Here is a 60,948-nt window from a genome sequence, read left to right as displayed (position 1 = left end):
CTTATCTCATCTTTTGGGTTTCAGCTTAAGCTCACTTCCTCAGAGAAACCTCCCCTAATCTTCCCAGAGTAGGTTAAGCCTTCCAGATATATGCTTTTGTTGTACCTTGTAATTTTCTTTGTAGCATTCATCATAATTATAAGTAGTTATTTACTTGACATTTATTTCCCTTGCTAGATGTAAACTTCATAAGGATTTTTGCCTTGTTCAGTGATTAATTTCCATATTACTGCCTGGGTTATAGCAAACATTCATACATTTGTTGAATGGTTGAATGAATGAAGGAAAGGCCATATTAAGAATATAAAACATGATAAAAACAAATCCTTTACAGTGAGAACAGACCTTCTTTTTATTCATATATTGAGATAAACTGCAGAGACTGAAAGACAAAAATTCATCATAAATCATTCAGCAGAACACTCATTAAAAATCAAATGCATTTTCTTTAACAGAGTTCTCACACAGAAAATTTTATTTTATATAAGTCTGATATAACATTAAATATTTTACAAATCAGACATTTCATTGACATTTCATTTTGAAATCTAATTGTATAATCTTGAATGCACTATAGACAAATAAAGTTAAGATCTCCTTTACCAATTTCACTTCATTTAACTTACACAAGGCTTCCAGTAAAATTCCATCACACCTTGAAAATTACCTGCAGCTTTTAAAAAACATGATCTAAACTTCATATGGAAAGAAAGTCTTATGTAGCAACCCAAAAATTAAACAAAAAAGGTAAGAAGCATTTCTTAATACAAATAAATTATAAAAATATTATTTATGTGTGAGTTTCTTTCTTCTCATTGATATAGTCATCCATCCATATACAGTCCAAAGCAGTTCATTTTTAAATTGATGCTTAAAATACTCCGATGTTATTGAAAAATCTCTATTATTTTAGTGGTGCTTTTAAATGGCAAAGTAGAATATCAGATTAGAATGTCCCAACTCATGGACTGAAGTGAATGAGACATTCACATTCATGCCAGATGTCATCTGTTATGCAGTTACCAGACAGCTTGGCAACGAGTAATTCCAATTTTTTATGGTAACTTACTAAAACATTCCAAGAAACACTTCTTACCCCTACATACTTCCAGATTGCTATAGAAAGATACAATTATATTTGAAGTATGGGCCTTATAATAGGAATCTCTGTTAAAATATGGGAAAGATCAACAGAAAGAATCCACACCAATGAAATTCTGTGGACTGATTTTCAAAGTTAGAAATAAGAAAATCCACTGCTAATGGAAGCCCTGCTCTGTGCAAATATAATGTGGTATATATTAAACAATCACATATTTGAGGTATTAGCTGGAAAAAAAATATATATATACGTGTATATATATATATATATATATATACACACACACACACACACACACACACGTATACATGGACACATCCACAGAATATTCACAAATCTATTGGCCCCAAAACCAGCAGATAATAAAATTAAATAAATGAAAAGGAATCACATATCAACAGGAAAGTTACATACAGGAAGTTACAAAAAATGTGATTACATAATCCTTAATATAAGGAATATGTTTTGAACTAGTGTTTTGAGGGAAAATGTTTCCATTTATACGAAACTGTCTATTTAATAGTAATAAAACAAAGAGGAAGCCTGAATTCGAGGACTGTATTGCCTGCCAGATTATTAAAGGAATGTGCAAGAATTATTGAAGATCATCATTCTACCCACTTCTTCTTTGAACTTAAAAATTAGAATTAAAAAAACTTTGAAGTTATTGTGAGACTACTCTCTTTTCTTTTTCATGGGTTTATGGAGAATTTTATGGACTTTGGGCAGTAGTCCAATATGGCCAAGAGACAAGGTTTTTCAGCTATCTAGTACAGATTAAAATTAAGATTTATTGTTCATTTTCAGAAGATTTTCTGTTCAGTTAGGAAAAAAGATTATGGGGCTTCCCTGGTGGTGCAGTGGTTAAGAGTCCGCCTGACGATGCAGGGGACATGGGTTCATGCCCCAGTCTGGGAGGATTCCACATGCCGCGGAGCGGCTGGGCCCGTGAGCCATGGCCGCTGAGCCTGCGCGTCCGGAGCCTGTGCTCCGCAACGGGAGAGGCCACAACAGTGGGAGGCCCGCGTACCACATAAAAAAAAAAAAAAAAAAGAAAAAAGATTATGAATGCCTTTTCAGTTGGTTCACTCAGTATGAAGACAGATAATAGTAAGAGTAATACTCAACACAAGCTTCATATGGGAAAGCTAAATAAGTGCACAAATTCTCCTTTTGAATCATTTGGTCTTTTGACATAATTCTTACTTAACTAAAAAGATGGCTCATTTGGTCCTCAGGCCAACATCTAGAAATATTTCACTGCCTTAACACAGGTGGGATATTTTTTAAATGAAATACGTTAGAATGCATTATTAAGTAATACTAACACGTCACATCTGTTAAATAACAGCTGCATTTAAAAATATTACAAATCAACAAAGGGAAATCAAGAGGTTAACCATTTCTCTCAGTAACAATTTTACATACTAGTATAACTAAAGATTTAACAGGAAGAACACTTAAGCATGAAAGTGCAATTAAAGCAAAGGGCTGGAATTCTATCTTCCTGTTCCTAATAACACCTGAGCTGACATAAAAGCAAAGTGGTTTAATGCACTGGCATATATATACCTTAAGGGCTTACTCTTCTCTACCAAATCTTTGTAATTATCATATATAAGAATGTAATGATTATGAAACAAATACTTATTTAAGCATTCAAATGCAGTCTGTTCCCAAAACATATTGTTTTCACTTATTATTTCTCATTGTTGAGAATTAAATTCTCAGATTTGATCACAATAAATTCCAAAACTTACAAATGACTAGCACCTATTTGGAAACAAAGGAATTAAAAGAGGAGGAGAAAAGGTACTATTTACTTTCCCCCAAATCCTCGCAAAGACAATGATGTTTGTGTATGTGTTTAAAAAGGGATAAAAATGTAAAGTACTAATAAATATAATTGCTGCCAAGCTTCTAAAATACCAGTTAGAAAAGATAGTAAATCAATACTCAAAGATTGAGGGCTTTTAGGCAATGATTAAAATGAAGAGGACAAGTTATCAAATTAAATTGGAAAGCTCAGGTAGCTAAAAATAAGATGGCAAAATGGAATTTTTGTTAGAAGAGCAGCAAATGTGAAAATCTTACATCTCAAGATAGCTGACACTGTAAATCATACACTTTGATTAAAAACAAAAAGATAGTAGAAGTCTTTTTACTTTGTAGAATTAACCCCAAATTCTAAGACACTTGGACGGGCCTTTACACCATGATATAGGTGACATTAAGGACTTACTTTTTACTTGCATACTTTACATGTGGCTTAAATTGTCAGGCACTCGATCAGTCATTTCCCACAGTTGTTTGAAAATTTTATCAAATGCATTTTATGAAATGAAATGTAATGCAACTGAAATATAGTACTGTCCAAAAGCCATGTATGACTTCACAATATATAACTTCACTTAACTTGATAACTTCACCTATCCCCTTAAAGTCAGGATTAAGGGAAAAAGAATCAGTCAACAAGAGTTCAATTCACATAAGCATCAATCACAATAGTGTAAATATCCCATTAAAACTGGAAAAATAATGGATGAAATTTTTTCATTTATATTTGTATAGGTTTTCTGATGCATATAAACTTTCAAAGTTAATTAGAATGCTATGACCTTGTTTTTAAGAAACTAATTCTATAGGCTGAAGAAAATATTTTAAATTGTATTTTCTTTTAAGCACGATATTTTTTCTTTTTAAGGTTGCATTTCTAAAGAAAGTTGGTTAAGCTGTCCAGTTTTCCTAGGATAGTATGCTGTTTAGTTAAACAACTAATTCAATCAAGCATTTCTATTGATTTACCTGGAAAAGGGGATACAAGAGAACATTTAAAAAAGAATGGTCATTTCAGAAGTTCTATTCAACAGATGGTATATAAATTACATTCAGAAAAAAATCTTTAAATAAAAGAACACTGCACTCTAACTAGCATTCTCTCACACACAAAAAAACCTAACCAAAGATGTGCTCATGTTCTGTTAAATGAGTATGAAAGCAAAATCATTAAAATACAACTGTTAAACATAGAAGAAAGAAAAAAAACATAGAAGACTAGAAATCAAATAGTTTCACATCCAACATACAGGCACCAAAAACTTCAATTTCCAGCTGATTTTTCCAATTTATATTACGGATTTAATTATAAGGAGCTTATTCCTATAGGATTAATTGAATTACTCAATGGTGAATAGATTTTAGCTCAAATTTTTGTAAGGATAACTTGCTATAAATCACTATTCTACCTACTGCTATGTTTCTGCTCACTGCTGTATATGGCCAAACAGATCATGCTCTGATCAAGTAAGTCTCATGTTAATCTACCTATATGTTTACGAGTTGGCAATCAGGTTAAAAGGCACAAAGCTTCATTTCAGTAGTAATTTTTCCTATTACTTAGACAATATTAAGAACTCATTTAGTTTCGGATCCTGTTTACTAAGGATCCTGATCACTAAGAAGAAACTGCAAATTTCCATGGGGGGTAAAACAGGTAGGCCCTTTTCTTCATAAATTTTAGCAGCCTTCAAAGATGTATATATATGAGCATTTGGGGGCCTTTTAGTTACTGGAATTGCAAATGACATAACTGCAATTTACTGTTGAAGACCCTTTTTGGTTAATGTTTATATAGCCATTTCCTCATATTTTCTTTAAAATCTATCAGTATAGCATTTCATTTCTATGCATGGCTTAGCAATTCATAAAACTAAATAAATAGCAAACTGATACTTTACACCAGTTCATTTATCTCAATATATAATTTAGAATATAATGGCAATATTAAAAATATCGATTCCCTCTACGCTGATAATGCTACAAGATTTTACACGAAGTTAAACAACTTTTGTTTTTTCTTTTCTTTTTGATAAAGTTTCATTGCAACCTCCACACACTGGACACCTGACAAGGAAAATGTAATTTCGTCATAAAACATTTATTCCATCACTTTAAACTAAAGTGTCTCATGGAGCTAAACACCAAAAGAATTTAAATAAAAAGGCAATAACCTGTATATACAGAAAATGATCATTCCATAAATATTTACATGACAAGGGAAAAAAATTGAGAATCTAAAACCAGAAATGGCTACAGGTGTGATAATCCTTTCTCAAGACATTTTTAGTTAGGAATCATATAAGCTTTTAAAGTGAAAATAATTGCAGAAGCATAACTAAAATATTAATTTTAGTTTTCAGTTTCTTACTATTTAAAGGAGCCAGTAGGTCATAAACAGTCCAAGATTTCAGGGACCAACTATTCAGTTTAGTTTTCAACATCAAATCTTTTTCTTTAGCTCTCATGATGAAACTAAACTTACTTACAGAAAAAATAGAGAGTACTCTAAAAGGTATAAATAAAATTCCAGTTCATCCTCCTTTATAAATACTGGTCAGCCGCTCCAATTCTTTACAGTTGTCCATGCTCAAGGCATCTGCCTTCCTTCGGAGTCGTTCATCATGGTATACTTTTGCTGCATACTGCATATCTGTTTCTGTTAACAACAACCAAAAAATTTTCTCAGTAAATAGTAATTAGATCAACTAGTTGTTTAAACTCAAAGATGTTTTCATATAAGTCCTTCAATATATTTCTATTAACTGTTTGTTTGTTTTAAAGAAATCCAAGTACTAGACCTAAAAGCCATTTGGAATCCTACCACGTGAAACAAACACAGAGGGACTTCCGTGGTGGTGTAGTGGTTAAGAATCCGCCTGCCAATGCAGGGTTCACAAGTTCGAGCCCTGGTCTGGGAAGATCCCATGTGCTGCAGAGCAACTAAGCCTGTGCGCCACAACTACAGAGCCCGTGTGCCACAACTACTGAAGCCCTCGTGCGCTAGGGCCCACGTGCCGCAACTACTAAGCCCAAGTGCTGCAACTACTGAAGCCAGCACGCCTGGAGCCGGTGCTCCGCAACAAGAAGCCCGCGCACTGCAACAAAAGAGTAAGCCCCGCTCCACTGAATTTGTTGAACTGTATATTGAAAATTTTAAACATACACAAGTTGAGTACCACAATAAACACTCTAAAACCCCTCACCTTGATTGACCAATTCTTCACATTTTGTGAAACTATTGATATTGATCTTGTCGGATTGTTAAAAGATTAAACTAAATTATGCCAGAAAAACTACTTGGCTTATGCTAGGGATGGAGTAAAAAAAAATAATAATAAAAAATAATAATATAGAATACTTATGTACTTATGGGTACAAGACATTACGCTAAGTGTTACCATATATTATCTGTTATGGTCCATATTTTAATGACAAGATAACTAAGATTTAGAGAGGTTAAGTAACTAGGTAATGTGTTGGTGAAGACAGGATCTTGCAAGGCAGTCCCAGAGCCGGCACTTTAAACATAACATTACACTCCTTCATAAACATGAATATCTTTCCTTCTTTCTTTCTGTTTATGCAGTCAATTCCCAATTTTTATTTAAGGTAATAGAATGTAAGTATGCATAACCCCCAAATCACCCGTATTTGGCTGGGGACTAGGACTTGTATTTGAAAATGAGATATCTAATGTGCTCGTCATTCTTTTAGCACAAAATAAGCAGGTCTTTCATACATTCATTCATATGAATTCATTAATCATTCATCCAACTGTTCATATATCCATCAAAAATTTACTCTGCCTATGTTGTACCAACAATTGTGCAAGGTGCTACAGATCAAAAAATTAGGTGAAATAAAATTAAATAAGTAAAATTTGGGAAATACTTCCCTTAAGACCTTTGGCTAATGCACAGTTGCCCCAACCTCAACAATACTGGCATTTGGGGCTAGATAATTCTTGGTGTGGAGGTTGTCCTGTGCATCCTAGAATGTTAGGCAGCATCCCTGGCCTTAACCCATCAGATGCCAGTAGCAATCCCTTCCACCCCAACCCCGTGTTGACGCTCACAGTTTCCAGACATTACCAAATGTCCCCTGGGAGGCAGGGGCAAATTATTCCCAGCTGAAAAACCACTGGTCTTATGTAACCTTCTCCACTTTGAGAACATACTGATTCACAGACTCAGAGACTTAGAAACCAAGGAGGTTTCTCCTCTAACTATCAGTATATAGATGAAGAAACCAATGCCAGAGATAAGAACTCTCTTAGAAGTATACAATGGTTATGTTTTATCAAATTTTCTCTAGTGGATAAGAGGTGATAATTGCTCCCATTTTCTGAGTATTTACTACATGTGAAACACTTCAACTATTGCCTGATTTAATTTTCACAACAAGCCCATAAAGTTAGGTATTAGAGAGAAGACTGTGAAGCACAGTGCCTAGATTATGAAAGCAAATTGGTTTTGAATCACAGATCACCTCAATGACCTTGGGCAAGTTACTAATTAATCTCTCTATGCCTCAGTTTCCTCATATGTAGAGTGGGTATAATCGCCTCACAGTGTCATTGTGGAGCTTAAATGAGTTAATATATATAAAGGGCTTGGGACAATGACTGAAAAAATAGGCATTATATAAATTATAGTTACTTCCTGTACCCACTCATCATCATCATCATCCATTTTATACACGAGGGAATAAATTCATAGAGGTTAGAATATTCGGCCTTAATCACTCAGCTAAAAATTTCAGACCTAGGATTCAACTTTAGCCTGTTTAATTCCAATGTCTACACTATATGGTCTATATTATTATCTGGAACAGTAAGAAAAACAAAAAACTATAATAACAGTTCACATGGAGCATCTCAGCAGATTCTTATGGTCAACAGTCAGTCTTTTTATAGATATAACTGCTTAAATTAAGGAAGCTGAGGCTGGAAGAGGCTAAACAAATTAAGTGTTCACAAGAACTTCTCTACCTACAAAATAACTAAAGGAAAGTGGAATGTCAACAAAACTCATTGTACATTAAGTGTTACCTGTTGAAGCTAAATTGATGAAGAGTTTCAAATTTAATTCTGAAACAGGATACATATTAAAACTGATGACATAGTTTATACCAGGATTTTTTTCTTTCTTAGTGGTACATAAAATAATGTTGCATGTTACAACTGACAACATCTTAAATACAATGAAATTTGATATTATCTACTTATTCCATCAAATGTTTATTAAGAACAATAACATAAATACCATTTATTAAGTTCTTGCCATGTGCCAAATATTCTTATAAGACCACATGTACATTAAAACATATTGTCTCATTTAAGTACTGGGCTCCGAGTATGTGCCAGGCAATTCTAGAACATTCCTTGAGTAGGGAAATCTACAGTAATCAATTCCAAAGACTCTGAATAAGTTTTTAAATGTTAAATATTTGATAAACTTACTTTGTTGTCTTTCTTTCCAGCAATTATTTCGAATATTAGTCACATAATCTTCTTCCACACTCTTTTCTACCTTTTGTAATAACATTCCTTTATATTCATTTTTAAAGTCTTTGTTGACATAATAAACGACACCCAAGTTTTCTGTCTGCATTTTAATCGTTTGCCCTGATCCACTGTAAAAGAAATGCTTGATCATTATTTTTTAATTAAAATTGTACATTCTGATCTGCTTCTACAAATCAAGCTAATAAAAATTATTAAAAAGTCAATATTGGTAATCAAATATTTAATATCTCAAATTACCTAAAACCACCATTTATGTCATAAAAAAGTAATCATATTTTAATACATTATGTTCCTATAAGTTCTCTCAATTTTTAGTTAATAAAAAACTTATTTGGAAAAAATAAATCACTTCTTATGTTTAGACCAATCTGTTTTTAATACTATATAATCACTAGCAATATGATTTTACAAAGTTTCCATTATATTCATTGTATTACCACTAAAGTTTTTTGGAAGGTATGCTGCATTAAATTTGCTATATGTCCTGATCGCTTATATATAAAGTATATTGTGGAAAAATACCTCACATAACAAAAAAGTAATATTTGCTTTTATTTAATCAATATTTTATAAACAGAAGAGTGAAGTCATATCCTCTCTAACGACACAAATCCTATGTGAGATCAATCACAACTCTACTTTTGTCTTTAAAGTCGTTTTGTCTTCTAAAGCTTTTTGTCTTTGATGTCAACACATTACCTATTACATTAAATTGCCATCAAGTTCGACAGATGTAACACTTCTGTGTTTTGTCTGTTCAACAAAGTAACACTTCTGTCTTTAACCACAATAGAACAGAAATGTAAACTAACATAATACAAACTTATTGCATAAGTAAACTACCTTTAAAACTAGACATTTTAAAATCAGGTACACATGTAGTAATAGAATATTTGGCACTTCAAAGTTTAAAAGAGCACAAGGCCCTTTAAAGTTAGTTAGGTAAGAAACAAGAGTTCTTTTTTTGTAAAACTTCACTGAACTACTTACGATCTGGGATATAAGGAATAAGGAGGATTAGAGACCATCAATTGGCTTAATAATGACACGAGGATCAATACAATAATGGGCATCAGCTGGATAAACACAGAAAAACCTCCCTACAAAAAAATCATCAAAGAATAACAAATTGTAATATAACTTTAGTTGTCAATAATCCAACAATTGTCAAACATTTTTAGAGGAAGAAAGGACATTTGAGATAATCGGTTCAGTGCTTCCAAATCCGCCTGATCATACCAACGTCCTGGGGTGATTCTCAAAAATACAACTTTTTAGGTGCTTCACCTAGAGATCCTGATCATGATTTGGAAAACATTGGTATAACCTGATCTCATTTTACAGATGAGGAAGTTCTCTGTCTCCCTCTTTTTCTTCGTACAGAGACTCTATCAATACGCAGCAGGTTGCAAAACTATTTTTATCATGGATTTGAGGGTGGAACATGGACACTGATGAGAGTGGCACAGCTGGGGACCAGACCTTTTAATTTCTGGTCCAGTGCCCTTTCCATTTACCTTTCTCCTTCACGTAATTTAACAGCTATATGCAATTAGGTATAACTGCATTAGAATAAGGCAAGTTACTTCTAATTTAATTTTTTCAGTATTAATTCTAAATTATTTAGAACCAACAATAAGAATTTACGTTCAGAACATGCACACTGCAAGTTTACCTTCATTAGAATCATAGAATACCAAATGTGAAGGTGTCATATTGCCCAACCACCCCTCACCTTGACTTCTACTCCTGCTCCCCCAATATCCCTAAGGATTCTCTAGTCTCTATTGAACACCTCTGGTAAAAGAAAACTCATCACTTCCTTTTAAAACAACTTGCCCTATTTTCAGACAACTCTATGCTCTTCCTGAGCTGAAATTTGCCATTTTCTGATTTCTAATCATATCATAAACATACATCTCCTCTTTCTTCTTCTCTTTCATGTCCACTATGTTGATGCTGATGTTGACTGCTATAGCCAGCTCGTCCATTTGAAAATGAATGTACACTACCTAGAAAATTAAAAGCAAGGTTAAATTAGGGAGAACAATTATCATCAGAAAAATCATATTTTCCTTTATATTTTTATTTATTTTTAATTACTAAAACAATGCATGTTTGAGTAATGAATGCTTATTGCCCTCTCCTCTTGTGAGTGAAGGGTGGACAAAACCAGGAATGATTCTTCCTTGCTTCCCTTAAACTAAGGAGAAGCTCTTTCTTGATGAAAACTTGAATGAGAGGTCCTTCCTAATACTGCATACAGAGAGGACTTTTGCTGTGGTTGGTTGATTTTACAAACCTTGGATCATTAATCTGAAACTCTGCTTTCTGCATTTATCAATGAATCACAAGTACTTCTAGAAATCAAAAGCTCGTGCTCTAATTCATTTTTTAAAAAACAGCTGTATAATATACTATGGTACAGGTGGACCACAATTTTCAAACATTTTCTTGTTGATGGATATTCAAGTTGTTTTCAAAAAAGGTGACCAGGGGCTTCCCTGGTGGCGCAGTGGTTGAGAGTCCGCCTGCCGGTGCAGGGGACACGGGTTCGTGCCCCGGTCCGGGAGGATCCCACGTGCCGCGGAGCGTCTGGGCCCGTGAGCCATGGCCGCTGAGCCTGCGCGTCCGGAGCCTGTGCTCCGCAGCGGGAGAGGGCACAACAGTTAGAGGCCCGCGTACCGCAAAAAAAAAAAAAGGTGACCAACCAGAAATGGCTATCACTGATAAAGTAAACTGTGATATAACAAGCAAAAGAACTGCAAATCAACTATCAGAAAAATTCACTATTGTCTGAAAGATTTCTAATTGTTCCCAGCATATTTTTAGTCAAAATTATTAGACTGAATAATTTTTTTGTGAGAGGTAATTATGTATCCTAGTATGTCAAAATGCAGGTTATATTTTCAGTCACTAATTTGTATTTACACATCCTCTTTCTTTCAAGGATGCTTTACAAAATGCCTTATCAATGATCACAATCTTTCTAAATAATATCCAGACAGGACTACCAGGCCAAATTATATTGCTACATTCATAAAGACTATCCTAATTTTGAATGGGATGTTAAACTTAGCACCTTTTGTTACTGCTGTAAACAAGACTGGAGCTATAATTTTAAACACCTTAGAGAAGCTACTCTTAAAAAAAATTAATTTCCACACAAGCAACTTACAGTAAATGGAAGTAAAACACAGTACTACTTATGCTGGTACTAAAAATCTATTCATTTAGTAGTACTTCTACAGTATTTCACTTTGATAGCGTAGTTCAAGAAATTATTTCTATCTTAATGTAATTTTTTAAAACCCACTTACTTTATATGTAACTTATGATTCAGACATTTCAATGGACAGTACCTCCACATACATCCATATTAACAATCTACAATATTATTAATGAAATCTATAAAGATCTTCAAAGAACCAATGTCAAATAGTCTTTCAAGGTACAGGTTACTTCCTACAATTGTATTGGCACTTAACTAATGCATTGCCACTGGATTTCCTACTTACAGATCCTTTCTTCAGCTCTATGTAAAATACACAACATCTTTTAAAAAATAAAGTATGTTCTAGGAAAAAGACAGACTTACAATAAAGGTAATAAGTCTAACAATTTTCTCCTATCTTTATGAAAAACCATCACAGGATCATAATACTATAAGAAAATGTCAGGGAGAAGGTACATAAATCTCTAAATAGCCTAACTGGAGGTGATGATCTCTAGCTTCATAAAGTACAAATATTTATAACTAACATTAAAATACCTGAAGGAAATCCACCACCAAAGAATATATTAAACAAGTCTTCTGGAGTTATATCAGCTTCACAACCTCTATGGAAATTAAATCTACCATTGTTCTGCTGATTACATGCTTGTTCTTCATTGCCTGTGAGGTCATACTGCTTTCGTTTTTCTGGATTGCTTAAAACTGCATAAGCATTTCCAATCTCTGAAAAAGTAATGAGCAAAAGTTGATAAGCAAAGCTTTTATATTATAAAAGACTGCCCCATATAAAGGCTACTTGTCAAACAACAACAAAAAATGACTTGAGGTTAATCAAAAAAATAATAAGACAGTAACAATTTCTTTTAAAGGTATTATACATTGCTTACAATTACACATATTACCTCCCAGTACCATTTTTTATATTATCCAGGCAAGTCTCCCTACTGCCTTGAACATAAAGGAATGCTCATCTTGCTTTCTTACCATTGTGCTCCCCTAACTTCCTGCTTCTTTTCTTGAGTATCTCAATCTAGTCATTCATTACTGCCCTTCAAACCAATAATAATAGCAGTAGCCACCAACTACCAGGCTCTGACCCCAATATCTTATTACTTTATCCATTAGTATCTCAACTTTACAGATGAGCCCCCTGAGGTTCAAAAAGGTTAGGAAACTTGTTCAAGATCAAATTTATTTTAGGATAGTAAGTAAACTCTATGCAACCTACACCATAAACCTTTTTTTGCACACTCCAGCCCAGAGTAAGCTATTCTTCATTTTATTCCTGAACAATTTTATTTCTCTTAAACTGTCAACTCCATGAGGGTAGGGACTGTATCTAAGTTTTCACTGCAATATCCCCATGGTAGAGCATAGAGACTGAATTTGTTTTGAATGAATCCATATATCCGTATCTCTAGTCCTCCTATCTCACTTTGCTACTTTCATGATATTCATAAAGAATTCTATTGCCTACCTCATACTCCCATGTCCAAAAGAGCACATTAATTACCAAAATGTCTTCTTGAGGTAATTTACAAAAGCTGTAATGCTTTAATCTAAATGCAAGAATTACTCTATTCACATTCTGAAACATCTAATAATTAACCATTTTATAAGAACAGCTTACTTCTTAAACTGGATCATAAACCTCTTGCATATGGGATTATTTTAAAAATACGTTTGAGATCCCATGTGGTGGCTGCCATAGGCACTGTGCAAGCAAATACATGCTCATTAGGTAGCTGTTTCTGGAGGACTACATAGCACACTGAAATTAATCATATACAGATACTCTAGACCCTTTCTTCTGAACGAGAGATAGCTTTCAGGTGGTCTGTGAACCCTATGGTATGGTGGTTGTTTTTGGATGACTACATATCACACTGAAATTAATCATATACAGATACTCTGGACCCATTCTTCTGATTCAGAGATAGCTTTCAGGTGGTCTGTGAACCCTATGGTATGAAAAATTAGGAGGATGGTCCATTTATCTCAGGAGATGGTCCAAAACCTTCTTCAGATTTGCAAATAGATCCGTGACTCAGAAATATAGCAATCATTTATAATGCTGCTCCAATGGAGGAGCATAATCAGAGATCCCAGCAATGTACTTACAAACACCATCGAGGTATTAACACATACCTAAAAAAGAAGTATATCTTTCAATATCTGCCAAAGTTGTACTTCCAGTAATAATATCAGTTTTGGGATTTAACCTCTATGCACTAAAAGGACTATTTCAGGTTCATAATGCTATTACTTTTTATATTAATAATATATTGGCAACCCAATTCTATCTTTAAAGCTTTGCTTTTTAAAAAAATGACTTCCAAACATTATGATGTTTTAGAAAATATTTGTGAAAGATTGTCATAATTCATAATTGTATATGTAAGACAATTTATTCTATCTACTGTGACTAATTTTCTATTCACTTACTTTGTGCTATACCTATAATCAAGATTTTTTTTTCAGGTCCTTATTATCTTACAAATTAAAACCAAAATTTATTTTGGTATTCAAAAGCCTCACAAAATACATTTCCATCTCAGTGTTATTTACTTCACTAAAAGATACCTTCTGCTTTATTCATTTTTCCTTAATCACACTTTTTATATCTTGAGGTTAACTTTAGATTCACATGAAGTTGTAAAAAATATTACAAAGAGATCCCTTCTACCTGTTACCTAATTTCCCCAATGATAATATCTTATAAAATTATATATAAAATATCACAGATAGGATACTGACATTGATATAATCAGGATATAGAACATTTCCATCACCGTCTCAGGTTGCCTTTTAAACCACACCCACTTCCTTCCCCTCCATCCCCTCTTCAAATCCCCACAACAACTAACCACTCTATTCTCTATTTCTAAAATCTTGGCATTTCAAGAATGTTATATCAATGGAATAATACAGTATATAAATAGAATGACACCTCCCAGATTGGCTTTTTTCAATCAGCATAATTCTTTGGAGATGGATCCAAGCTGTTATGTAAGCCATTCATTCCTTTTTTATTGTTTTCCATGGTATGGATGTTTGTTTCACTAATAACCCAGTGAACATCATCTGGGCTGTTTCTAGTTTGGGGTTATTACAAATAAAACTGCTACATAGGGACTTCCCTATGGTGCAGTGGTTAAGAATGTGGTGCAGTGGTTAAGAATCCGCCTGCCAATGCAGGGGACTCGGGTTCAAGCCCTGGTCTGGGAAGATCCCACATGCTGTGGAGCAACTAAGCCTGTGTGCCACAGCTACTGAGCCTGCCCTCTAGAGCCCGTGAGCCACAACTATTGAGCCCATGTGCTGCAACTACTGAAGCCCACACACCTAGAGCCCATGCTCCGCAACAAAAGAAGCCACCGCAATGAAGAGTAGCCCCTGCTCGCCACAACTAGAGAACACCTGCGCACAACAACGAGGACCCAACGCAGCCAAAAATAAATAAATTAAAAAAAAAAAAAAAAAACTGCGGGCCCCCCTGGTGGCGCAGTGGTTGAGAGTCCGCCTGCCGATGCAGGGGACACAGGTTCGTGCCCCAGTCCGGGAAAATCCCACATGCCGCAGAGCGGCTGGGTCCGTGAGCCATGGCCGCTGAGCCTGCGCGTGCGGAGCCTATGCTCCACAACGGGAGAGGCCACAACAGTGAGAGGTCCACATACCACAAAAAACAACAACAACAACAAAAAACTGCTACGTACATTCATGTACGTGTAAACATAAATTTTTATTTCAGGGATAAATTCCCAGAAATGCAATTGCTGGGCTGTCTATTAGTTGAATACTTAGTTTTGTGAGAAACTGCTAAACTGTTTTACAGAGTGACTGTGTCATTTCATATTCCATCAGCAACGTGTAAGTGATCCAGTTACTCTGCATCCATACCAGTATTTGGTGTTCTTACTAATTTTTACTTTAACCATTCTGATAGGTGTGTAGTGATATCTCATTTTGGTTTTACTTTGCATTATCCCTAATGGCTAATGAATGTATTAAAAAACCTTTTCACATGCTTATTTACCATGTGTATATAATCTTTTGTGGAATGTCTCTTCATGTCTCTTAACCAATTTCTAATCGGGTTGTCTGCTTTTTTAATTTGGGGTTTGGGGAGTTCTTTATATAACCTAGACACTAGTCCTTTGTCAGATATGTGCTTGGCAAATATTTTCTCCTATCTTGTTGCTTGTCTTTTCTGTTACTTCATAGCATCTTTGCAGAGCAAACAAAAAATTTTTTGATGAAGTCCAACTTATCCACTTTTTGTTTTATAAACTGTCTAGGTTAAGTCTAAGAAGTCACTGCATAGCCTAAGATTCTAAAGTTTTGCTTCCATGATTTTTTGCTAAAAGTTAAAGTGTTGTTTTATATTTATATTCAAGATTCATGTCAAATTCATTCTTATATAAAGCATGAGATTTAGGTCAAGGTTAAATTTTGTTGTTGTTGTTTTACCTATGAATGTCCAATTGCTCCAAAACCATTTGCTGAAAAGGCTATCTCTTCTCCACTGAATTATTTTGCACCTTTGTCATACTGTATGGGTTCCCTGCCCTGTTCCATTGATCTATGTGTCTATCCCTCTCCCAATATTACACTGTTTTGCTAACTGTAGCTATAAAGTAAGCCCTAAAATCAGGTACACTAATTACTCCTACTCCTTACCTTTAATGAACCATTTTTATTTATTCAGGTTCTTTGTATTTCCATATGAGTTTTAGAATAAACTTGCTCTTATCTACAAAGTCTTGTTAGGATTTTGACAGGAACTGTATTAAATGTGTTTATCAACTTGGGGAGTCTTGACATCTTTACTACCATGTCCTTCAATCCATGAACATGATATATAGTTCCATTTATTTAGATACTCTGATTTCTTTCATTAGTATTGTATAGCTTTCAACATACAAATCTTATACAAGTTTTGTTAAATTTACAGCTAAGTATTTCTTGTGTGTGTGTGATTGTAAACAGTAATGTATTTTTAATTTCAGTGTCTACATGTTCACTACTAGTATATAGAAATATGCTAAATAGAAATTGATTTTTGTATGTTTATCTTGTACCCTGAAATCTTGCAGGATTCACTTATTAGTTCTAGGAGTTTTTTTTTTTTTTTTTGGTACATTCCATGGGTATTTTATACATGATCATGTTATTTGCAAATAGGGACAGTTTGATCTCTTCCTTTCCAATCTGTGTGCCTTTTATTTCCTTCTCTCACCTTAATGCACTGACTAGAATTTCCAACACTATGTTGATTAAGAGTGGTGAAAGGGGACATTCTTGTTTGTTCCCAGTGTTAGGGGGAAAGCATTAAGTCTTTCACTGTTAAGTATACTGTTAACTGTAGGTTTTCCATAGTTGCTCTTTTATCAATTTGAGGCAGTTTCCTTTGGAATTACTATTTTTCTATCAGTGTTTTATTTCCTGTCAGTTTTACCATGAATGAGTGGAGAAATTTTTCAAATGCTTTTACTGCACTGACTGATAAAATAAGATTTTTCTTATTTAGCCTATTAACACAGTGGATCACACTGATTGATATTCAAATAGTGAACCAGCTTTGCATCCTTGGAATAAACTCTACTTGGTCAGGATGTATAATTTTTTTAAAAGATTGTTTGTTTTGTTTTTTTAATAAATTTATTTATTTTTGGCTGCATTGGGTCTTTGTTGCTGTGTGCGGTCTTTCTCTAGTTGCGGCAAGCGGGGGCTACTCTTCGTTGCGGTGCGTGGGCTTCTCACTGCAGTGGCTTCTCTTGTTGTGCAGCACGGGCTCTAGGCGCGCAGGCTCAGTAGCTGTGGCTCGCGGGCTCTAGAGCACAGGCTCGGTAGTTGTGGCGCACGGGCTTAGTTGCTCCGCGGCATGTGGGATCCTCCCAGACCAGGGTTTGAACCCGTGTCCCCTGCATTGGCAGGCAGATTCTTACCCACTGCACCACCAGGGAAGCCCTTAAAAGATTGTTGAATTCTGATATTTTATTAAGGATATTTGGGTTTATTCCATGAAGGATATTAGCCTGTAGTTTTCTTTTTTTGCAGTGTCTTTGACTGGTTTTGATAGCAGCGTAATAATTATTTTGTGAAATGGACTGGGAAATATTTCCTTCTCTTCTATTTTCAGGAAGAGACTGTAGAATTGGTTTTAACTCTTCTTGAAAAGTTTCATAGAATTCTCCAATAAAGACATCTGAGCCTGGAGATTTCCTTTTGGGAGTTTCCTAATTACAAGTTTACTTAACAGTTATAGGGCTGTTCATATTACCTACTTCAAAGTGAGTGAGTTCTGATCATTTTCAATTTTCAAAAAATTGGTTGTAAATTTATGTGTGTGGAGCTGTTCATAGTATTCTCTTACCCTTTTGATGTTTGCTGAGTTTGTATCCTTGTTTCTGATACTATTTTTGATAATAGTAAATTGTCTTCTTTTTTCCCTTTGTCTGTCTGTCAATTTTATTGATCTTTTCAAACAACTAGTTCTTTTGTTTCACTGTTTTCAATTTTACTGATTTTCACTATTGTTTTTCTGTTTTCAATTTTATTGATCTCCACTCTCACCTTTATTTCCTTCCTTCTTCTTGCTTTAGGTTTACTTTGCTTTTCTTTTTCTAGTTTCATGAGGAGAAGCCTAGATGACTAAGGCTGTTCCTCTCTTCTAACACGTGCACTAAGTGTTATGTTTCCTCTTAGTGTTGCTTTAGCTGGTTCCCTCGAATTTTTGATATGTTGAATTTTTATTCAGTTTAATGTATTTTTTAGAAATTCTCTTTGAGATTTCTTTTACCCATAGATTATTTGGAAGTGTGGTGTTCAGTTTCCAAGTGATTGAACATTTTCCAATTATCTTTCTGTTATTGACTCTATTTTGATTTCATTGTGGTCAAAGAACACACTCTGTATGATTTCAGTTTTTTAACTTGGTAGAAATTTATTTTATGATCCAGGACATGGTCTAACTTGGAGTATGTTCTGAGCACTTGAAAAGATTTTAGAGTCTGCTGTTGGGTGGAGTGTTCTATAAATGTTGATTAAATCTTCTTGGGTAATAGTGGTGTTTAATTCTTTTATATTCTTGCTGATTTTCCGTCTTTTTGTTCTATCAAGTGTTGAGAGAGAGCTGCTAAGGTTTCCAACTACAATTGTGAATTTGCCTATTTCTCTTTCCAGTCATATTAGTTTTTGACTTACATATTTTGCATCTGTTTTTTGGTGCATACACATTTATATTGTTATATCCCCTTGAAGGATTGTCCCTTTATCATAACATAATATCTGTGGTAATTTTTTTAGTCTAAATTCTACTTTTTCTAGTATTAATACAGCCATTCCACTTTCTTTTGATTAATGTTTACATGATATATCATTTTTCATTTCTTTACTTTCAGCCTGTCTATATTGTTATAAATGCAGTGAGTTTCTTATAGGTAACATATAGTCAAGTCATATATTTTTAATTCACTCGGCCGATCTGTCTTTTAATTGCTATATTCAGATCATTTACATTTATATGTAACTACTGATAAGTTAGAGCTTATGTCTACCATTTTATTTTTTGTTTTCTGTTCTGTTTTCTTTTCCCTGACTTCCTGGGAGTTATGTGAACATGCTTTTTGGAATTCCATTTTGATTTATCTAGTGTTTTCTGACTCTATCTCTTTGTACAGTTTTTCAGTGGTTGTTCTAGATATTACATTATATATACATAACTTACCACAGCCTACTAATATCATCACTTTGCTAATTCAAGTGTACTGTGAAATCCTTACTTCTACTTCTCTTTACTTTCCTTTGTTCTCCCCCATTTATAATGTAACTGCCTTATGTATTTTCTCTACATACATTGAGAACCACATCAGATTAAAATTTTTGCTTCAAATGTCAAACATAATTTAGAAATTCAAGAGAAGCAAAGTATATTGCATTTACCCATATTTTTGCTTATGCTGTCCTTTCTTCCTTCTTGATATTTCAGATTCCTTTTTTTTATTATTTCCTTTTGTTTAGAAATTTTCCTTTAGCTATTCTTTGTCTGCTAATGACAAATTCTATTACTTTTCCTTCATCTGAAAATATCTTGATTTCCCCTTCATTCCTGAAAGATATTTTTGCTGGGTATAGAATTCTGGGTTGATAGTTTCTTTTCTTTCAGTATTGAAAACTGTGCCACTTCTTCCTGGCCTGCATGATTTCAGATGTGAAATCCACTGTCATTTGAATTGCTTTGCCCCTATAGGTAAGGTGTCACTTCTCTTTTGCTGCTTTCAAGGTTTTTTCTTTATCTTCAGTTTTCAGAAATTTGACTATGATGTGTCTTGGTGTGGATTTCACTGGGCTTATCTTTTTGGAGTTCACTCAACTTCTTAAATTATGGAAGTTTATATCTTTTGTCAAGTATTTGAAGTTTTCAACCTTTATTTTTTTTTAGTACTTTTTCAGCTATGCCCTCTTTCTCCTCTTCTTCTAGGAAACATATAAGAATGTGAAATCTTTTGTTATAGTCTCACTTGTACGTGAGGTTATGTTCCTTTTTTCTCTTTCAGTCTATTTTCTCCACTGTTCAGACTGAATAATGTCCATTTTTCTATTTTCCAGTTCACTGATTTTTTTTCCTCTGTTATTCTGCTGTTTATGCTATTCATTGCTAGTTTCATTTTGGTTTTGCAGTTTTAATTTACAGAATTTCTATTTGATTCTTTATACCTTTTGTTTATTTGCTCTGACTTTCTATTTCTTTGCTGAGACTTTTATTCTAAATGTTTCAAGCATATCTGTAATTGCTCATTGAAGCATTTTTATGATGGATGCTTTAAAGCCTTTGTTAGGCAATTCTAACTCTTCTGTCTTCTTCATGTGCATTTCTGTTGATTGACTTCTTAAATTTGATTTGAAGTGTTCCTAATGTTTAGTATGGTAAGTGATTTTCAATTGATTTGTGATCATTTGAGGTATTATCTTATAAAGCTGTCGACCTTTCTAAAGCTTCTGTTTTAATTGTCCTGTTTGGTACAGGAAGTGAGGATACCATCTTGTTACTCCAAGGTGGGAGCAGAAGTTGAGGTTTCCCCCTTGGCCTCTGATGACGTCTGAAAGAAGAGGCTCCTCATCACTGATGGGCAGGGATGGGATTTCCAGTCCCCAATCAAGCCTCCACTGATATCTCTTTGGCTGGAAAGAGGAGGGGTGCCTCATTATTGCTCCCCAGGTGGCTTTAATGACACCACAATGATATGGCTTTGCTTACCTCTGGATGGCAGTGAAATTCCAGGCCACTTATAACACTACCCCGGGTGGTGGGGGAGAGGAAGGGATACCTTGTTACTGCTGGTAGCAGTGGAAGTAACAGCTCCCTACTCAATCTTCTATGTTACCACCCCAGTTGGGAGGGTAGAGCATCTCATTACAGCCTGGAGAGGGTGACAGTATAGGTTCTCAGCCTCCGCTGGTGTGGGTGTGGGTGGGGCCACAGTTTTTTCTGTGGTATTTGGCTGCGGTAGAACGGCTACTGCTTAAAAGTTTTCTGTCTTGCTATGTTGCCCCTTTCCGGGTTGTCTGGCTAGAGACAGCAGGCCTTTCTTGGGAATTGTTTGTCTGTGCTCATTGGTGTTTCTAGGTTATCTGCTTCTCCCGCACCCAGTTTAAGACATAAAAGGCAAAATGCAACCCAAGCAACACACTGCCATGTTGTTCTTTGGGTCCCAAGGTCCTTAGCTGGTCTACCTTCTTCCCTCTATGTTTCAGTTTTCTTATGTTTGTTTTATTTTATAACTAATATCCAATTGCACTTTAGTGTGAGGAAGAGGGAAAAGTATATCTCTTCCATCTTCCTGAAAGTGGACGTTGTCACTGACTTTTTTTTTTTTTTTTTTTTTTTGCGGTACACGGGCCTCTCACTGCTGTGGCCTCTCCCATTGCGGAGCACAGGCTCCGGACGCGCAGGCTCAGCGGCCATGGCTCACGGGCCCAGCTGCTCCACGGCATGTGGGATCTTCCCGGACCGGGGCACGAACCCGTGTCCCCTGCATCGGCAGGCGGACTCTCAACCACTGCGCCACCAGGGAAGCCCGTCACTGACTTTTAAATCACTTCCCTCATTCTCATATCCAAGTTTCTGTCATCTTCTCTCTTCACTAACCATAGAAATCATACACATCTTGTGTAAACTCTTAATTCTCACCAATTATATGACGGCTTCTCCAATTACTCATTATAATTCTACTTTATCTTTCTGACTTTTCTTCAGACATCTTTATTCTATGTTTTGAATTTAATTACATTCAGTCTTCTGGGAGATCCTGGGTAAATCAGTTAATCTCTCTGAGCCTCAATTTTCTTATTTGTGAAAGAATGACACTGGTTCCCATCTATTTCAGAAGATTGTTAATAAGCATTAAATTTTTAAAAATAAGAATGAAAAAACTATAAAATGCTTGTCAAATGTTAGGTATTACCATTATTCCAAATGTTCTGTGTGAGTCTTGTCTCCTCTTCAAAAATTACACATTCTTTGAGTAAGAGGATATCTCATATTTTCTTACTGTATATCTCTCAGAATTAGCCCACAGGGTAGAACTGATATCTCTGTTCTTATAGATTCACTCTAGATGTTAAGAATATTGAACTACCAAACCTAACACAGGCAGTAGCATCTGATCCATTATTATTTATCAAGCAAACATATAAACAGCTAATCAATGCCCTTGTCATTATATTCAAGTATATGTAAACAGGCACATGTACTATTCAAATAGACTGTGAAATACTTGGGAGTCTTTGAAGGTCAAGGTAGACTGGACATGTTTTGAAGATATCCACATCAGACAGAAGAAAAGGGATCCATTTGATTCAAATATTTTTTTAAGGTACGTTTATATATACTATGCAAGTCACTGTCTATATGTAAATAAAATATTCTCTGCTTTGAGAAACTCACAAACCTAACTAAAGAACAAAGAAAGAGCTACATGAAGTTAAGAGTTCATTTAGTCTACTCTCTTTTTTTTTTTTTTTGTGGTACGCGGGCCTCTCACTGCTGTGGCCTCTCCCACTGCGGAGCACAGGCTCCGGACGCGCAGGCTCAGCGGCCATGGCTCACGGGCCCAGCCGCTCCGCAGCATGTGGGATCCTCCTGGACCGGGGCACGAACCCGTGTCCCCCGCATTGGCAGGCGGACTCTCAACCACTGCGCCACCAGGGAAGCCCCTAGTCTACTCTCTTTGATAGTAAACTTTTATTTTTAAAGTTTTACAAAACACACAAATGAAAATATCTCTTCTATCTAATTTAATTCCGTAACCAATTATCTCCTCTTTTTCTATTCTTGAAAGATATAAAAAACAAGTGGTTTCCATTTTCTGTAAAAAGTATTTTGGCAATTACAGAGCAATAAATCTATACTTACCTCTCATATAAACAAAAAACTATAGTCTTTACTTAGAATAAACAGCTTGGTAACCCAAACACAGAAATTTAGATCAAATGCTTAAAAATAAAATAAGACGATTCAGAAGGTAATGAAAAGGTCCTATGTGTTGAATGAATGAAACCTGCCATTTCTGTGTGCTGACACACTAGCAGTAATATTTTCTAATTAACTACCTTTGCTCACCAAGCATCTCTGGCTTACAATCTGGGTTTTCTTTTCTTTATTTTTTTTAGCCATGCCACGCGGCACGTGGAATTCACAGACCAGGGATCGAACCCGGGCCCCCTGCAGTGGGAGCGTGGAGTCTTAACCACTGGACTGCCAGGGAAGTCCCAACAATCTTGGTTTTCTATGTCGTTTCCACTCAATGAAATATGGGTTCATCAACCACCACCCTATTATGATCCTCTTTGGAGTTAATAAATTGGCATTCTGACTTACAAATAACCCCCTATGTATTGAATAATGTGCGCCTTTCCTCTAGAGATGAATCACCGCCAAGCATGTTGATAAATATTAAGTTTCTAGTTTTGCAAAGTGTAGTATTAGACTCTGAAATGTACCACACCAAAGAACAATCACCTTTGTTAAACTCCTCTAAGTGTCTGTGTGGGGTGACATATATGTTGCTCACCTCTTCAAAACACAACACAGGCTGTAAAATATTGGTAGGTTCACTTACTGTTATTCTAAGACCGATAATGCTAACATGACTTCAGTACAGAAATGGGAGAAAGAAGCAGTTAAATGTCCTTGACATTAATGAAGAATTAACACTGAAATCATCTAACAGATCACAAACATGCAAATAACTCACTGCCAAATGTGTTTAGACATCTTAAAAACACAAAAAATTTTAAATTAAACGATTTTAATTCAGAAAGTGAAAAAAAGGTGTTTAACTTTGGGGGGGAATATGTGCTAAAGTTAGTGTTTTTGAGTAAAGCAGCTTTTCCTATGCTTTCAACACACCACTTCTAATCTAAGGAGACAGAGAAGGCTCTCACTGTCACAGGGATAGTCTACTTTCACCAGCACCACTTTGGCAGCTGCTTCTGCTGGAAACTATTAATAATCCCCAAATGTATTTTGCTTGCCAACTTCTTTTAAAAAATAAAACTGTTTTGCAAACAATGTTAACAGTATTTTTATGAATGACAATTGAGTCGTCTATCTTTTAGGAACATTTAAAATGATTATCTCCTTCCTGTTATTCCAAGACCCCAGCATTTCACTGTAAACATCATACATTGGTTTTATGAATGCCAAATTCACGAGAACAAATAATCGCAAATTTAAGCATTTTCCTATGAATCAGAAATTAACTATTATGAATAAATTGTAATAAACATGAATTATAAAATCAGTTCTCTCACACTTATTTACTAAATTGGCAAAAAAACTGAAATAATAAGAAAGAAAATGAAGAAAATATTAGCCAAGAGAAAAGAAACATTCTTGAAAAAAAAAATCACAGTAGTTAGAACTACATATAAAATATGCAAAAATTGGCCAGAGTTAACAGAAATAGAAGAATACTGGACAAATAGTGATTCCAAGTAATTTCTCAATTCTAGACAGTCTCTAATATCTTAAAAACTCATAAAAAATATATTGCTTTTAGTTCTTTTAGAACCAGCTGGTAACATGCTAGAAGCTCATGCATAATCATCACACTACTTGTGTGTAGTAAACTAGAAGGCATGCACGGGTATCTAGAAAAGTTACTTAGAACTTTGCCAAAGCTGACATGTTGCTTTTGTGAAGCCAAACAGCATTTGTTTGGCTCTTGGTATAACAAGTTAACAGTGAAGTTTTAAAGGATTTTGAGGAGGCTTGCTTATGCTGGCCTCTAAATGCACCAGTCTAAAGGCAGAATTTAATATTCTAAAACACTGTAAAACGGATTCTGAAAAGGGCTTAGAAAATTGCTTTAAAAGGTTTACTTTACTTTTAAAAGCATCTGTTGCTCCAGGTGCATGGTTTTTGTCTGGATGAAACTTCAAAGCAAGCTTTCTATAAGCTTTTTTCAAATCTTCATCACCAGCATCTTTGGTAACTCCAAGTACTTCATAGTAATTTTTACATTTGTTTATGCTGTGAACAAGAGAATGTGTTACATTGTAAGTAAACTTCAACGAAGAGCTTCGAGTAATACCTCTATTTTTTAATTTACTAGAATAGTATAAAGAACTGTCTGTGGACTGTTTTCTCGACATCAAGTTATAGTTTATCCATTAAGGGTTATTGCTCCATTCTCTTTTTCAATCACAGACCATTTTTCCAACCTCTCCCAATCTAAGAAGAATTGACCATAAGAATGTCCTTGGTGCAATTTATCACAACTACAGAGAAGTAAAGCAAAGCTCATAACAAATGTGGATGAAGGACAGAGCACACACTGTAACTAAAAGGAGAGAGTAAGAACAATTTTATAGTACTCTTAAGTGCATAAATAAATTCCAAAACTCCTCGCAAGTATGTCACAGCTAAAGATTAATGTGCATTGCATTCCAAGAGTTTTATTGTTGCATAATGTAACCTAACCAAATATCAAAGCAACAGTTTAGTGCATGTAGGCAATTACAGTACCCTATGACTTCAATGTCAAGGCAAGTTAATTCAGCTAGGCAATGATAAAGAAAATTCATTTGTGTCACTCTCTATGAAAGATAAAATCTCATAATAAAATACATCATGGACTCAAAAATATTTGTTACACCTGATTTTCATTATGATGAACATACTCTTAATGATTACTTACATGTTTATAACCCTAAATATGGGTTTATAACCCTAAAAACATGTTTATAATCCTAAATATATTTAAGCCCAGAGTCTTTGAAGTATGTTAGGAAAAGAAATACTCTGAATGGAGCAGAGAATACTAATCCTTTTGTATGCTAACATTGTCCCATGGCCTAAAAATTTTTCTTCACTAAAATACAGCTACATTTTAAATATTTTTTGTTGAGTACTATATAACTTTAAATGTGTTCCATGTATGAGAGCCCTGATGACAGAAGTAGTAAGAAGTAAAAGGATCTGAGGCACAATTGTTCCCTGACAGCTAAAGAACTGCAAAGGCTGACTTGAAATTTTCAGAGAAAAGAGACAAGATTGATCTTATTTCGCTACTAAACCTATTAGCCATCACAGTGCTTGGTACATGATGGGTTCTCAGTAAATATTTATGGAATAAATGAACCTTAGCTCTCCTTTCATAATGAAAGCATTCATCATTTGTTATATGAACAAGGGGAAAAAAAGAACACACTGAAAATATTATAGAATTTTTTAATAATCACAACAAAAATCTGTTAGGCAGTCTTCTTCAGAGTAATAATTAAAATTAGATTTTTCTACTTTAGATACTTAATAAATATGAACACAAGTCAATATTATTTCATAAACATGACATTTCCTTTATTTAGTCAATAATATTTATTGAGCATGAACTACGTCCCAGGGCACTTGAGATCTGTTAGAGAACAAAACAGAGAACGATCACTGCCTGTGTAGAGACTCATTCTCCTAGATATGTTAAGAAACTATGTGATAGAAAAAAAGAGAAGAACGACATGTACAGAACACCTACTGTGTGTCAGGCACATATCCAAAACCCCATATCCATGTTCCAACATCCATAAAGTTCTGAAAAATGGAAGTTATTCTATAACTAACTTGACTGCAAAAACCTGACTTGGAAACTGTCAGAAGCAAAATTTCAAAGGCAAAACTGAACCGATGTGAAGCTGCTATAGAGTCTTCATTTATCACATTTAAGTGTAATATTTATACCTTTTGCTGCAGGAATGGCACTATTAGGTTAGGGCTGCTTACCAGACCCTGCTAAGACATTATGTAATCTATAACATATGCTCCTTATTACTTTTCGAAAATATGAAGATCTCGAGTTCCAAACTACATCTGGTCCACAAAAATTTCACGTAAAGAATCGTAGAATCTTATTATGCTGATTATTTTATACAAATTATCTCATTTACTCATTAGGTAGATACTATTCCTATTTAACCAATGAGGAAATCAAGGCTTCGAGTGGTTATGTAAATTGCCAAATGTCATATAACCAAGTAACAGATGGAAACCAGAATTTATTTCTTCAACAAAAATTTACTGAATATCCACTTTCTGCTAGATGCTGTTTCAGACACTATAGTGGTAAATAAAGCAGTCAAAAATTCCCTCCTCACATTAAATTTACAATTGGGAGAGAGACAAGCAATTAACAAATATAGAAGTAAAATACGAAGTACATCATATGACATCATATGGTGATAATATATTTAGAGAAAAATGAAGTGGCAAAGGGAAAGAGTGAATGGAAAGAGAGGCCTGCTATTTTAAATAGGGTGATTAGGAAAGGCCTCACAAGTGAAGCTTCAATCCTCAGTTTGTCTGACTTGAAAATCCTGCTGTCTCAGAATCAGAATGAAGAAGAAAAGGAGCCCATTCAGACTCCAGACCAACCACTTCCTTCTATTTGCTCTTCTAATCAGTGTTTAAACAGATTCTCTGTTGGTTTTGGTGCCCCAAACATGCCTTCTCTGCCTCTCTTCTTGTTTAGTTAGTTTCTACAATGTCTTCAGACCTCAGCTGAGCTCTTCCGTTTCTCAAGAACTCAGATTCCTCAAGACTAAGTTTGGTGACCCTCTTATATTCTCCCAAAGCTCTCTGAACTTAGCCCTATCCCAGCAATTATCTTAAATGTACCACAGCTATCAGTTTACAGGTTCGCCTACTTTTCCAGACTATTAGGCCCCTTGAAGGCAGGGATTGTGTCTTGTTCACTGTATGTGTTGAATGGATGGATGACTAGTACAATTTGAGGGCAGAAATGGTGAAGATCTAAAAGTCGTTTTTGGACCAAAGATAGTAAGTGCTGTAAGAAAAATATAGTTGGCACCAAAAAATCAATTTGGAATAGAAGACTGTGGGACAAGGACCAGAGCTAAAAATATGACAGACACTATCTGAACACAAAAGACAAAAGGCAGTGATAAACAAAACACTGAACAATCCTAAAGTCATTACTACTTGCTTTGAATGCGTAAGATGTTTCCTTATGTACCAGATTAATCCTATAAAATTATTTTGTTGATTATTTCCTGAGCACAAAAGGCTAGGCAATAGAAAAAGGCAGTCTAGGAGAGGGCTGCTGGATAGTATAGGGAAATTAGGTTGGAATTCACCTTCTAGAGATTCACCAGTCTTCTAGAGATGGGTCATAAAGCTAAGTACTGTCACAAAGAGAAAAAAGGTAGGAAAAACAATTATTTCACTAACTCTTAGCTGTATCTAGCTCTACCATATCTTCCTTGCACTGAATTTTTCATCTGTAATTTTCATCTGTAATTTTCAACTGTAATTAAAATAATATTAGAGAAGAAATTCTTTGAGAAGCTAGCAGAGAGGTATAAAGTCAACATTACCAATGGACAAGCTGTAGAGTACGTATCTCAAGTAACACTACAAATATACTCATTTACTTAATTTTTCACACCTAAATGAGAAATTACCATTCACAAATTAATTTTATTCTATATATTGTTCATTATACTCCTGTTCACCAACTAACTGCTTTGTCACATTTTTTATAGTTCGCTCCTTACTGAAAGATTCAAACCTTCTTCACCATCCTCACCAAAGAATAAAAAAAGAAGGAAGGAAGGAAGGAAGGAAGGAAGGAAGGAAGGAAGGAAAGAAGGAAGGAAGGAAGGAAGGAAGGAAGGAAGGAAGGAAGAAAGAAAAAAGAAAAGAAAAAAGAGGTAATCTATTACCTGCCCTGGAAGAAAATATTGTGTAAAAAGGCCAGAAAGATATGTCTGGGAGCTCAACAGGGGAGATGTATGCATGGCTCAACTTTTATGTCTTCCTTTATGTGTGAGAAAGCATTCTGGCCGTGGAAGGAGGGGTCTCTTTCTATTCTTTTTTTCATATATTATAGATGATTTTTAAATAAACTTCAAATTTAATTGGTGTTTAGGAAAATAATTCTTTACTCCTGAGACAAAGGATTATTTATTTTATAAATTTAGCACAATGGTTTATTTTCTTTTCATTTAAAGAACTACAGCTTAAATCCAACCCTAATGAAATCCCCATAATTCAAATAATTTTAACAGTTATACAGAAGTGTTCCTAATTGATAAATATAATGATGGCCAGTTAATGATTTCTCACTGATCTTGTAAATTTTTAAAATAAAAGATGGGCTTTTTTTCTATGAGATATTAAAAGTCTCTTTAAATTAGATCCAGTAATTTAATTTGCTCTGTAATTTTTCAATATATTTCAATGTAAAGACAACAAACAGTGCTTAGTTTCACAGAATATGAGTTTTTACAAAGTTACACACTTTTTCTTCAGTCTTACTGTAACCTAGCTCTTACTTATGCAATGGATGCAGTATTATTGCATGGCTTCTCCCATTGAGCCAAACTGTCACTGGGCAACTTGTTTGCATAATCGTGCTAACCAAGATAACATGGCTTTCTTCAGAAAAATCCCCTGTGTATAGGTAAAACAAAAACAAAAACATACAGCATGTAAGTGTTTGCTGGTGATCTGTTACCTCACTAAAGTGACACTTACAAAGGCTAATATAACGAGTAAGTGTTACATGATTAGCTAAGCAACTCTTATTCAGTATAAGGTACCAAGAGAAATACTTTGAATAACTTAGGGGTTCTATTAAAGAATGTTCTGATCATATTTATCCCCAAAGGACAAAAACTTCATTTATTTAATTTAAAAAAGGTATGCTAAAATTATTGATAAGAGAAACAATCTCTAATACAGGTATACTACTAAGCTAATACTTGTACTCCATAAAAATTCGTATCAAACTTGGCTGGGTCCACAGTGCTAGCCGGCAATCCTCCCATTCCATCTGCCTTTCCCCTCTGCAAACATTCTATACCTTTACCACTCTTCTCAAGCTTTCAATCTCATCTCTTTTCTTCTAACTGTCAGAGGATAACTTCAACTCCAATTTCATAGAGAACACAGACCCAAAAGACAGGAACTCCCTCAACATTTTATTTCCATCTGTCCAATTCTGGCCATATACAAAGGGGATCTGCACCCACTATCATCTTTCATCTTTCACACAATTCACTCTATTTAGGTCTTTTACTGAGAACAAGTTCTCCCAGTAAAAAGTAATTTCTACAAGAAAATAAAATTTGTTTTTGGAGAGATGTGGTTTCCTGAAACACATTTCAGCACACTGTTTAATTAAAGGTTTTTCTTAAAGAAATTCAAAAGCAAGTCTCTCATTTATTCACTTATTCAGCCACCTCTGACACAATACTACTGTTATAAAAGTCATTAGCAAGATTATTTATAATTCTCAAAGTACTTCACTACCATTCAGACTAACCAAATATCCTTTACCATGATTATGGAGTCTTTGTTTCTTATTGTGGTCACACAGATAAAATGTTACATTCAAGCTTTAGCATCTGAATATATATGAAGAAAAGCAAAATATAAATACATTGATACTTGATTTAAAAATAACTTCAATTCCAAATTATGGTGAGTAAAAAAGAATTAACTAAAAATAAGAATGGGAAAAAAAGGTGAAAAAAGAAAGAAAATAAGATTAAAAAAGAAATAGGTAAGAAAGGGCAAAAGAGAAAGAAAACTAGCTTTACCTACTTTTCACTTAAGCTAGTTCACTGTACTATTCACTCTCTATGTTGAATTATCCGATTAATCACTGTTCAGAGTCCTTCATCCTTATACTTTAGTTTCCTTAGACAGCAATTTCAGTACAACATCAATACAGTTTCCTTAAGCTACAGCAGGAGACCATAACAGTATTTTCTCTAGTGTTTCATATTCAGAAGTTCATTTTCTTTCCAGAAAATCTTTTCTTAATTATAAAATTAATAAAGTCAATCTCCAAAACCCAGTTCATAATTTTCCAATTCTACCTAATTCTTCTGCTTTAAGTAGAAGTGTATCATGAAGTAAAACTAAAACACTGAGACAGAATGATCAGAGTAAGAAAAATATTAAAAGGAGAGGACGTTATAGTGTTTGCATATGTATAAAGATAGCCTTAAAGAAAGAATATAAACAGAAAAAAAAACTATCCTTCATTAATATAAGTAGGAAATTGAAAATGCTGCTGCAGTTGCCCTCAATCTTCTTCTCATATGAAATTCTCCTGCTTTCATATATATACATATATATATGACAAAACAATTCTTTATCCTCTTTCAATATTGTTATCTAAACACTGTACTGTGTCAAAAATTGAAACAATTTGCCTCAAAAATTTTCTTTCTGTAAGTAGCTTTGTGGCTTATAGTTACTTTAAAAGATGGAAACTTCCAGAGTTGGTAATTTACAGACTGATTTTATAAAGAATATAAAGCATAAGACACCCAGAGTTCAATTCCTCAATGTCTGTTCTGCTACTGAATTATAATCCAAACCCATTTTTTAGGTGTTACGACATTAAACTTATATTAGTATCAGTTATAATGGACACATAAGTTATTTATTCCTACCTGAGAACTCCATCTACTTGGTCTTTGGTGTAGCCTTTTCCACTTTCACCACTACCAGAGTAGCTGTCCTTTGTGCAGTTAGGCTTGCTTTGATCACTACTACCTGACGGTTTTCGGCAATGAGGGCTATTTCCAGCAGTGCTTCCATTTTTCATAATTATTTCCAATAGCGCTGTGGAAAGATACAGAAAGCATACTATCTCTATCTCTGTTTACATACACATGGTCTTGAGAAAAAAGTTTTAAAGCTGACAAATTGTGTACTTCAGAAAGATACACCATAGGGTCTTTTAAAATAAATAGCAAGCATTCCCTTATGTACTTAGCTGTTGACAGACTACTGATCACCATTTAGAAGTAGAATATTAAGAAGTTTAATGTTAGTAACTCAAAATTACTATCATCCAATAACTTATGACATACTTTTATTTGTCACATCATGGTGAAACTGCAGAATACCAAAGAAAAAGATAGTCCTTAAAGTAGCCAATGAGATTACCTAAAAAGAAACAGAAATTAGACTTCCTATTTATTTCTCAGCAGCAACAATGGCAGCTAAGTGAGTAATATCTTCAAAATACTTAGGGAGAATAACTATCAACTTGAGTTCTGCATTAATTTTCTGAAAATTAGATAAGATTAAAATAAAAACATTTTCAAACAAACAAAAACTGAGAAAATTTACCACTAAGATTTCACTAGAAGATACTTAAAATACTAAATACTAAAATATTTTGAACAAAAGGAAAATGCTTGCAGACAGGCTGAGATGTAAAAGGGAATGGACATAATGAGGTCCAAATACTGTGGAGCAAACACTGTGGTAATGTGTGAGTAAATCTAAACTGAGTCCATAAAGCAACAGTATATGTCTAGGATCTCCTAGAAAATACTGGAGAGGCACAGAAGAGGGTAGAGAGAATATATGAAATAAGAATGGCCATGTATATTCATAATGATTAAAGATGGGAGGGTGGGAGGGATTGATTAAACTATTTTCTCTCCTTTTGGGTATGCTTGAAACTTCCCACAATGAGTTAAAACTAAACATTGAAAAAATAAAATCAACAGAACTAAAAGGAAAAAACAGAGAAACCCACCTTGACAGTAAAAGATTTTAACACACTTTTAATCCAAAACTGACACTGGGTCGATTAAATAATTACTAAGGATACAAATGACATAAACTTCTAATTTATCAAGTTTGATCTAAGAAACATAAAGTAATTATATACAACAAATGTGAATATTCATTCTTTACAGGCACACAAGGAATGAAAATTGACTACATTATAACTAGACCATAATATTATCCTCTTCAAATCTCAAATAATTAGTATTATAATATACTACAATCTCTGAGCAAAATGCATTTAAGTGAGAAATCAATTACAAAAATGTAACTAGATCACAAATGGGTTGGAAAGGAGAAGAGTCTAGAAAAACTCATGTATCAGAGAAACAATCATAATATAAACAGGAAAGTGGAATTGAAGAAAAATGAACATACTACATATCAGATTTTGTGGGTCATCAAATGGTGCTGGCACAACTGGAGAGCTAAATGAAAAACAATGAATCTGGACCCCTTCTTCACACCATACACAAAAATTAACTCAAAATAGATCACACACCTATATGTAAGAGCTAAAACTATAAAACTCTTAGAAGAAACTATAGGAGTAGATCTTTGTGACTTTGATTTAGTCCAAAATTCTTAGATTTGACAAATTAAGTAAAGTGGCAAAAGAAAAAACAGAGAAACTGGACCTTATCAAAATTGAAAACTTTTGCCCCTCAGAGAATATCATCAATAAAGTAAAAAGACAATCCACAGAATGTGAAAAAATATTTACAAAATCATATATCTGAAAGAGACATATATCTAGAATATATAAAGGATTCTTACAATTCAATAGTAAAAGGACCAAAAACTCAATTAAAAATGGGTAAAGGATCTGAATAGACATTCTCCAAAATAGATATACAAGTGATTAATAAGTACATGAAAAGTTGCACAACAATATCCACTAGGCAAATGAAAATTAAAACTACAACGAGATACCACTTTACATCCATAGGATGACTATCATCAACAAGATGGACAATAACAAGTGTTGACAAGAATATGGAAAAATGGGAACCCTTATACATTGCTGGTGGTAATGTAAAATGCTATGTCCACTTTGAAAAATCACCTGGTTGTTCTTTAAAAGATTAAACATATAGTTACTATTTGACCCAACAATCTTATCCCTGGGTGTATACCCAAGAGAAATGAAAACATACATGTATACAAAAACTGGTTCACAAATGTTCATAAGAGTATTGCCAATAATAGAAAAAAGTTGAAACAATTGAAATGTCCATCAAATTATGAACAGATAAATAAAATGTGATATGTCCATATAATGGAATATTATTTGACAATTTAAAAAATGAACTATTGATATATGCTACAACATGGATGAACCTTGAAAACATGCTAAGTGAAAAAAGCCAGTCACAAAAGACCACATATTGTATGATTCCATTTATATGGAATGTATAGAATAGGCAAATCTACAGAGACAGAAAGATCAGTTGTTGCCAAGGGTTACTGGGGAGGGAAGGATAGAATTGGGGAGAAATGAGGAGTCATTGCTAGTGAGTATGAGGTTTCTTTCTGAGATGAAGAAAATGTTCTAAAATTAATTGCTGTTATGGTTGCACAACTCTGTGAACCCACTGAATGGTATACTTTAATTGAATGAATTGTAAGGTATGTGAGTTACATCTCAGTAAAGCTGTTATATATATATATTTTAAAATCCAGCATTGTCATTGCCACACGGCTTGTGGGATCTCAGTTCCCCGACAAAGGACGAAACCCAGGCCACAGCAGTGAAACTGCTGAATCCTAACCACTAGACCACCAGGGAACTCCCAATAATTATTCTTAATATTTTACATATGAGAAATTTCTTCCATATCTTTTTCCTAGCTAACGCATTCAAGAGGTCACCAAAGACATACGATATTCAGTTTTTATAACAATCTAGCTGTAGATGGTACAGAAAGGCTCTTAATTAGACACCAATCTAGTAGTTATTAACAATATAAGAATAACATATAGTTAACTTTTAACTATAGTTTAGATCATATTTAATGCAATCACATTAACCTTGAGAGCAGAAGCCAGCACGGTCTAGTGGGTAGTAGTTCACAACTTTTTAATATGAAAAATTTTGTGGAAATTCTGGGAAGACAACAGCTTACTTTTTTTTTTTTTTTTTTTTTAGCGGTACGCGGGCCTCTCACTATTGCGGCCTTTCCCGTTGCGGAGTACAGGCTCCGGACGCACAGGCTCAGCGGCCATGGCTCACGGGCCCAGCCGCTCCGCGGCATGTGGGATCTTCCCGGACCGGGGCACGAACCTGCGTCCCCTGCATCAGCAGGCGGACTCTCAACCACTGCGCCACCAGGGAAGCCCCAGCTTACATTTTAAACCTCATAAATTAGAGCAATTAGACAGCAAAATCAAAACCTCATGTACAAAATCCCAAAATACAAGAAGGTGGGGACAAGCCACCAATAGTTACAAGATCTATGTGGGTAGTATCATCTGTGCAGGAAAAAGCAGAGGACAGTAACAGGGCATTTTACCAGTCCACAGAACAAAATAACTGCAAAATAGCCAACAGGGACTCTCTATGAAGCAGAGCAGGCGAAAATGAGAAAAGTGAATAAAAAGGAATGGGTTTTGCTCACTACAATAGCATATGATTGAAAGGGTTCACAATAAACTCTTAAGGGCATCCAGTCACTATAATTCTCAAAACTAATCAGTCAAAGTTCTCCTCCAGAACAAAGTCTCACCAAGGAGAAACTGCTGGGAACAGGATCCAAACTGAAGAGACGAGAGGCAATAGAAAAAAAAGAAAAGCGAAATTCTAGATAAAGTGGGGAAGGAGAAAGGAGTGAGGACATCTTATATAGCAAGGTGACATACTTTCAAACATTACACAGAAACTGGAGAAGATCTCTGTGTATTTAGAAAGGCTAACTAACTTCACATAAAAATGAATAAAAGAAAATGATAGAAGTGAAATCTGATACAAAGTTACATTAAAAAAAAAAAGAACAGGATAAATCTCTGAACACAATGAAAGCACACCACAAAGACTTGCCAACAAAATAGGTAAACACTATAACCTACTATTTCTAAACAAGCTGAAAAGACTTTTAAAAATTATTCACAATACAAAAGAACAACATAAATTAGAATTAACCCCCCCCTCAAATTATCTACCCATAGCTTAGGTGATAAAACTCAGGAGACAAAAAGAAATGGAAAAATCAATTCAAAAAAGAAGAATTAAACTAGAACAAAGAGTTAATAAACACAACAGAACTGCTGTGTAAATGAAAGAGAACATAAAAAGTACAATTTTTTAACTAAAACAAATGAAAAAGGCAAAAAATTAGAAAGAAAATGGCAAATATCAACGATAGTTAAAGAAGATCCAACATACATATAATGAATAAGTCCTGAAGAAGAAAAATAAAGGAAATTAAACCAATATAACAATAATTGGAGAAAACTTTTCTGATATAAAAATAAAAACATCTGAAACCACATAATGAAAGGGCCAATCATGTACCTAAGAATACTGACCCAGAAAAACCAACATTAAGATATACTCTACTAAAATTAATTGAGCATCTAGTCAAAAAGATCAAATGGCTTATTCTCTTATAAAGAAAATCAGATTGTCATCAGACTTTGCTCATCAGTAGTACTTGCATAAAACAATAGAAATATATATTTAGATACCCAAAGAAAGAAAATTTGAATCAAGGATTTTGTATCCCTCACTAACTTCAAGCATTAAGACCCACAGCTGAACTGTTTTCCACATTCCAGAACTTAGGGAGCATAGTTCCCACAAGGCCTTCCTAGAAATCTACTAGAGAACAGGCTTTAGAAATCCAAAATTAGACATACAATGACATAAGGACTGATGGTGAACATTAAATGTACAGTGACCTATTGAGTTAAAACTGAACTACAATTAAAAGAGAGCACATAGTATGTAGTAATAATATGCTCTGACACTGTAGATAGGTTCAAATATTTTTTAAATGGTAGGATTCCTCTGTCTTTCCTTTTACTTGTAAAAAAAAAGATCATTTGTCTTCTCTTCCTTTCATTTTCATTTGGCAGCTGAAGCCTGGACCAAAGGAACTTATTGGGACCAAGGAAGCACTCATAGCCAAAAGCATGGCTAAGCTTGGTAGGCCTGCACCAATGGGATCAAAAATGCAACTCATTACATACGGGGGGAAAAATGAACAAATGAGTAAATTGGTAATAATGGGAGCCACATTTCTTACTCTCAGAAAATGGAATTACAGGGGGCTTCCTTAGTGGCACAGTGGTTGGGAGTCCGCCAGCCTATGCAGGGGACGTGGGTTCGAGCCCTTGTCCACGAGGATCCCACATGCCATGGAGCTGCTAGGCCCATGCACCACAACTACTGAGGCTGCACTCTGGAGCCTGCAAGCCACAACTACTGAGCCCGTGCACCACAACTGCTGAAGCCTGTGTGCCTATAGTTCGTGCTCTGCAGCAGGAGAGGCCACCGCAGTGAGAGGCATGCACGCCACAGCGAGCAGTGGCCCCCGCTCGCCACAGCTGGAGAGGGCCCACACACGGAAGCGAAGACCCAACACAGCCAAAAATAAATAAATAAAATAAAATTTTAAAAAAACAAAGAAAATGGAATTACAAATATGAAAACAGAAGGTTAGAATGAACCCTGTGGACTTCAAACGGAGGTGTGTGAATCTTTGCACAGACTGCAAAATTAATATAGATTAAATTACTACAGGCATGCGTATACCCACAAACACATATAACACAGAGATACACATACATACATGCAACATACACACACATACATGCATTCATACATACATATATTTCTTTTTTTAAGATTTATTTATTATTATTATTATTTTTGGCAGCATTGGGTCTTCATTGCTGCACGCCGGCTTTCTCTAGTTGTGGCGAGAGGGGGCTACTCTTTGTTGTGGAGCGCAGACTTGTCACTGCAGTGGCTTCTCTTGTTGCAGAGCACAGGTTCTAGGCGCGTGGGCTCAGTAATTGTGGCTCACAGGCTCTAGAGTGCAGGCTCAGTCGTTGTGGTGCATGGGTTTAGTTGCTCCATGGCATGTGGGATCTTCCCAGATCAGGGATCAAACCCGTGTCCCCTGCATTGGCAGGTGGATTCTTAACCACTGTGCCACCAGGAAGTCCCCATACATATATTTCTTAGCTCTACCAAGAGGACCTAGAGACAATGACATACCTGTAGCAACGAGCTTATCAAGTGTCTATATCTTAGTTTCTAAGTACCATTATCCTCTAAAAAGAATCAGGACTCCTGGGGAGAGAACTGATTCCCAGGGCAGAGAAAGTAAAACAAAACATAAGCCTGAAAACTTTTTTGTGCCAGAAAGTAAGGAAGTTCAAAGAATGATGAGGACATGTCAAAAAGACATAGCAGCCAGCCTGAAGGGGCTCCTACTGACTAAATCTGAGGCAATCTGAGCATCAAAATGAATAACGATAATAATGGATTAAATAGGAATCCATGAATCCATACTAATAAATAAAGTTAAGTGCCAACTAATAAACTGCAGAAGAAATAATGGAATAAAAAACCAACATGTGGCAACCATCAGAAATTTATTCTGAAAAGAATCATCAATGGATGCTAAAAGGAGTTAGTGAAAGTTTGTTGTGGAACAGGACATTTACAGTTTCAAAGTATTTTCCCACAAAATATTTATTAATTACAAGAGGGGGGAATAAAAGTAAGTTTAGAGTGGAAAAACCTGGTAATCACCAACTTCACCAAGTGATCAAAGTTAACCTCACCAGTAAGGACGAAATCAACATAACATGTCTCCTGATAAGTTACACTAAGAACATGGTATGCCTGCCAAAGATTCATAAGAGGAAATGTCAGCCAAACCCAAATTGAGGGAAATTCTATTAAATATCTGGTCTGCACTCATCAAAAATGCCAAGATCAAGAAAGAAAAGAGAGGGGATGTAAATTGGTACAGCTGCTATGGAGAACGGTATGGAGGTTCCTCAAGAAACTAATAATAGAGCTACCGTATGATCCAGCAATCCCACTCCCACTCCTGGGCATATATCCAGAGAAAAACATGGTTCAAAAGGATACATGCACCCCAATGTTCATTGCAGCACTGTTTACAATAGCCAAGACACGGAAGCAACCTAAATGTACATTGCTAGATGAATGGATAAAGAAGATGTGGTACATATATACAATGGAATATTACTCAGCCATTAAAAAAGAATGAAGTAATGTCATTTGCAGCAACATGGATGGACCTGGAGATTGTCATACTAAGTGAAGTAAGTCAGACAGAGAAAGACAAATATAATGTGATATCGCTTACATGCGAAATCTAAAAAAGATGATACAAATGAGCTTATTTACGAAACAGAAACAAACTCACAGACTTAGAGAATGAACTTATGGTTTGGTTACGAGGGGCTGGGGTTGGGGAGGGATGGATTGAGAGTTTGGGATTGACATGTACACATGCCTATATTTAGAATAGATCACCAACAAGGACCTACTGCATAGCACAGGGAACTCTGCTCAATACTCTGTAATAACCTAAATGGGAAAAGAATTTGAAAAAAGAATAGATACACGTATATGTATAAATAAATCACTTTGCTCTACACCTGAAACTAACACAATGTTGTTAATTGTTTGATTAAACAAGCAATTCTTAGTCAACTATACTCCAATATAAAAAAAAAAGAAAAAAGATATCTAGAGAACAAAATATGCCAAATAAATGCAACATATGTCCTTTTTGCTATCAAAAACATAACTGGGAGAACTGGCAGAATTTGAATGAGGTACATGCATTAATTTCATGAATCTGATGGTTATACTGTTGTTATGTAAGAGTGTCCTTGTCTTAAAAAACATACACTGAATTATTTAGGGGTAACAGGACATCATGTCTACAACTTACTCTTAATTGGTTCAGGAAAAAATATAATAAGAACAAATTGTGTATGTGTGTGGGTGGGGGAGAGATAGCAGGGAGAGAGAGGGAGGGCACGATAAAGCAAATGCAGTAAAATTTTATCAAATAGGAAGCCTGAGTGAAATGTACATAGGGAAGTCTACACTACTTTTAAGACTTTTCTATAAATTGGAAAGTATTTCAGAATTTTTAAAAAGCTAAAATATGGAGGGAAAATAGAGAGAGTATATGAAAAGAAAATATAACTGTTTTCAGTAATTTTTATCAGTGAGGTAGTATTGGTAATATTACACTGAAACTATTATGTATATGATGTGGCATAAAGCAAATAAATAATCATGACACAGTCTACCATTTGCCATGGCCTTGAAAACCAGGATTACTACTGTGGAAGGAAAAAAACAGAAACAGAAGTGAGAAAAGTTTAAACATCCCAAAGTGCTTAACTTGAATTGGACTTACTAGTATAAACTTATTAAGCTGTTTTAACTTAAAAAAAAAAAATTCCCTAGTCTGTACACTGAAAAGGCCCAGAAACAATGAACAATCTATTAGCCACAGCATCCTTAGTACCAGATTGTGATACTGAAACACCATTTTCCACTAAAAGAAACCAGGGCTTACTGGAGATATGGTTGATTCCAGGTCTAGTATAGGGAATATATAAGAGGAACCTGAAACTTTCCGTTATACCAGAGAAAGGAAACTATTAAAGACTATTGTGAATGTGTCTATAGGACTCAGGAGCTAACCTAAAAGTGTTCCCACTGGCCAGATCTAAAAAATAATATTATCTGCCTTTGGAAAAGGGGAGCCAACTCCTTTTCTTGAAAACTGATAAAAGCAGTCAAGCACTTATCATATCCTGCCTTTCCTATATGAACTGCAACACTGTGTAACCCTAAGACAGGTGAGGGGAAAGTGTCTCTTTATAGAAGTATTTCAGCCAATAAAAGAAAAATTATTTTTTAAAAATGGTTAAAGCCAGATGTGAAAGTGGTTATATGTGTTTATATTTGCAGGTGGCCACAAAGTCCCTATGCATGCTAATTAGGAGTTATCTGTACATTCCCTTTCATTCTTAGCACGAACACATTCTCATGGACATCTTCCATGTTAAAAGCTAGATGCTAGATATTGTTAAAGCAGGATCATACAGTTGCTTTAAATTTTCAAGTTATTATGATACTGAAAATCTTTCTACAATTTCATGCATAGGAGCTGTGCTTAACAATGGCTGTGTGTATACATGCACTCACGCCAAGCACTCTTTGGCTCCAGAAGAGTGAAAATTTGGACAAGTTCCATTACCTCTGGGTCTCACTATCCAGTTTTATCATCTTAAAAATGGAATCAGCAAGGTTTTCTGGATTAACAATCACTGGAACCAATGCCTGAGAAGGTAATGGATTCAGTTTCAAATACTGCCAGAATTTAGAACACACTGGCCTTTTCTGATTTATTACATGTCTTAGCTATCATAGGAGATCTCAGTTACCACAATAATGTACAGTATTACAAATATTAATTGGGCAGATACAGTACTTATAAACCAGAGTACATTTACTTTTGGTTTTAAAACTATGCAACCTTATTTTATGTGTTCACTTTCCAGACAAACAGCCTTGCTTGTGGTTTTAATGTAATTTGTACTTACTTTAAGTATACTCTGTATTAAGGACCAGTGGAAAAGTAAATATAGTATTAAAAATGGTTATGTGGATAATCCAAAAGTGAAAAACCAAGATCTGTTTTTATTTCATAAGGTTCTGCTGCACACCTGTTATATATAATGTCCATCACTAACAAAACCTAAAATAAGAACACATGATTTGAAAAAAGGATTTTTTTCCTTCCTCCTCACAAACTGGAAATAGCTTTTATTTGTGTGATTATAAAAGTAATGTTGTTCAGCTCATTAAAAAAGACATAACAAAGTGAAGATCACTTATAAATCCTACACAAGAAAAAAAATCACTCAACCATTTTGGTATATTTAACTCTAGTTACTCTAGTTGGCTAGCTGTCTAGCTTCTTATATATTCTGAAACAAAATGAGAATAATCTACATATGATTGTAGCCTACCTTTATTAAGTTCATAATTCAATGTATATATCACTTAAGAGCAATAAATCTAGGTCCACATCATCTTTATTTTTTAAGACCTTGTTCAGAACTATTGCAATAGGGGAGAGAGAGCAGGCTGAACTCTGAATTCATTAAGACAGCTGGGAATTTGTAGCCAATAAGCAGGGTGAGGTGGGTCAGTGGATGGAAAATTACTGAGGCACATCATCGTTTTTAATAGGTGCATAGTGTATGAATGCAATGCAATTTATTTAATCAATTCCCACTGATGGACTCTTTCCAAATTTTTGCTACAGTGACAACCCTTATACATACATTTTTGCACACTTGTCCGATCATGGAAAAACTTCACTTGTGAATATATTACCATGAAAAGGCTTACAGCTATAACTTTTTCATTTATTTATTTAACAAATTGTCTTCATTGATAAGGGAATAAAATTATATAAACAAGTATTATTCCAGAAAATCTAGGCTTTACAGATGCCACAAGTATATGCAAAACACTGTTAGACACCCTATGAGTAGAAAAGATGATTAACATTAAAATAGTTCCTGACAACAGGAGAGGAACAGCTATACACATAAATAATACAAGGAATAAGTGCAAGGCAAGGAGAACTACATGTTAACTAAGAAGGGAATGAGTAGTTGAATCCAAACAGAGATTAATCCTAATTTAAGGTAATTATTTTATGCTTAAATAGGTAATTAAAAAATGACAGAAAAGAGACGAACACTATATTGTTAACTCCAAGGCACCATCCAAATACTTTTGCCATAGTATTCAATAGTAATACATGAAATTCTTATAGCTCTTAATAAAATAACCTTATAATAATCCTGTGAAGACTACAGATAAAACTGCGGCCCAGGAAAGGAAAGGGGAATGACAGGAATTGAGCCATTTCTGTGTCCAGCAGATACTTCCTATTTCATTCTTCTAGAATGTAAGCTCCCAGAGAAGAAGAACTGTCTTATTGTTCACTGACTCCCTAGTTCCTAGAGCAGTGCCTGCCACAAAGAAGTATGGATTCAGTAAATATTTGTTGAATAAATATATCCCCATTTTATAGATGAGGAAATTGAGGATCAGAAAGACTGTTATGGATGTAGGGGCACAAAACCATTAAATTAAGGCTCAAACCAAATTCAGTATTCTTTCTTCAACTATAATGTCTGAAATAGTTTGGTTATTAGCTGAAATTTGGAGATCATTTTATAACACTTGGTGCTATCAAAATAACTGTTCTGAATGTATAATTTACACTTGTCACTAAATTTTGATTAAGTCAGAAACAGAAGAAAACGGAATTGTCTTGAAAGGAATAGGCTGCATACTACTACAGATGTGAAATGACAGTTTTAAAAGCTTTATTTTACCAATTTAAGTGTGACAAAGGAGGAGAGAACTTTGAATTTTTTATCAGATTTAAATTTAAAAATAATGCAGCAAAAAAAAAAGAAGAAAAATCTACAAACATATGTCTCATCTGAGGGGAAAAATAAAAAGAGGACTATTTTTATTGCTATTGTGCTGATAGATGCTGCAAATTATACGTGAGTTATCCATTCAATAAAGTAGACACAGGATGGCCTTTTTTGAAGCTGGAGGCTGCCATTTGGTTCAAATTACTATGAACTTCTTGAAAACAATTAAAATGCTTTTCTCTGAAAAAAAAATCTATACTTCAAACTGCCTGCCAATTAGTATGAAACACTAAAGTATTAAAATACCAATGTAAAGAATTAAAACAGTGAGACTGTATCTCTGTAAAAATCCAAAGCATATCAATAATCCAATAAATATACAGTTTAAGAAACTAAAATGCAATTTACTTTCGCATGCTGACATTACTTTTCCAGAATATTTATATGTCCTATGTAAGTAGACATATACATATATCAATCCTTTCAAACATAAACCAAACTCACAGTATGAAAATATTTGAAAGCTGTAAAATTCAATTTGCTTAGAAGTCCACTGCAATAAATAAACTGTAAAATAATATTCTCAACTAAATACTTAGAAAGCAACAATGTCCTAGACTCATTTGAAGATGCTTTTCCTCAAGGGAAACTCCTGCCAGCTTTTTAAAGTGGTTTATCAATCAGACTTCTCACCTGGCAAGAATAAAATGTAAAGAGGACAAAAATTCTAGAATTTAGCTAGAACTTAGTCTTACATCTTCTCATTCACTATATAAGAGAAATCAAAATGCAATGTTTTATTTTGCCTATCCTAGCATGAAAACACATTCATCAAAACTCTTTGTTACAAGGATTTGAGGGTAGTCTAGAATAGGTGAAATTCAGGTATAAAAATTTTAAATTCCATTTTAACCAACAGCTTCAATTCCCTTCTACATGAAATATTTTATCAGAAACTTATACAAATGTTCTAGATCTTTCCCTCCCCTGAATTCTTAAATTATTCCAATAAACATCTTCTGAGAACATTCTATGTAAAATACACTTTAAGTATTTGCATGTGACTTAGCTAATGTTCACATGGGCCCTGTGATGAAAATCTTCCTTTTACTCATAACTAAACAAGGCTTGGCAACGTTAAGCAACTCATCCCTGGTTACAAAGCTGTCAGAGGCAAAGTCTGCACCTGAATAAGGTCTTCAGACTACACCACAACTGTAATCAACCACTTTATTTGGTAATCACATATTGCCATACAATACACTGTACTATTAACTTTCACTGTTATTTTCTTAATTTTCCCTATGTTCATGACTTTAAGAGCAATGTGCTGTGCTTTGATATCTTACAGTATCTTTAGTATTAGCAGATTGATTCAAGTTGCTTGTATGATAGAATTACAGACTACAAGTTTAAAAATTCTCAAAGCCTCACACTTGTTAAATGGAAATGATACCAAAATAATTGAGTGCTGTTAAATGCCTTCCATGTATTAACTCATCTAATTCTCATAAAAGCCCTATAAAATCGGTACCTTATTGTCCCATTTTGCAGACAAAAATGCTAAAAGCTAGAAAGGTTATCTAACTTGCCCAAGATTAAGGTTACAAGTTAGTTTTGGGCAAGGCTTCAAAAGCCAAGGTATCATCTCGAGTGGTTACATGCTCAATGTTAAAACTGTCCCTCTAAGACTAGACAATGACTAAATGAAATCATGTGGTCATACAGTTGAGAAATTCAAAAAATTTTAACTCTGGGCAATGATTTCTTGGATATGAAACCAAAAAGCACAGGCAATAAAAGCAAAAATAGACAAATGGCCCTATATCAAACTTAAAAAACTCCTGTACATCAAAGGAAACAACAGAATGAAAGACAACCTACAAAATGGGAGAAAAAAATCTGCAAATCACATATCTGATAAGGAGTTAATATCCAGAATATATAAAGAACTCCTACAACTCGACAACAAAAAAATAACCTAATTTAAAAATGAGCAAAGGACTTGAATAGATATTTCTCAAAAGATGATATAAAAATGGCCAAAAAGCAAATAAAAAGATACTCAACATCACTAATTGTTAGAGAAATGCAAATCAAAACCACAATGAGATATCACCACACATTTGCCAGGATGGCTACTATCAAAAACCAAAATGCAAACAAACAGAAAATAACAAGTGTTGGTGAGGATGTGGAGAAACTGGAACTCTTGTGCACTGTTGGCAGGAATGTAAAATGGCATTAACTGCTATGGAAAACAGTATGGCAGTTCCTCAAAAAAAGTGAAAACAGAATTACCAATATGATCCAGCAATTCCATTTCTGGGTATATATCCAAAAGAAGTGAAAGCAGGATCACAAAGAGGTATTTGCACACCCATGTTCATAGCAGCATTATTCACAGTAGCTAAGATATGGAAACTACAATCTATTCATAGATGATGAATGGATGCCGAAAATGTGGTGCATATATATGCAACGGAATATTACACAGCCTTCAAAAAGGAACTCCTGGTATATTTATGCTACAACATGGATGAACTTCAGGGACACTATGCTAAGTTAAATAAGCCAGTCAAAAAAGGCAAGTACTATATAATTCCACTTATATAAGTTATCTATAGTAGCCAAATTTTTAAATGAAATTACAGTGGTGGTTGCCAGGGGCTGGGTGGGTAGGGAAATGGGGAATCGTTTAATTGGCATAGAGTTTTAGTTTTGTAAGACAAAATTTTGGAGATCTGTTGTACCACAATGTGAAAATGGTTAACACCACTGAACTATACACTTAAAAATGGTTAAGTTGGTAAATTTTGTTGTGTTTTTGCCACACTAAAAACAAAAAATCACTTTCTTTTCTTTCATTGCCCTCTCCTGTCCTTCCTGGTACAGTACTTAGCAGCAGTGTAATGAAAAGGATAGAGAAAAGTACGGAATGCAAGGGCTTTAACAATGTAGAAAAGAATTAAAACAACAACAACAAAATGAAACAGGTCTCCCCACATTCTTACTGACTTACTGATAATTTTTTTCTTAACCTGGAAATATCTTGAACCTCAAGTGAAAACAGTATCCTATCGGCCAGACAATGGAGTGTAGTGGTGAAGGGCCTTTTGGAACTAGAGAGCTCAAGTAGTATTCTGACTTTGTTACTAATTACTGTCTGACCTTGGGTAAGTTATTTTCATTCATTTACTCATTCATTCATTCATCAAAAAGTCTGTTTCCCTATGAGTAAACCTGGTCAAATGAATCCTAGGATTGTTCTGGGGAGTAAATGAAACAATTCATGTAAAACACTAGACACTCTGTAAGCACTCAATACATGCTGGCTATAATTACTTTATAGCCTAGAAAGCAGGACAAGAACAGGACTTCGACTAAAGGAAGTCCAGTACTCTATTCCTAAACATGTGCCTCATTTGCCGATAATTATGGTGCTATCGAATCGGATACTATTTAGCAAATCATTCCTGACTCTTATCATTCTTGTGCTCCTCTCTTCTAAAGAACTCTCTCTCGGAAAAGCAATGTCATCTCAGGTGTTCGAAAACGTTTGCTTTGGCAACAGTGTTTCCTACCCCAGAGGCGGTGGAACCAGGGACCTGTACATTAACCACCAAGAGTTCCCCGTTCCTCTCACTTCATTAGGGGCCTAGACCTTATTTGGGGGTGAAGATGAGGAGGGAGGGGGCCACACACCCACACACCCAGATATAAAGCCCCACTCTGGTAAGACAGGACCAGACGAATCTCCTGGAAGAATGACAGCTGGACATTTACGAAAACCGACCAGGGAACCGGCAACTCTTGCCTGCCGGCTGAGAGCCGGCATCTCGTAGGCAAGCTGGCGCGGAGGGAGTCTCGGGCGGTCCACAGCGGGCCCGGCTGGGTCGGTCAGGGCCGGGGCGGGGGTGTGTCGGGGAGGACCGTCCGGGGGGCCGGGCGGGCGGGGTCGTGGGGCCCGGGGGCCCTGCGGTTCCCAGAGGGGCGATGGTGGGGCGGGGGCGGGTTGCGCGGCGGCCCGGGGACCGGCCGGGGAAGAAGGGGACCGAGGGCCTCACCGCGGGCCGAGGGCAGTGGGTAGAGCTTCTCGGCCTTCTGCAGGAAGCGCTGGGCCTTCTCGCGGTTGCCGGCGTTCAGGGCCTCCCGGGCGATCTCGACACATTTCTCCGCCTCATCCCGGTTCCCCTCCATGGCTTCCGCCTTCTTCCGTTTCCTGCGGGAGCGCAGCGACGAGAGGCGGAAGCCGCCGTCGCCGAGGAGGCGAGGCTGGCCGGGGTTGGGGGCGTGCGGAGGCGAGCGGGGAGGAGCGCAGGCGACCGCGGCGGCGGGGCCCCGGCGCGCTGGCGGGCTTGCGGCTCCGCCTCCTCTCGGCGGCCTCCCCGCCCCCCGTGGGCCGCTACGGCTCGAGCCGCATCCCTCCCGGCCCCCGGACTGACCTCCCGGGTCCGACCGCCCTAGCCGACTCGGCGGTCCCTGCCTGGCGCGGCCCGGCTCGGGGCCGACCGACCTGGAGGCCGGGGGTGCGGGCGATACCGGGCCGGCTGACCGCCGGGGGGTTCCGCCGAGGCGGGGACCCGGCCGCCTGCAGCGGCAGTGACGTGCCCCCTGACCTCCCGGGGCGGCCCGCTCGGGCGGCAGCCCGCCTTCCTATAGCGGCCAGGCGACGGGTCGGGGTGGGGACGTCCGTTTTCAGGAAGATTCCCAGGGATCGAAGGCCCCGCCTCTGGGCCCCCAGCCTCGGGAGGATTCTGTCAGGTGAGGACCGCGCTTCCGGCACAGGTGTTCAGGAAGCCCAGGAGAGCTTAGTTTGACCCTCACTCCTGTTTCATTGCCGTATTTCAGCGATACACCATTTTTCTGACCCAGATGCCATTAAACTTAGTACATCCAAGAGGTACAAAGCAAACGCTTACATAATTTGTAGTTTGCACTTATTCTGGTGAAAACCACAACCATAATAAGGCTTCATGACCGAAACAGGACGGAAATCAGCTCTTTGAGAGCGTATTACCATCACATAAGTAAACTTGTTGGGTTTTCTCCCTTCTTCCATTTTAACATCACCCCTTGTGAAATGATGTACCATGTCATGTTGGTCTCCTCGGTGAAGGGAAAGGGCCCACTTTTTGCTTGGTAATGTCCTCTTCCAAATTTCAAAAATTAAGAACTTGCCAGGAACCAAGTGTCGAAATGATCCGTACTACAAAATAACCATTTTCACACAATGCTCAGTAGAGATATTAGCCATGCCAGCAAATATGAACTCAGGACTTGCATAAAAATCCTGATTCCTCTCTGTAAAACGGGAATAGCACGTCCCCCAAAGATGTTACCGTGTATTGAACAATTTAATTCAAGTAGCCTTCAAAACAGCCTGCAGCACACAGGAAACACTATTCTCAGTCTAAACTGGAAGTTCCTTCCGTGGAGAGAGCTACGTACAGGACTCCCCTACCTGCTCCCCACCTCTCCCACCCAACTCCACCACAGTGCTCTGGCGTAGGGCTGCTGTCACTAACAGCAAACACAGCTAACAAACGGAGATGGTCAAACTTAACCTAGAAAACAGCAACCTGTCCCATGTTCCGGCTCCTGCTGAAGTTTTAACAGTTCATTACATAGTAAAAATAAATTATACTTGTGCCTTCTGACTCTGATGTACAGAATTAAGAGTTTAATTTCAAGGAAAGAAATGTGCTTAGGTTATTGCTGGATAAGATACCTATTCAAAACAAAGCTGTTCCTATTACAATCAAGCAGATTTTATACACAACTAGTTTGGGATATGACCTTTATTGAGCTTATCCACCGGAGTGGAAATAATGTCTGTACAAAACCAAATGTTTGTTACTATAACTTCTGCATCACAATTAAAATCCAAACAGTTTTTTAAAAACAGTCAACTCAATCAAAACCCACTACTTCAGAATCAATAGCTTCTTTGAAGCCACAGTAACACTTAAATATGGTTAAGACTCGAATGCAGAAATTTGGTTGGTTGGAAAGCTAATTAAACTTCCAACTTGCTCAAATAGAATTACAAAAAGGCAAAATTGTGTTTTTCACAGAGATACAGTCCACTGGAATCACCAACACTGGACAGCTGTTAAGAGTATTTAGAGTCCTGAGATAATAAGGAATCCAGGCATCCTTTAGACAGTCTTCTGTTGTCCTTTCTTCCCAATCAGAGATTTGTGGATGTGTGGAATGACACCTGGAAGAAGGATAAAATAACATAGTACTTTAAAACCAAAATAGTTTAATGTTCAACTTGGAAGACGTCTTTAAATGTGAGTAAAAATTCAGAAATACACACAGATATCAAATTTCATGATGCAACCATACTACAGATCACTGAAACTATACTGTGTCCTCTTCTAGACTGAAAATTACTAGTAGGAATTAAAAGCAAAGAACTCTTTTCTCTAAAGCAATTAAAATTTTAGTATTTACATACCACCACCAGCAATTGTAGCCTTGATGAGAGAGTCCAATTCCTCATCTCCACGAATAGCAAGTTGCAAGTGACGAGGGGTAATACGTTTTACCTTCAAGTCTTTTGATGCATTTCCTGCCAATTCAAGTACCTAGAAGACAGAATGTAATCAATCTCCTTCCCGCTTTCCTTATCTTCAAGATCCTGACAAGAATCAAAGCCTCATGAACGTGTATCTACCAAGTGTCATCTCCCCCACTACCTGAATGGCAAGATACGCAAAACCTGTAAAGGGGGAACGCAATTTTATTTCCTGAAGCCGCAAACTCAAGCCCAGCGGGAACCCATCGTGAACACCAGCCCCCTCTAGCGTTGTCAGAAGCTTCTCGCCGCGTTTAGAGCCTGGGAGTTTTCTTGCATCACTTTCCTCCTTCCCTCCCGCCGCCTCCCCCCACCCCACCCCCCCAATCTTTCCCAGATTATAGGCGTACACCCATTTACCTCTGCGGTGAGGTACTCCAGGATGGCTGCGCTGTACACAGCGGCAGTCGCGCCCACACGTCCATGGCTGGTCGTCCTAGATTTCAGGTGTCGATGAATACGGCCCACCGGGAACTTTATTTTTAGCATACACAAACATAAATGCACAAAGGTAGACGGGCCAAAGACGGTAAAATTATACGCGCGCCAAAGCAAGGGGAACGGACGCTGGTGCAGCAACGCGCCCCAGCACCCACACACGTGATCGCCCCCCTCCCTGATATTTATTGTATCGGTAAGCCAAGTCGCGACACCATCACCCACGCAAAGACGAAACGCTCATCTAGAGTGATGATAAACAAGAGAGGAAAAGGAAAGAAAAACGCCACGATTCCCAGACTGCACGAACCACCACTGACTGACCTGCAAACCGGCTCTCTGCGAGCGGGAAACCGCCTTTGTCTTGGCCTTTCCGGAGTCCTTCCCAGCCTTACCGCCAGCCTGCGGCGCGCACACGCCCGCGAGCGAAGAAGGAACGCAGAATATAGGATTACCAGGGCGGCGCGCCCCTCCCCCACCGCGGCGCGGCCCGGGCGCGAGCGCGGCCCCGTGCCCAGCCGGGGTCTTCGGCCCGCCGCGCGCCGCAAGGGCGACCCCGCCCGCCCGACCCGCGCTGCGCGCCCGCCGCGGCCGCGCGCCGCCGTCCACCCGCTCGCCGCCCGCCGGCCCCCAGCGGCGCTGCGCGCGCCACCCAACCGTCGCCGCCCGCCGCGAGATCGGAGGCTGCTCCGCTCGCCGCCGACAAAACACCTCCCCCCGCTCTTCCAAATCCTGTCTCCGCGCGTTCCCAGCCGTTGCCGCTTCAAACCCATCTCCGTTTGTAACGGGTTTTTCTCCCGCCGGCAAAAACCCGCGGAGTCTTCGAGCGCCTCCACCAAGTTTACCATTTCAAATTCTGCTGAAGCTCAAACAAGCAAGGCAGAGAGAGGACTAGTCAAACACCCAGCGAGAACCTGCCACCTACTCCTTCGTCGCACCGCGATTCAAACTGCGCTGTCTCCCGCCTTCCCCGCTCCCTTTATACTGCAGAATGTTCCCTCATCCGGGAACTCGGATTGCTCATCCCACCAATGGCTGCTACCCGCCCTCGGGACGCGTCCTTGAAGCCCCAGCCAATGAGCAAGCGAAGAAAAGGGCGGAGGGGCGGGCGCTTCGCAGCTCGAGCCGCTATTGGGGCGTGGGGAAGGTGGTGGGGGAGGGCAGAGGGATGGGAACTGGGGAGAAGAAGGGCACGGCGGCGGGAGGGAAGAAACAGAGCGAGCTACGCTGCGGGAGCAAGGGGACCCGCCGGCTGTGGTCACGTGCTTGGGAGGAGGGGCTGAGAGGCTTAGGGGAGGGGCATGCAGTACCGAGCACCGCCCCCCTCCCCCCCCACTCACGTCACCCGCTCAGCCTTCTTCTCCTAGCCTGGTTCCAGAGACCACGTGAAGTCTCCGCGGGGTCTAGCGCGCCCTCCTTCCCGCCCTGCCTCCCCCCGCAAGAGTACCTCGCAGGCGGAGACCCACCAGTCCTCATCCTTCTTCCGGGGCCCGGGGTACCCTCCTCCCCGGTCCCCTCTGCATCGCTGCGGCTCCTCCGGTCTGACAGGTAGCGCGAACGCGTACAGTGAGAGGAGCCCCGAGTTCATCGCGAACCACAGCCTTGATAGTGATGCCGCGTTCCTTCCCCCTAGGCGAGTCCCGAGCCACCGACTGATCAGGACCCACTGTTGCAACTTCATTTTCAGCTGAATGTCCCTACTCTTCTTTCCTCACGACTTGTGACTCCCCTACCTCCCCTACCCCACGCCAACGGGATAGTTTCACAGGAAATTCAGTGAGGCAAAGTCACCTCGTTGGTCACAAAAGACGTTTTGGTCTACCCATAGAGGGCTTGGGGTGAGGCGGTTATCTTTTCTTAAATCATAAGCCATGTTTTTCTGGAAATTACATGTCAATGGGTTGTACCTATAGCCTGGTGTCTAAAGTTGATTTAGTGAAACCTTAAAGCTATTATGTGTCAACTTGTATGCTAAACAGTTTGCTACATGACAAATGTTCGGTAAATGTCAGTGGGGTAACTCCCAGCATGATTCACAGACAGTTACAGATGGTCCGTGTAATCAATTGCAAATGGTGGGCTTAAAAAATAGTACTGTACACACACAGTACGATCCTAATGCCAGCTACCTAGTCTTCCAACTAATAGATTAATAACACCTGTATACATGTCCAGCTGCTTGAAGAAAGTAGTGATCTAAATCTTTAACATTTATAGTATTTAATAGTGTATTACATTTTAAACATATTTCAGTATTTCTGACGTCAAGAAATTTTGAAATACATACTTTTAAATACTGTAGTTCGGGTTTCAATTTGAAAGATTTTATCAAATTAGAGGACTTCTCTATTTCTAGGAGTTAAGTTCCAAGATTCCCAACAATTTGACACGAAGGCTTCTTATTTTCTTCCCCTTGCAACTGAGATTTCTTAGGATGTAATCAATAGCAAGAGTTAATCAGTTCTCCCACTGAATTGATATAATGACATTAAAAGCTATGAAACCTGATGTAATAGTTAACCTGAGCTCCACTGAGGCTTCCTGATATATAACTCACAAACCTACATTAATACCTTTTCTAGTTTGGAGACTATATATGTACTCTTTGCCATGAGGCCCAGCTAAAGGAATTCCCTGTTGCCTCACTGAATAGTGGTTAAGAGAATGAGTCAGGAGCAGGTAGACAAGAATTCTGCTCTGCTTCCTTCTCAATGTGTCACCTTAGTTACTTTTTGGAGCTTCAAGTTCCTCTTCTATGAAAACGGTATGGGAACACCTATTTTCACATGGTTGTTGAAAGATTAAAGGAGAAGGTATGTGATGTATGCGCTAACGTGTTTATCACACAGCAAGCCCTTGATGATAACTATGGTATCTTCTACACTGGATGTTGGGGAGGGATGAAATAAGGTACCTTTGATTCCTAAATCTTTTTCCCTGTCTAGTGCATTGTTGTCCTTTGACATGAAAGCAGCAAGCCTGAAACCTACCCGAAGTATATGCAACCAAGTCATCCAACATCCAGACTAAAATCCAAAATTGGTTTAATGCTTTCAATAGTTTTCCTCATCCTTTGGAGAATAGGAGAATATCAGTTTCAACACTTTTCACAGCAGTTTTGTGAAGGTTTCCTACTCGCTTTGCTGCCCTGGAAACAGCATGGTAAAAATGTGTTAATATTCTTGGTTTCTCCTCAACTTGGGTTTATACTAATACATGTAATACACGTGTGTATATATATAGCCAGAGCTATATAATTCTTTTTGTTCAATGCCATACCCAATCAGCTACTTAGTAAGTGCTCTCTTATCATAGGAAACTAAACTAATATGAGGTAGATGGCTCCACTGTTATTGACTTTCTCCTTAGTAGTCTTTTCCTAACTCAGCCACACTTTCTATGACCAATTATTATCCCCTCTCAAACACTAGTATGAATGTTAACTTCTATTCTTGACTTTTTGAGAGATGGTCTCACCCTGGGGAATCTCAAATTTCTCGAGTATATCTTACTTTGAACACCTGTTTTTTAAGCAAATGCAAACAGACTTCCCAGTTATTTCAAAGGATATCAGCCTACCACTGGTAGTGGTCTCTGGCCTGTTAGGAACCCGGGCCGCACAGCAGGAGGTAAGCAGCGGGGGAGCGAGCAAAGCTTCATCAGTACTTATAGCCGCTCCCATCACTTGCATTACTGCCTGAGCTCCGGCTCCTGTCAGCATTATGGTGAGTTGTATAATTATTTCACTATATATTTGAATGTAATAATAATAGAAATAAAGTGCACAATAAATGTAATGTGCTTGAATCATCCCCAAACCACCCCCCCTGCCCCCGGTCTGTGGAAAAATTGTCTTCCCAGAACCCGGTCCCTGGTGCCAAAAAGGTTGGGGACCACTGGCCTAGATAGATAATGGCAGAATTCTTTTGGTTAGATAATCCACATTAGAATCTTGGCATCCACCTAGGGCATCCGGGAAAGAAAGTGCCCTCAAGGGCTCACTCAGTTGTCGATAACTGAGTCCCGCTGCAGTATAATACAAAATATTGAGCTAGAGTAAAAGAACTGGGAATGATTCTGGGCAGCCAGCCACTTACTAACTATATGGCCCTAAGTAGGTTGAACTCTAAGCCACAGTTTCTTCATTTTTTATAGAGGGATTCGCAGCACTAGATAAGCCAACCTCATAGAATTGTGAAAGGATTTCATGAAGTGTGAGGAATGTACTCCATATATTCTAATATGATGTACTAATATTTGTGGCACAAAGGCCATAGTTCTCCCTGAATTCTTCACGTAAGTGTGATTATGTTAAGAGAAACCTCTGTATTTAACTCAGTGTTGATGAAACAAAGACCATGGATTTAAATTCCAAATTTCCCAGTTATACACCTCCCATGACCACAGATTTCACACACTTAATTCACAAATACAGGGCATAAGTAAAGAGGATCAGCTGAATCTACTCTACCTGATCCATTGCCATTTCAGGAAAAACAATTCAAAGATCATGGGACCCAATATCTCTTTTAATACAGCACTAAGTTATTTTTTCTGTATGTTAACAGTCCTCAAAATTTTTGGAAATTTGCTGTTAATTTTAAAATTAAAAAAATTGGGGGTCTTTTCTTCTCATATTATCCTTTTATTGTCTATTATTGATCTTTAGGATTTGCTGGGTAGAGAGAGGGAGTCTATGTGTTGATATTGTTTTCCTAAATAATATTTCACCTATATTGGTATTTAATAACTTATCCCTCCAGCTAAATTGTACATTCACTTGCATAATAATGTCCCTATCATACGTTTTTAACATAATTTCAAGGAGATTGTTATTGACAGTTAACACATTTTTATTATTGTATTGTCTTCTTTGTCTTTATATATACAACTGAAATGGAATACAATACTGTACACCACAACATATGATATATAATCCCTCCCTAATAAAGGAATAGATGTGATATATTCCAGTTTGGTGCTCTCAGCCTGTTAGATAAACTAGAACACAACCATTAAATTGTACCAGGCAACAGGCCAAGCAATAGCAGTTGGGAGATGGGATGTATAAGGCTCAGGTTCTTCCCTCCATCTAGCTGAGAGGATTAGACAAGGAAGAAAATTTAAACAATGCTCTAATCATTAAGGCCACATTTCTAAGGCTGTTACAAAATAAGTACCTGATTGGCTGCCAAATCGACAGTTCCTCTAGCTTGAAGGACAGAAAAAAACATGGGCTGAAGTGTCTTGAAGAATTTCTGTTTAAATGGACAAGGGGAGAGATTGACTACAATGACAGGTTAACGTAAGGAAGTAGCAGTTAGAAGGTAAGTGTGGCAGTGATTCCTGGTTATAACCCTGTGTCTATTTTCCCATCTTCCTCAGTACTGGAACTTCAAATTTTTAGTGGGACACTTGGTCATGAGAATATAAGTACATTTGGCCGTGGAAATAAGTTTTGACCAAAGGGTGTAAGCAGCAATGGTAGGCACAAAAAAGATCTAGGAAATTTCCTTAAAAGAGACAAGCCCTTTTCTTTTCCATTTCTTCTTCTCACTGACTGGAATAAAGACAAAGTTGGAAAGCCATTTTGGACCATGAAATAAACTTGGGAATGCAGGCCACATGTAAAGGAAATCAGATAGAATGAGCAAGAGTCTTTGATACTATGGAGTTTCAAACCTGCCCTGGATCTCTTTGAACTTTTACATCTATTTCGTTTGAGCCACTTTTATTTTGTATTGTCTATCACTTGCTGAACCTGATCTTAACCATTACAGTAAGTCAACACCCTAAATCTTAAGGAAAGATAGCACCGTTTACCCTGAGGCACTAAGAAACCAATCAATATTTCTGAGAAGGGGTTCCTTGATTTTAGGATACTAATCTAGCATGGGGTACAAGGCAAATGGCAAAAGGGAAAATTTTTGTTCGAAGGCTGGTAAAGCTGATGTATGTCATTTAGGTATAAACCCTAAAACCAGTATAACACTGAAACCAAGACAAGGATGTAAAACATCTTGAAGGAAGACTCAATAAGATTTAGTAGCTAGGTGTGACATTTAGGAAGGTATAGGAAGTGGAAATGGATAAATGAGAGAGGGCGTGGAAGAAGATACTCAGGTTTTTAGATTGGTGGTCTAAGATATGAAGTAGCATCTATAGAAATGGGGATGCCAAAAGGGTAGACACGCATGGGCAGAGGAGAGAAAAAAGAGGAAAGTCAGGAAAGTTCTGAAATATTTAAGTTGACATTTGGGGAATTCAAGTGGAATTTTCTAGTAAGTATGTTGGCAATAAGGGCAGGAGCTTCTGAAAGAAGTTTCAAAAATATATCCCAAGAAGGATTCCCAACAAAAACATTAGGCGATGATGTCAGAACTGTTGAAAGATAAACTGAGGTATATTTAAAAGTTTTAAGAGTTTATTTGAGCAAAAATCAGTTGGAATCAGGCAGCGCAAGTTGGAAGTGGTTAGGAGCATTCCGCCAAGAGGAGGTGGGGGGTGGGGGGTGGGGAGACTTCTGTAGAGAAGATCTGGAAGAAAAGAAAGGAAATAATTTGACTGGCTATAGCTTAAAGCAATTGGTTGTCTTTAGGTTTTGATTTCATAACCCTGAGGCATTTATAGGCTTAGATTTTAGGCTGCCATAGCATTAAAGCCACTTCAATCTAATAACCTGGTTCTTTAATTAATTTGACATCACAGATGACAATAGCAAGGAAAAGAGTGAATACAATTGAAAGCTGAAGAGCAGCCAAAGAAAAAGATCCAGAGAAGTAAAGCGTAGTGTCTCAGTAGGCATAACGATTCCGTACTAAACTAGAAATCTCCTGTAGTTACAACATCTGGCAAGATGATGTTCATCATGTGTGTATTGTTGCTCTGGGTAAAGAATAATCTGTTTGATCTTTACTACTCTCTTCTGTTTACCAAAGATGATGAGGTTGCCACAAATTCTGAGACTAAATCTCGTTTTATCAAAACTCTTGGTTATTAAGTAAATCATTTATGCCCAATGTTATAAAGCAATGAGAAAAGCCCACTGGCTAAATTCTGTAAATTTGAAATTCCACATTCCTATCTTAGTACTAGTGGGAATCCAAATACCACCTTCATCCTGAGGAGGAAAGGGAGCATCACAAAAAAAAAGGCAAGAGTCTAAAACCATGCAATGTATACTTCACACCCCTCTGCAGACTTTGGCCCCAGGGCCAAAACCATATAAACGTTGTGGTCATCGCACCTATTGTTTTTTTTTACATCTTTATTGGAGTATAATTGCTTTACAATGGTGTGTTAGTTTCTGCTTTATAACAAAGTGAATCAGTTATACATATACATATGTTCCCATATCTCCTCCCTCTTGCATCTCTCTCCCTCCGACCCTCCCTATCCCACCCCTCCAGGCGGTCACAAAGCACCGAGCTGATCTCCCTGTGCTATGCGGCTGCTTTCCACTAGCTATCTACCTTCTGTTTGGTAGTGTATATATATCCATGCCTCTCTCTCGCTTTGTCCCAGCTTACCCTTCCCCCTCCCCATATCCTCAAGTCCATTCTCTAGTAGGTTTGTGTCTTTATTCCTGTCTTACCCCTAGGTTCTTCATGACATTTTTTTTTCTTAAATTCCATATATATGTGTTAGCATACGGTATTTGTCTTTCTCTTTCTGACTTACTTCACTCTGTATGACAGACTCTAGGTCTATCCACCTCACTACAAATAGCTCAGTTTCATTTCTTTTTATGGCTGAGTAATATTCCATTGTATATATGTGCCACATCTTCTTTATCCATTCATCCGATGATGGACACTTAGGTTGTTTCCATCTCTGGGCTATTGTAAATAGAGGTGCAATGAACATTTTGGTACATGACTCTTTTTGAATTATGGTTTTCTCAGGGTATATGCCCAGTCGTGGGATTGCTGGGTCATATGGTAGTTCTATTTGTAGTTTTTTAAGGAACCTCTATACTGTTCTCCATAGTGGCTGTACCAATTCACATTCCCACCAACCAGTAGTGCAAGAGTGTTCCCTTTTCTCCACACCCTCTCCAGCATTTATTGTTTCTAGATTTTTTGATGATGGCCATTCTGAGATAAATGTGACTCCCTAGTCCTCTCAATTGGATGGACATAGCTCAGAGAAGAATCTAAAGGTTTTTCCACACCCTTACACTTTCCCAACTTCATTTTGTGTGTGTGGTATGTATGTTTGTGTGTGTATGTAGGAGTGGGAGTGGTTGTTTGGAATTATGTTTTAGCACAGAATAACCTGGTGAAAGCTAACTAATCCAGCTAACAATCTATCTGAAAATCACCTTGTTAACTATTGTAACTGCTTTAAGGAGTTTTTCCCAGTTTGCTATAGAATTATTCTCATCGAGATTTCATACCGTCTGGACCCAGGCAGAGAAAGAAAGAGCAATGCTTTTGCTTATAGGAGTAGATAAGGCTTTCAGAACATGATTAATGAGTCACTAGGTTTAGGATACTTGAGACATGATATTAAGCAAGATCAGTTGCTCAAAATACTTCCTACTGATTCTGTACATTTACAAGGTGCTTTATGAGTTTTCTATGGAATTTGACCTAGAGGTCCAATTCCCACCTAAAAATGTCTGAGGTAGACATGATCATGGCTTATCTTCATTTTAAAAGATAAAGAAGTAGACTTAGGGGGACATTCACGGATAAAAGGACCTGATGTAAGTTCCCTATGCTCTTTCTATAGCTTCGTACTTCCGAGTTAAAAACCTTCTCGGAAGAGGATTTGATTAGTGCCCATGACCATACATACCTGTGATCTTCTCTGTCTTAAACGAAATAGATACAATCTCTAACTGAACAACTTTTAAGACATCAGTGTTTGTAGATGAATACTGTTTTCATTGCCTTCTAGTGTCCTGATGTTTCGTGAAATAGTCATTAATTTCTTCAATAAGCCTTCTCTACTGCTCAGAATCTCAAAAGGAAACAGGCTGAGATGAACTCTTTCTCCATTAACAGATTAGTCTAACAAGTCTAGGCAAGAGCTGGCCAGGTCATTTATCATATTTCACCACAGTATATGGAAATTTACATGCTGGCTCTTTGTTTAGATTTTTATTTCCTGTTTTAAAATTAAAACAGTGTACTCGTCTTAATTCTCAAAAATGAAACAAGTCATTTTTTTTCTCACAACTAAGCTGACAATTCAGGAATTTTACAAAAATCTGTAAGGAGAGGAAAAAGTGTTACTGTATATTATTATAATGCAGAACCTGTTTCACATCACTGATTTTGTAATGTAGTAAAACTTTGCTAATTTTACAGAAAGGACTTTTTCAAAATAATGAATATTATGAATTATAGAGCGCTTGAAAATAAATACACATATGATATGTATAAAAATAAACATGTAGAAAATTTATAATACTTTTACATGTGGACATATAACACTCCAAGTGACAAGGAAATAGTTTTGCCAAGAACAAATACTAGTAGATTTGCTTTAAAAAAGAATTTGTAATAGCATTATTTATTTGTAAATGTATCAAAGCTCAAGAACTTTTAAAATATATATTAGAAATTTTCTATACTTTCTGTTCGCTATTAAGTTGGTTTACAAACTTTCTTTGTGGATGATTTAAACTATAGTTCAATTCCATTTCCAATGACAAATTCTCAGTGAATAGGATCTGGAATATTGAGGCTCTACTCTTGGTTGCCTGTGGCAATCTGATTGCCTCAAGGACTGGGAGATGAGACTTGAAACTGCATTTACAAAGCATCACATTTTTATTCAGACTGCATATTTTGGGGGTGGTCAAATCTCCTCAAGGCACTCCTAGGTGCTGAAACTTTGTCTTGAATGATAGCTCTTGTAAAAATACAGACATTTATAAGATTGCACCTGTCATAGGCTCCTTCGTTCCATTTGCTTCACACAGAACCAAAGGCTATTTTGCAAGTGGGACACAGTGCCTTTTCACTGACATGATCTTTATTTATCTGGGCTACAGATTCGTATATAAACATTGGAACAAATATATTGAAGAATATGAAGCCGATAACCAGAGCCCTGAAAGACCGATATTGACTCACTATTCACCAAAACCATTTTTTCTTCCTGAACATTCCACCAGAACTCCTGCTCCCTTGCAGGGAGGGGTGGGTCCTTGTCAAGGTGTGTGGAAGTAGCATGTGTCATTTTCATATCAAGGCTTTTAAAAAGTAAGTGTGTCTTCTCCACCCTCTTTTTCTCTGTTTGAGAGTTGTACACAAAGCAGGAGACTCCAAAGTAAGATAGGAGGTTAGAGCCTCAAGATCAATCATACAAAAGCCACCCACCAACCAGGAACACCAGACCAATACTTTTACTGTGTTAAGTCACCACAGTTCTGTTGTTTATTACAGCAGTTCGCCTTCCCTAACTAATCACCTAGTTTACAGACACAAAACAGTGAAGGTGAAGGTGTTTTTGAGAGGCCTGTTTGTGTGTAATCTATTATTATTAGGATGCTGGATTCATTTGCTAATACTATACAATAGAAGGAGAAGTTTTGGCAAACGTTCCCTAATAAAGAATCCTTGTTTTCATTGTTCCCTACTTTTAAAACCATTGTGCTTTGCAAAACTACAAA

General features: G+C 36.9%; 2 protein-coding genes across 7 annotated transcripts; both read right to left on the bottom strand.

Annotated features, from left to right (window-relative positions):
* Positions 1-211: 211 nt before the first annotated feature.
* On the bottom strand, positions 212-48,046 carry DNAJB14 (DnaJ heat shock protein family (Hsp40) member B14). Of its 6 annotated transcripts, none has more exons than XM_079920764.1 (8): positions 47,365-48,039; positions 31,690-31,861; positions 25,095-25,240; positions 12,241-12,426; positions 10,386-10,480; positions 9,459-9,568; positions 8,403-8,575; positions 212-5,597 (listed from the first exon to the last, which is right to left on the bottom strand). In XM_079920764.1, the coding sequence occupies exons 1-8, from the start codon at positions 47,495-47,497 to the stop codon at positions 5,473-5,475; spliced, it is 1,140 nt and encodes a 379-aa protein (XP_079776890.1). In that variant the 5' UTR covers positions 47,498-48,039; the 3' UTR covers positions 212-5,472. The 6 variants fall into 6 exon arrangements, 5 of the variants coding, with proteins under 5 accessions (XP_079776890.1, XP_079776891.1, XP_079776894.1 ...); XM_079920765.1 differs by lacking the exon at positions 47,365-48,039 and adding an exon at positions 32,113-32,938; XM_079920768.1 differs by lacking the exon at positions 31,690-31,861 and having other exon boundaries at positions 47,365-48,046.
* A 949-nt stretch (positions 48,047-48,995) lies between these two features.
* H2AZ1 (H2A.Z variant histone 1) lies at positions 48,996-51,483 on the bottom strand. Its single transcript, XM_079920534.1, has 5 exons — positions 51,167-51,483; positions 50,646-50,723; positions 50,244-50,357; positions 49,764-49,893; positions 48,996-49,520 (listed from the first exon to the last, which is right to left on the bottom strand). Exons 1-5 carry the CDS (start codon positions 51,167-51,169, stop codon positions 49,459-49,461), a joined length of 387 nt encoding a protein of 128 aa, XP_079776660.1. The 5' UTR covers positions 51,170-51,483; the 3' UTR covers positions 48,996-49,458.
* Between the last annotated feature and the right edge of the window lie 9,465 nt (positions 51,484-60,948).

This window comes from Stenella coeruleoalba, assembly GCF_951394435.1.
Source record: "Stenella coeruleoalba genome assembly, chromosome: 4".
NCBI classification, from domain to species: Eukaryota; Metazoa; Chordata; class Mammalia; order Artiodactyla; family Delphinidae; genus Stenella; species Stenella coeruleoalba.
The sequence above is the reverse complement of the archived record's forward strand: the minus strand, read 5'-3'. Positions and strand labels throughout refer to the sequence as shown.

Coding starts and splice junctions, on each gene's coding strand:
- DNAJB14 (XM_079920764.1), bottom strand. CDS start 47,497: ATGGAGGGGAACCGGGATGAGGCGGAGAAATGTGTCGAGATCGCCCGG. Junction 12,427..25,094: donor AGCAACAGATGCTTTTAAAA/GTAAAGTAAACC, acceptor TTACTTTTTCAG/AGATTGGAAATGCTTATGCA. Junction 8,576..9,458: donor TATTCCTTATATCCCAGATC/GTAAGTAGTTCA, acceptor TTTCTTTTACAG/TGGATCAGGGCAAACGATTA.
- H2AZ1 (XM_079920534.1), bottom strand. Junction 50,358..50,645: donor CGCAGAGAGCCGGTTTGCAG/GTCAGTCAGTGG, acceptor CTAAAAATAAAG/TTCCCGGTGGGCCGTATTCA. Junction 49,521..49,763: donor GGCTACAATTGCTGGTGGTG/GTATGTAAATAC, acceptor TCCTTCTTCCAG/GTGTCATTCCACACATCCAC.